The sequence below is a fragment of the Ornithodoros turicata genome, chromosome 2 (genome assembly GCF_037126465.1).
Source record: "Ornithodoros turicata isolate Travis chromosome 2, ASM3712646v1, whole genome shotgun sequence".
Classification (NCBI taxonomy): Eukaryota; Metazoa; Arthropoda; class Arachnida; order Ixodida; family Argasidae; genus Ornithodoros; species Ornithodoros turicata.
In genome coordinates this window covers 116,324,906-116,396,657 of record NC_088202.1, presented here as the reverse complement: position 1 = coordinate 116,396,657, position 71,752 = coordinate 116,324,906, and the positions used below count along the sequence as shown (strand labels likewise).

Below are 71,752 nucleotides of genomic sequence, written 5' to 3'. Positions count from 1 at the left end.
TGTAAAAGGACCCGGCCTACCGCTTCACGAGAAACTGCTGTTGAAGTCATCCTGCAGACGTTCAGGGCTTGGGCTGTCACCCCGCGAAGATGTACGTACGTCAGGGGAGTAATCGACGGTGGGAGCGATCGCACCTTCGTATCCGAGGCTTTGGCGAGCATCTTACGTTTGCCGATAGTCGATGAAATAACCCTTAGTATGACGACCTTCGGCTCTAACAAGGCTACTTCGCCTCAAAGAAGGAAGATCGCAAGTTTGAGACTTCGATCTCAGTATGACATGCAAGAGCGGGAGATCCAAGCCGTCGTCATTCCTGTGATCTGCCATGATATCCGATCGACGTCTTTTGATCTGCAGTTCGTCAACGAGCTGAAAGAACAAGGCAAGGACCTTGCGGATGAGCTTGTGATAGAAATCCACCGATTCACCACATCCGATCTGTCATGTCGTGCCAAGAAGGTGAGGTAACGGTTCAAGAAGAGGATACACCCATAACCAAAACCAAGATTAGACTTTACTCCAAAAACCCAAAGGAATCACAAAAGCACAAGCGTGCACAACGTTACAACGTTCGAAGAAGAAAATATAAATGGTCAAAATCCGGTGATGGAATCTTTCTCGTCGTCGTATCCTTTCCTTTTGTCGTCGTCGTCGTTTTTAGTGAAATTTCCGCAACATACTCCCACCCGAAAGCAGCTGCGGAGCTAGCTACTTTCCAAGACTGTTTCGAGAGGGTACAACAGTTGCACTGGTCTTCTTGTCGTCTTTCCAGTTGGGAGTAGCACAGAACATGCTCTGACGTGTCCATCTCGTCCGCGGTGGTTCTCCGTTACACGAACAGTTTTCCACATAAGTCGCGGTGTCTTTTCTTCGTGCATGAGCACAATGTCACCCTCCTTAATTTCATTGCTTCCGACTGGAGAAGCTATGTGTGCTGACCTTAGCTGCAGCAAGTAGTCGGCCCGCCACCGTTTCCAGAAGTGGTCGGCTAACAGTCAGCAGTGGATCCATCTTCTGGTAAGTGCTTCTGAAGTAGAAACTACTTTCGGGTTAGTAGGAGGCTCGGGGAAAGAAAGTAGACGTTTTCCGATGAGCAGGTGGGCTGGCGTAAGTGCCCGTGTCTCCGATGGGTTCGCTGCCAAGTAGGTAAGCGGTCGGGAGTTTATGGCTGCTTCGGCATCTTGAAGAACGGTCTGTAGCTGTTCGAAGTTGAGGCTTTGCTTGCCGAGTACCTTCCTGAGAGAGTCTTTGACACTTCGCACGAGCCTCTCCCACCAGCCCCCCCACCATGCCGCTTTCTCTGGGATGAACTTCCACCGAATCTGTCTCGAGGATAGATACCCTTGTGTTCTGTCGTGTCGCAGGACAGACCAGAGTGCTTTGAACTCATTTTCGGCGCGTTTAAACGTGAGCGCGTTATCGGAGTAAATAGTGGATGGGGTCCCGCGACGAGCGATAAAACGGCGCATAGCTAGCAGGAAGGAGTCTACGGTGAGGTCCGAGGTCCGAGTTCCAAGTGCAATGCCCTTGACGTCGCACAAGTGAATAACGCGACGTACGATTTGTCGGAGTTTTTCTTGCTCGAGACGTACAGTGGCCCGGCGAAGTCGATGCCCACTGTTTCGAAGGGGTGGCCTTGATGTACTCGGTCCGGTGGCAGCGGTGCCGTCGGAGACGTCGCTGCCTGCGCTCGAAAACGTCGACACGTACCGCACCTTGCGAGTACACTTTTCGTTAGTTGTCGAGCTTGCGTAACCCACCACCTTTCGCGAACGTCGTTCATAGTGGCCTGGACACCGCCGTGCTGGGTCCGCCGATGTGCGCTGTTAACGATCAGGTAAGACAGCCTATGACGTTTGTCTAAAATTATTGGGTGCTTTACAGTCTCTGTTTCTGGTGAAAATTCCAGGCGTCCCTTTAATCTCATGATCCCATACTTGTCCAAGTAGGGTTGCAACTTGCCAATCTTGGAAGCCTTCGGAATGGCGCAGCCACGTTTCAGTTCCTGCACCTCGTGAGGGAAGCTCTCTTGTTGAGCAACCTTTATCCAGTACTCATCGGCTGCATTGATTTCCTCGGCGGTAATCCACGGTGCGGACGATTGGGCTACCTTCTTGCATCTGTCAATAAACCGCCTAGCCCAAGCGTTAACTCGTAGTAGTTTCACGTGGCTGCTAAAGTCCTGGATATCCATTAGGGGTTCTACTTTTTCGAGAGTCACGTGCATCACCCGCGAAGAGTTACTTTAGGCTTCCATGTTCGATTCTTCCGTCCGGGACGGAGCATCAAATTTTGGCCACTGAGACTCTCCGTCCTTGAGCCAGTTGGGACCTTCCCACCAGTGCGAGCTCCTTAACAATGCGTGAATTGTCATGCCCCGCGTCAAACAGTCCGCGGGGTTTTGTTTTCCTGGGCAGTACCGCCATTGATCCGCTGTCGACGTTGCCTGAATCTCCGTTACGCGGTTGCACACAAAAACCTTCCATCTTGCAGCTCGTCCTTTTATCCAAGTGAGTGCAATGCTGGAGTCCGCCCAGAAATATGTCGGAACAGACGGCATACGTAGCGCGTATTTGACAAATTTTGCGGTTCTGGCAGCAATGAGAGCTCCCATGAGCTCCAGCCTGGGAAGCGATAATTTCTTGAGAGGGGCTAGGCGAAATCAACGTACATTGTACGTTACCGTCGTAGTCTTCACATCTGAGGTATGCACATGTCCCATACGCTCGTGGACTCGCATCGCTAAAAATATGAAGTTGTGTTGACGTAATCGTCTCTACACCTCTCTTCAGGTTCCGTGGAACAGATACATTAAGTAGATCCGCCAGTTCTGCTTTCCAGGAGTCCCAGTCACCCTTGACTCTGTCCGGTATTGGCTGGTCCCACCCCACACCTTGCTGCCAAAGTTGTTGAAATACCATTTTGGCCTTGATAGAGAACGGTGCGGCCAGTCCGAGTGGATCGAAGATCTTCGCGACTGTCTGAAGCACCGGGCGTTTGCTGTCGCCTACTTGACTGAGTGCTTCGAGGACGTTCGGTCCATTGAAATTCAGTGTATCCAGTCTGGTGTCCCAAGTTAGTCCGAGTACTCTAGCTGTCTCGTCACCTTCGGTATCTCGAATCAGTTCATGTTGAGAAACTCCCGACTTCGTGCTATCGACGTGATCTTGAATTTCACTACAGTTTGATGCCCATTTCTTTAACGGCATGCAAGCGTCACGCATTATGGCAGTTGCGGTCTTTATGATGCATTTAGCCTCTTCTGCTGTATCGGTGCCGGTGAGCAGGTCATCAACGTAGAAAGAGTCTGCCATCATTTTCGCAACTTCTTGTTCAGGCCCGGAGACATTCCTGAGGTGATGAAGCATCGTAGCTCCTAGCGGAAAGGAACTTGCCGACGTCCCAAAGGGCACCCGTGTCATCCTCCATTCGCAAATAGGAGGTAGACAATCGCTTGAGGTGGGTGGCTGCTCAAACCAAAGGAACCTTAGAGCGTCTCTGTCTTCACCTCTAACGGCGACTTGCAGAAAGGCCTTTTCAATATCGGAAACTAAGGCCACGTTGTTCAGGCGGAAGCGCAGTAGCGTCGATAGAAGGTCACAGTTTATCTTCGGTCCGGTTTCGAGACAGTCATTTAACGAACAGCACCCTGCCGCATAGGAAAACGCATCAAAAACAACTCTCACTCTTGTTGATGTTGATCCCTCCCGAACTACGGCACGGTGAGGCATGTAGTACAACCGGTCACTCGTTTTTTTCCCTCTTACTTGTTCAGCAATACCGTCGCTCATGTATTTTTGAATAGCACGGTCGTATTCTTCAAGTTTCTTCTCTTAGTGAAGTCGTTTTACTAAGCTCCTCAGTCGACGTTCAGCAATGCCACGGTTGTCAGGTAAGTCGGACGCAGACGTTTTCCATGGGAGCGCAACAGTATACCTGCTGTTTTGTTTCGATACCGTGCTGAAGAACTGTTGGAGCACTCTGTCGTCATCTTGAACGGTGGTTTCATCTTTTATGCCGACGCCGTCAAGTTGCCACATTTGGCGTAGCGATCTGGAGTTTTCGCAATCACAGGCAGCATCGGTTCTTTGCACGCAAGTCATAAGACTCGACGTAACGCAATCCACATCTTGTGAGTTTGTGGGGCCCTGAAAAGTCCACCCTAGTGTAGTCTCGATTCCCACGAAGTTCTCGTTGTTGTAGCACCACTCGATTCTGCCGGTGACGAAGTTCCATAGCTGGTCCGCACCAAGAAGTAAATTAATCCCTCTTAAATTCGTTGCGTTCTGAAACATGAGGTCGTCGGCTATGAAGCCGCCGCTTTCCTGAACTCTGGTTACCAGATGAATATTCAAAGGTGTGGCGATGATGTCCCTGCAGATAACGGGTACGATGACTGCCTTTTGCAGATACTCTGAAGGCGAGAACTGACTGCGTAGACTGAGTTCCACGACGTTACATTGTTTTCGTTCTGAACTTGCAGAAGTGTCGCCGAAAGTATTGAGCGTGAGCGTAACACCTGATCACCTTGAGTTGTAGGTGATCAGCCAATTGCTTGCTTATGAAGGTTTGTTGACTGCCTCCGTCCACGACTCCTCTAACGTAGATGCACTTTCCTCTTCCGACGGCCCAGCATCTGAAAGTCTGTAGGACTACTGTACCGTTCCTGCAAGCTCCTCCGGGTACTAGGACATTTGAGACATCCTTAGCATCAGTTATGGCCCGTTCTTTCTTATCGGGCTTCCACGAAGGATCGCACATGGATGTTACGTGACGACCGCCGCAATTCCTGCATCTCATCCTCCCTCGGCAATCTCTGGCGCTGTGGCCGTTCTTGGTACAGCGAAAACATCTTTTATCCTTAGCGAGCTTCGCCTTCTTGTCGCTCAATGGCACTGAACGAACACACTCTTCAGTACTGTGCTCAGTGTTGCTGCAGAAGAAGCAAGGTGCTGGGTTTGTAGATGCGTTGTGTAGAACTGCAGCAGATGGATTTGCTCGGCCTAGGGTAGCTGGTTTGCTGACAGGCTGAATTTGTTTCTTGAGGTTACGTTCTGCGACTTCGCTTTTCTCTCGACTCTCAACCTCCACGTGAAGGAACTTCAGCACTGCCTGTAGTTCGTCGGAAGCTGTCGTTGACGTGGACGCCGCTGCGGTGTCTCCTGCATCTGTTGGGCTTGTAGTGCTGGTGGTGGTCGGGCGATGAACCGAGCGGTAAAAGTCTATTACGATTTCCGATGGCAGGGAAGATAATAGTATTTCTCTTAGCATTGCTGCGTAAGAACTGTCTTGAACTCCGAGGGAACGCAATCCACGTATGTGACTCTGCACGTGGTCGTAGAATCGTCGCAAACCTAAGACGTCTGAGGAGGACTTGACTGCCGGGAGGCTACGAAGCTTTGCCAGTAGCTGCCTTTCTATTCTTCCTCGATCACCGAAACGCTCCTTGAGAATTTCTGTAGCATCGTCGTACGAGGCCTCTGTGATAGGAAGTCCAGCTATCGCTGTGGCAGCAGATCCAGCCAGTAGGGAACGAAGGTACTGGAACTTTTCTATCTTCACTAGGTTCTTGTTCTCATGTACGGTTGCGTTAAATTGTTCCCAGAGACTGTGCCATTCGCTTAACTTGCCGCTGAACGTTGGAAGCCTCAATTTGGGAAGTTTGATCCCAATATGACGTTGTTGCGACGACGCTTGCTGTGAACGCGGTTCGTTCGAGGCTCCCATTGACGACGCAGCCGCCGCCTGTAGCTGTGCCAGTTTCCAGTTCAAGTTGGCGACTGTTTCTGTTACTCTGTCCTCATACTCCAAAACACTGGCGCACTCACATTCGTAGTCCTCATCGGTCACAACTCACAAGCGGCTCGATGGCGGTATTCAGTACGACGAGCTCCGCATTGCTTGCAGTGAGACGTTGGAGTAATGCATTCAGCACTTCAGCTGAGCCAGTTCCATCTTTTAGGGCAGTTGAAGCTTCGTTGAGAATTCTCGTAGTTTGAGCTCGTCGAGTTCCACGCTTGGACTTGAGGCGTTCCATGGATGCGACGAATTGATGGCTTGGCTCTTCGATCTGGCCACGACAGACGCGTTCCCGGGTTTCGGCACCAAAGCGATGTGATAGAAATCCACCGATTCACCACATCTGATCTGTCATGTCGTGCCAAGAAGGTGAGGTAACGGTTCAAGAAGAGGATACACCCATAACCAAAACCAAGATTAGACTTTACTCCAAAAACCCAAAGGAATCACAAAAGCACAAGCGTGCACAACGTTACAACGTTCGAAGAACAAAATATAAATGGTCAAAATCCGGTGATGAAATCTTTCTCGTCGTCGTATCCTTTCCTTTTGTCGTCGTCGTCGTCGTTTTTAGTGAAATTTCCGCAACAGAGCTCTGCTTTCCAGGAGACATGTCGTGCGAAGGCGTTAGTATTTTGGTCGGCTCTGATCACATGTGGGCCATTCTTACCGGTGAAATCTGGAGGAAGAGTGGATCTGATCGCCTTGTGGCTTTGAACTCTATATTAGGCTGGACCATCCAAGGGCCTACGCCACTCTCCTCACCGATCGAGTTTCAAGGGCACGCCCAGAGTCACCTGTCAACAGTTGCCTGTGTTCTTCGTGCTCATTCTTCGGTGGAAGTTGTTGGCTCTACCGACGACGGCAGCACATGGGAACCAACTCTTCGTTCGTTCTGGGACATGGCAACCATGGGTCTGACGACGGGCAAGACCACTTCTTCAGATCATCCAGTGTTTGAACACTTCTCGCAAACCGTAAAAAAAGATGGACAAAGGTACGACGTAACCCTACCGTGGAAACGTGACCTGGTTGGTTTTCTTGAAGACAACTATGAAATTCCTCTGACTCGACTTAAGAAGCTTATTGCACGCTTGGAGCGGACGGAAGGATTGTTTCTTCGGTACCACAGTGTTATAAGGGAATACTTCAACCTCGGTCACGCAGAGGTCGTCGATACTGATGCAGAAATCAAGGGCCCTGTCTACTACATGCCACACTCCGCAGTCATCCGAGAAGACCGCGCTACGACAAAAGAGTCGTCTTTGATGCCTCGTCGCACGCCCCCTATTGTCAGTCACTGAATGAGTGCTTGGACAAAGGCGTGAACTTGAACCCTGATATCTTGCAGCTGTTAATCCGATTCAGGAGTTTCAAGATTGCGTTTACAACAACAACAAATAAGTTAATGATAATGAATCGGGAAATTCGCCACGTAAGGTGCGGCCCACTACCCCAAGGCACAATGGGGCAGGATGCGATGTGTCCTGATGATGAGGTGATGAACGATACTAAATAGGGATAGTCAGTGGAGTCAGTAAGACATCAGAACGGTAGGCAAAACCACAGCACACAAAAACACACACACAGCACACAGGTACGCAGGCAGATCATAGGGTAGAGAGGAGACCAGTGTCCCGGAGAAAAATCTTGAAATACTCAAGAACTTGACGATGGTCAGTCTGGTTAGACCAAGGGCGGAGAATGGTTGCCAATATGAATGGTGCGGCCGTGATCGACTGCAGGCGACACTGTAGAGCTGCTCTTTGGGAGGTGTATAGATGGCAGTCGAGGAGCACATGCTTGGTATCCGCCAAAACAGCACAGCGAGAGCAGAGCATCGAGTCAGAGCGGCCGATCAGATGCTTGAAATGGGGGGTGAATGCAACCCCAAGACGAAGCCTGTGTATCAGCGACGCAAAATGGCGAGGCACACGAGAAGGCATGGTGAAGGCAAAGTCAGGGTCCACTTCACGCATCAGAACTCTTGATGGAACGTCTCGAGACCATTGCGCATGTGCGAGAGGCCTCACCACATCATTTAGGAGGGTTCGCCTGTCGCCTTTGGGGAGGGTAATCCGCACGCTTGATCGGGAATGATACGCAGCTGCTGCAGCCTTGTCAGCCTCTTCATTGCCGCGGATGCCGCAGTGAGCAAGAACCCACTGGAAGTAGAGAGAGTGCCCGCTGATCTCAAGACGGCTTAGTTCCACCAGTGTGTCCACCACCACAGGCGTAAGTGATCCACGAATACCCATGTTCGCTATACACTGGAGAGCTGCCTTGGAGTCGCAGTATATCACCGAGCTGCTGATAGCGGCTGATGCAATGTGCTTGAGGAAGAACAAAATGGCATGCAACTCTGCAGACGTACGTGCGGTGCGAGAGACGGTATGCGTGGCACGACGACATAGTCGGGATTGTAAAGGCAGCAGTGGAGCCGTGTAAGTTGGTCGACCCATCTGTGAATACTGCAATGTGCGAAGGGTAACGGCACTGCATCATGTCTAACGCAACTTGTTTCAACACGGGTGCTGCAACGTGATCCCTCTTGCTCTTGAGCCCAGGAATGGTAGTGGAGATCGAAGGTATCGAAAAGACCCACGGAGGGGACCTGGGGACGACTGAACTTTCAACAAAAGCCGGTAGCAAGGGCTTTACAGCAGCGATGCAGTGATAAATGTTGCTCTGCCTCCGCCTTTTGAGATTCGAAACCAAGGGGTGACGACGGTGTTCCGCGACGAGGCGTAGATAATGGCGCACAGTTTCTCTGAGACGTAAGACCTCTACTGGCAGCTCGCGGGCCTCTGCCACCACCATGCGCGTTTCAGCGGCGCGGGGTACACCGAGGCAGATCCTCAAGCTTCTGGCCAACATACACCGAAGTCTCTGTTCAGATGTTCTTGAGATGCCATGTAAGCCCGGGAGGCTGTAGAGAATGGTTCCCCGAACCAATGCTCCATGAATCGATAGGAGCTCTTCCTGATCAATCCACCATGCAGCGCCAGCGAAGTTAGAAATGACATTGGTCCAGCGTTGAACTTTCGCTTCCAGGACCCTGATATTTGCGCTCCACGAGAGATTGGCATCCAAGATAACACCCAGGAATTTGTGGCGCTTCACTTGGCTGAGTGTATTATTGCCTAGCGAAAGAGGGAAGGCGCTCATGCTTTTCCGCGTGAACGGGAGCACAACTGTCTTCTCAGCCGAGATGTCCATGCCAGCCTTGGTGAAGTAATGCTGAACAGCATCCAACGAGTGTTGAAGGCGGCGTTGAATCGCTGGCCTTGATTTACCTGTGGTCCAAACGCACACATCGTCTGCGTATACAGAGAGCTGAACTTTGCAATGAACGCAACGCTTGATATCCGCCATAACCAAATTGAAGGGGATGGGGCTTAATACACTTCCTTGAGGAACGCCTTGGGTCAAAACTGTTTTTTGCGTGTCCCCATCCCGAGTGCGGACGAAAATGGTTCTGTTGGACAAGAAGTCAGCCACCCAGACAAAAAGCCTGTGAGACACTCTAGCCCGGAGGGGGTGCGCTTACGGCTGACATTGAAAAGGCCTTTCTTCAGGTTCAAGTTCGTGAAAAGGATAGGGATGTATTCCGTTACATTTGGTTTGAATAACAACCGGACTCTTGGACATACGTGGGTGACTCAGGAGGGCTTCAAACACTACGTATGACAAGAGTGCCCTTTGGAGCGACATCCAGTCCGTTCCTTCTGTCAGCAACCATTCAGCGTCATCTCGCTGAAATAGACGGGAATCTGAAGGCAACAGCCGTACAGCTGCGGAAGTCCTTTTATGTCGATGATTTGGTCACTGGAGTCGATTCGGAAGAAGGAGCGACGAAGCTGTACGAAGACGCAATACTTATAATGAAAGCCGCTGGAATGAACCTTCGTAAATGGACTAGCAACAGCGTGAACTTACAAGTCATGTTTGATGGTGGACTATCCTGTGAGGCAACATCATCTGTATCAGAGATCCTGAGTCCACAAAAGATTCTGGGAGTGTCGTGGGATAAGGCGCAGGACTTGCTGCAAGTGTCCTTGACCAAGCTCAGTTGGAATGGAAGATGTGGTGCACAGAATTGCCCACTCTGCGTCTTGTCAGCGTGTGTCGACACGTCGGGATATACTCTTCGAACGGAGCCAGACACGTGACTCTTTATGCTTTTTCAGACGCCAGCATACATGGGTACGGAGCAGTCGTGTACGCTTGCGCGCAACCTCAAGAGCCTCAGATGTTAACCTACTGGTGTCCAAGTCCAGGATTGCCTGTCTGAAAGAACTCACTCTTCCCAGGCTGGAGTTGATGGGAGCACTCGTGGCTGCAAGGCTCGTCAACTATGTTCGAACAGCTTTAGAGGACTGCGTAGTTGAATGCCATTACTGGACGGATTCGACAACTGTGCTCGCTTGGATCCGTCACCACCCGTCCCGTTGGAATCCTTTCGTAGCCCATCGAGTTTCAGAAATACGCACATTAAGCGATCCTGATATGTGGAAGCATTGTGCCGGTGAATACAATCCTGTAGCTTTGATAGCCAGAGGTATCTCGGCGCATCGTTTGGTGGAGGAGGATCTTTGGTGGCACGGGCCAAAATGGCTGAAGGATGATCCTTCTGAGTGGCCAGATGCCAATGGTTTCAACGACACTGATGTCGAGTTGCGAAAGGCTGCAGCAGGGAAACAAAACGAACTCTTTCTTCAAGTCACCTCGCAATCCGTCGAAGCTATTATAGATGTCCAGGGGTTTAGTTCGTTGGACCGGCTTTTGAGAGTGACCGCCTACGCCCTCCGTTTTACGTCAAACTGCAGGAACCCAAATCAGAAGTTAGAGGGACCTCTTTCTGCGAACGAGCTGCACCATGCGAAGCTTTATTGGATTCGCGTTGTACAGCATGAAGTCTACGACCTCAAGAAAGGGAAAAACAATTCACAATCGTTTATCTTGAAAGATCTGCCGTTTTTTGAAGACGAACTACGAGTCATTCGTTTAAAGGGACGGTTGCAACACCTTGAGAATAGCGACCAAGTGAAGTACCACATTATATTACCTGCCGAGCATCATTTCACCACCTTGCTTGTACAGTGGGCTCATGAGCGAGTGTTTCACGGAGGGGTGGAGTCTACCTTGGCGGAACTACGAGGACAGGGCACTTTGGAACACGACAACGGATCTTCAGGTGAATGACTACCTGACACATCCGAACATCACCTGGAGATACATCTTTCCCGGAGCACCCTGGTGGGGGCGCTGGTGGGAAAGACTCGTCCGGACAGTGAAGACTGCTCTTCGTAAAGTTCTGGGGAAGACATCGCTCGGCTACGAAGAACTCAGAACAGTAATGACCGAAGTTGAGGCGGTACTCAACTCCAGGCAGCTCACGTACGCTAGCAGCGGTCCGGACGACTCAAACGTACTATGTCCCTCCCACTTTCTCGTAGGCAAGAGAGTTATCGCCCTGCCGTCTCAGCCAGCAACACAGTACGACGAACAGAATCAATCAACGAAAGATCAACTGACGCGTAAAATGCTCTACAGAGAAAAGTTGATGCAGCACTTTTGGAGACGCTGGAGACGCCAATATCTCTTGCAGCTCCGGTCAGCACATCATTTTGATTTTACGTCCTCCAAGAGGCTACGACCTGGCGACGTAGTAGTGATTGAAAGCAACAGGCCGAGGAACCTATGGGACATCGGCAGAATCATGGAAACCTACGAAGGTCAGGATGGTCACGTAGGGTCGTGCCTCCTCGACAGCACCCGCACAGCATCTCTACCATGTTGAAGTGTGAACAACATATTTCGCGGCGGGAGGATGTTGAAACTCGTATGTGAAGAAAAAGAGGAGCTGGTGGCCAGCTGACCTGCATGCACTTTTCACTTCTTCTTATTTGAGTTAACCGAATTGCGTGGTCTCGCTCACTTGTTCTGATTAAAGCTATTTCGACCCGCTTTCAGTTCTTCTGTTCTTCACAGAAGCCATTGCCACAATGGACTGTGTTGTAGACATCTCTCATCAGTTGAGGAAGGGCGTGAGCAAGGAGGAATTACTGCGGCCGTCTTTCTTGATATTGTGGCAGTGACGTGATACTTTATTCGGCAGCGCTGCGGGGAAGAGTCCCGCTGCCGACAAGACAGGGTGCTCAGAATATCGGCGCGTGAGGGGCAGAGCGCACCACCGTCGTCGTCGTCACCGCTACAATGGGCCCCCTTCTCGGGAAAGCGGAAGCGCCCAGTGAACATGGCGTCCACGGGGCTGGTGCCGTCGTGGTGGTGGGGGCGGTGTGCTGAGCGACGCAGGTGCAGGAGGGGCAGGCGTTGTGTCGGACTGGAGATAAGCGGGTTTCAGGCGGGCTTTGGCGACAACTTCCTGCCGATTGGGGAGCTGCACCGTGAAGTGGCTGTTGGAGCGTGACAAAACTCTGAAGGGGCCGTCGTAGGGGGGCTGCAACGGCTTGTGCACTGCGTCGTGCCGCAGGAATAACGCAGTCGCACTCCGTCGTGCCGCAGGCACGAACGGAGACTTTGGTTCAGCAGCGCGGGTCGGAGTAGGAGAAAGACTGTTCATCAGCGTCCTGAGGCGAAGAGCGTAGGTTGTGTAATCTGGCGGAGGTCGATCAGTCGATGGAAAGAAATCGCCGGGGAGACGCAGGGTGGTGCCGTAAACCAGCTCGGAAACCGTACACGCGAGGTCCTCCTTGAGCGCCGAGCGTATTCCCAGTAGGACGAGAGGGAGCATCTCAGTCCACGGCTCACCGAATGGGTAGGCTCGGAAGGCGGCCTTGAGCTGGCGATGAAACCTCTCGACTAAACCATTGGCCATAGGGTGGTAGGCAGTCGTACGAATCCGTCTTGTGCCGAGGAGGTGAAGGAGGTTAGTGAAAAGCGCCGACTTGAACTGTCGGCCGCGATCTGTGGTTATAGTAGAGGGCACTCCAAAACGGCTGACCCAGCCGGAGACGAAAGCTTCTGCTATGGTCGCCGCTGTCATATTGGGCATGGGAATAGCTTCAGGCCAGCGCGTGAACCTGTCGACACAAGTGAGCAAGTACGAGTGGCCCTTGCTAGGAGGCAGCGGCCCGACGATATCAACATGCACGTGGCTGAAACGGGCGTCGGGTGGAAGGAAACGGCCGAGCGGGGGAATGGTATGGCGGACTACCTTGGCCCGCTGACATGGCACACAGGAACGGGTCCAGGCTCGCACGTCGGCATTCATGTGGGGCCAAAGATAACGAGAAGTGACCAGGTGTTGGGTGGCGCGGATGCTCGGGTGTGCAAGACCATGCAGGGCGGAGAAGACGGGCTTACGGAATGGTAGTGGTAGGTATGGACGTGGGGACCCGGTCGACATCTCGCAGGTGACAGATTCTTGACAGTGAAGTACAAGAACGTCCTCAAAACGGAGAGAGGAAGAGGATGAGCGCAAATCCCGCAGCTCAGAGTCTTCCGCTTGGGCGGCGGCGATGTCGACAAGCGAGGGTAAGGGCGGGCGCGGCAACGAGAGGGCGTCAATGGCAATGCGAGAAAGTGCGTCAGCTGCAGCGTTGTTCTTAGCGCTAACGTGACGGATGTCGGAAGTGAATTCTGAGATGAATGACATCTGCCGGAGTTCCCGTGGTGAATGGTTGGTGGAGGTAGAGGTGATGGCAAAGGTTAGGGCTTGGTGGTCAGTGCAGATGAAGAACTTGCGGTCCTCCAAGAAGTGTTGGAAATAACGCACGGAGCTGTAGACAGCCAAGAGCTCCCGGCCGAAGGTGCTATAACGTGCCTCGTGCGGTTTCAGCTTCCGGGAAAAGAACGAAAGGGGCTTCCAAATCCCACCGGAACGCTGCTGCAAGACGGCGCCGAGGGCCACGTTTGAGGCATCGACCATCAAGCATGTGGGAGCGTCGGGGATGGGGTGGATAAGGGGGGATGCGTTGGCTAGCGCTGTCTTGATCTCGTCGAAAGTGGCCGAAAGAGCGGGTGTCCACTCAAGGCTCGCACGAGGCGCTGCGGAAGAAAGCAAGGCTTCCAGGCTGTGGATGACAGTTGAGCAGTGGGGAATAAATCTCCGATAGAAGTTCACAAGCCCAAGGAACTCGCGCAGCTTCCGTTTCGTAGTGGGCGGAGGAAACTTGTGGATGGCTTCCACTTTGCGTGGCAGAGGCCGAATACCCTCGGAAGTGACGCGGTGGCCGAGGAAGTTAAGTTCTGAAACGCCGAACTCTCACTTGGCGGGGTTGATCACAATGCCATAGTCGTTCAAACGTTCGAAAAGCTGACGAAGATGGGTCTTGTGTATCTGCGTGTCCGCACTCGCTATGAGGAGATCGTCGAGATAGGCGAAGCAAAACGGAAGACCACGGAGCGCTTCATCTATAAACCGCTGGAAAGACTGGGCGGCATTTCGTAGCCCGAAGGGCATACGCACGTATTCAAAAAGCCCAAACGGCGTAGTAATGGCGGTCTTGGGGATGTCAGCCGGTTCAACAGGGATCTGGTGGTATGCTTTAATCAAGTCAATTTTGCTGAAGGTTTTGCAGCCATGAAGGTGGGTGGTAAAGTCCTGGATATTCGGGAGCGGGTAGCGGTCCGGAACAGTGATGTTGTTGAGTGCCCTGTAGTCACCACATGGCCGCCAATCCCCGGACTGCTTGGGCACCATGTGTAGGGCTGACGACCACGGGCTTGATGAAGGCCGGACGAAACCGAGCTGAAGCAGGTGCTCGAACTCAGCACGAGCTACCTTCAGGCGCTCGGGGGCAAGACGCCGTGGTCGACAGTGGATAGGCGGTCCTGTTGTCTGAATGAAGTGGGTAACATGGTGTTTGACCGGTTGGTCGACGTGCGGGGGTCGGATAACGTCCGGAAACTCGTGCAGAAGCTCCTCGAACACTGTTTTCGGCGGTGGAGGGGAAAAGGTGGGATGCAAAGGTGATAAAGACGATGCCACGCCGTGGACGCTAAGGAGCGTGACCGCGTCAATCAGGCGCCTCCGGCCGACGTCGACTAGTAGACCAAAGCGTTGGAGGAAATCGGCACCGATAATAGCATGTCGCACAGACGCAACCCAAAAGAGCCACTGGAAACGTCGACGAAGGCCAAAATCAAGCGTTACAGAGCGCTGGCCGTACGTTGCAATTGGGGAGGAGTTGACAGCTCTGAGGGGTGTGGACGGCTGCCGGTCTCGTTTGTCACGGAGCTTAGCCGGTAGGATGCTGACTTCCGCTCCTGTGTCAACTAAGAAGCGGGTCCCGGAAAGCTTGTCGGTGACGAAGAATAGGCGGCCGTCAGGGGAAACCGAATCACTCGCGGCCGTCAGTGATTCGTCGTTCCGTTTCCCGAGGTCCAGGTGCAAGGATGCTCACAACGACGGGCCCTGCGTCCGAACCTCTGGTGGTACCAGCAGAGACCGGGGTTCACTGGTGAAGAGTTGCGGCGAGGGGGAGATGGCGAACGCCGTGGGTGCCAGACCGAAGGACGAGGGCTTGGTGAGCGACGTGCTGGCCGGGGTTGGTCCATAAGGTGGGCAACGAGCTCCGTAAGTTTTGAAACTTCTTGGCGGAGCAAGCTAACATCCGTGGTGACCGTGTCTGCAGGGGCGGGCAAAGCTGCCACCAAGGGAGGTGCTATGTCGAGCACGCTGTCTGCTAGTTCGGCGAAATCGTTGAGGGGTAGAGAACGGGCAGCAGCAAGCGCAACGCGGACATTGCTGGGGAGACGCTGTAGAAAAATTTCTCTCAGAATTGCGGAGTCGATGGTGGCAGCCTTATCACCAAGAAGGTATTGCAGGTGGTGAAGCAGCTGCGTGGGCTTACGGTCGCCAAGGTCGTCGCAAGAAAGGAGTTGCTGAATGCGGCGCTGCTCCGACGTCATGAGCCGCGTAATGAGGGCATCCTTGAGTGCTGTATAAGCATCGCTGGGTGGAGGGGCGAGCAAGATATCGCGAACTTCGGCGGCGGCCGACGGAGGTAAGCTTTCCACTAGGTACTGATACTTGCTCGTATCCGACGTTATTCGCCGCATGGAAAAGTAGTTGTCGACCTGGACAAACCAGAGGACGGGGTCATGGGCCCAGAAAGGTGGGAGGCGAACGTGTGCCTGAGATGCCGCTGAGATAGTGGAATTGTAGGAAGTAGAGGGCTGGGGGCCGGGCGGCGGAGAAAATTGATCGCCGGCGGAAGGCTGAGAAGCACGGTTCAAGTCCGGGTCACCAGTTTGTGGCAGTGACATGATATTTTATTCGGCAGCGCTGCGGGGAAGAGTCCCGCTGCCGACAAGACAGGGTGCTCAGAATATCGGCGCGTGAGGGGCAGAGCGCACCACCGTCGTCGTCGTCACCGCTACAATATCAAGAGTGCCTATAACACTGCTAGTCACGCTCATGTCTTGCATAGGTTGTTCTCGCTGGGAATAATGGGCAGAGCGTAAAGATGGATTGCCAGTTACCTCAGTGGACGAGCGGTCTTCATCCGTATACCAGCGTAAGGGACACAAACACCGCCCACATTCGTGAGGCCAACAACGGCAAGCCGGTTTACGTCACCACCACCACCACCACCATAGGGGACACATAGAAATTCAGAATGGTTTCCGGCGATCTTGAAGGAGGTGTACTTAGCCCCACGTTTTTCAACTCCCTGTTGGCTTATCTTCCATCTCTCTTGCCGCGAGGAGTGTACATTAGCATGTATGCGGATGATATATGGTCATCCGGTAGGCCAGCGCTGTGCGCGCGTCTGCAGAATGCTCTGGACATAGTTGCTGGCTTTCTGACTCAGATGAACCTCCCCACTCTCGAAAGTCAAAAATAAAGTTGTTGTTGTTTCTGACTCAGAGGGGAATGGACATCTCGCGCGAAGAGACGGTGTGGTTACCTTTCACAAGAAAACGCCTTCGGGACTTTCACCTTCAAGTCAGCGGGCAACGCCTGCGAAGAGTCACTCATCATCGCTTTTTGGGTATCGTCATTGACAGTTCGCCGTCCTGGACTGCGGAAGATAGCACATCAAGGCGAAGGCCGACTCCACCGTTAATGTAATGCGATACGTCAGCGGTAGCCGGTTGGGGGCGTCGCCCTGATTCGCCGACTATTGGCGTATCATGTCCCGGTTTTACATGGCTACAGCTGCATGGCTACATGGCATGGCTACATGGTGTAGCACTACAGAGTCTGTCCTCGCGCGTGTGCTGGCCAAAAGCGTCGAAGTAGGCTTAGATGACCACGCATCCACATCAAACAACCTGTCGATTGCTGAGACCAGGGAACAACCGCTGGCGGTCCTTCGTGTGCAAGAGTCGCTTCGGCATTTCACCCGTTGGTCTACGCAGCATAACCGCCACTACATAGTTCAGGCCATACATCAGATGTTGTGCTCCTCTTACTCACAAGCTCTCCAACCATACTGTGGTACTATACCCTGACATAAGCGGCTCACGTCACCGCTTCCTGTCTGGAGTATGGGGATCCCGAGGGTTAGACTGACGGTTCTGAATCACTCTGCGAATAAATATATGACTATCTGTGTCCAGTGGCAGTTGACTGCCGACTTAATACATAACGTTCAAGAACGAGTGGTAGTATATGCAGATGGTTGATTGAGTGTCTTTGTCACTCATTGTTCTTGTTTTTGTTTTCTAAGTGATCTGGAGTAGCCGGCTTTCGTAATGAATCCCTGTTTTTCCATTTGTTTTATCAACTCAACTCGACTGGACTTGACTCAGAACTCCTTGCCTCATAAAGAATTGCCTCAACGTAGTAGGTGCAGGCGGCTGGAGTAACAGTTGTGACTACTGTACTCCTGTGAAAGTCAGTCGATCATCCACGTTGTTACACTGCTACTTTAGGAAATAGGAATCCATCATGTCTAAGACGAAGGTGTTACCCACAGAACCAGTAACCGCCCCTGGACAGCCGACAAGGGTCCGAGCATCCGCAGCCTATAGTGAACATCCATTGAACGTCTCCTGGACGCGTTTGTTGGGATGCTCCAATGAGTATACAGCAGCGGACGTCCCACATATACCACTCTGTGGACACCGTGCGCACCCCAATCGCACTGTGTCCACAAAGAGCCGTTTGAGCACCCCTTTTCGCTCTTCACCTCCCGCCTCGTTCTTCTCTCCCGCTCTGTCGTCTGACTGCGCCACCGCCAAAGGAGAAATCTGCGCAGAATGCTTATTTTTTCGCAACGCGCATAATAGAGAGCCATAGCCCGTTGTGCGGATGATTTCAAATGCCGCTGGAGAGGCTGGAGAAATATGGCGGCATCTGCAATGGCTTGGAGTAATACGGTAATTTTCAACGTGAACAGCACCAGTACAGCTTGAATTTTGTGAAGAGTTAGGTGCACATGCCTTGTAGGTAACGGATTCTCCATCGGGGACCACTATCTATGACCGAAATACAGGTAAACGGCCGTGGTGCCTTTGTTTGTTAGCGCTCGCGTTTTAGACTCCTTTTTTCTTCAAGTCGCTTTAGCACACTGGCTAGTGGGAAAAAAATGCAATCGATCCTAGCTGAGCTTGTAATATAGGCATATTAGCACTTGTATGCTACTTTTATTTTGTGGCCCACTCACTGTGTTCTTGATATTCTTTCAGGCATAAACGGCTATACCGCTCAGCATCGCCCATTCACTGCTGTGTGCTTCTCAGCGTCTTCCAGAGCGTGTTGGATGTTTTCTCTATGAGCAGTCTAGGAATTATTTACTGTCTTATGCATAACAGGTAAGAATGCTAGGTAAACGGGAGGTATGGCCAAACGCTGGTATGCGTATGTGCCATAGGCAGAGACCGATGATGCTTGTATTATGTCTCTCGTTTTTATCAGTATGCCTCGGCGGCAGGACTTGGCCAGTGAGTTCCAGAGGCCGGAAGACACAGAAAGGAGCAATTTAAAGAGACCGGTAGCCACTCATAAGGCGTGAAGGAGCGTGAGGATACAGTTGCGTCGATTCCATGCAAGATGCCAACTAATTATACGGCGAGTAACATGGATGTTTTTTTTTTCTTGTTTACATAACGTGGCGATATTGGGACCACGATCTGTATGAACGGGAATGATCTGGATATGACACCTTGTCACGTCCTTTCATTATTTGTACTGCTTATTGCCGGCAGGCATGTGCGAATGCACATGTAAATACTAGTCTACAATGAAATAAAGTATTTTGGGTGCACACTTGCGTCCTTGTATTCATTTCATGATTAAAATTATGACATTTTCATAGGCGCGCGATACCTATGGGACTGGGATAGAGATCCTCCACAGGCCCCTCGAAGATCCGCATCGGCGGTCCTACGACGTCCATTTCGCATAATTTTCTCTTGATTAGCACGGTAGTACGGGCGTAGTTGAAACGTAGCCGGGAGCAAATGTGTACGTTCGTGAGACGTACTCAACATCCACAACCCGGCGTTCGCTGGATGTTGATGGGCGGTTAATGGTTCTGTGGGTAACGTCTTCAACGCTTTTGCAGGTGAGTCTTGAGGATAGTTCAGGTTGCTCCTCGAGGGGTACATTATAGTGTAGTAGCCAACGGAGGTGCAGGGTTAACAAACTAAAGCATCAGTCTTTATGACTAATACATCTACAGTCCATGTGAATTAAAAGTTTTATCAATAAACACATAATTTAGAATAAGTTTCGGTTAATAATCGGTTTAATAGACAAAACTTGTCAAAGTTTGCAATGTTATGTCCGGATCCTGTGATTTCTTCCTCTTCTCCTGGACAGTATGTACGTGCCGTAAAATTATGTCCCAGCCAGTCATGTAGACACTTGATGAGACAGCCTGACCGTTCATATCAGTGATATGCACCAGTTTCTGTTACGTTACAACGACATCGGTAGCTAAGCAACAAGTGACCTAGAACGCTGACCCCAAACTTGGGAATGTCTCACGATCCCGTAGCGGGTCCCTTTGTAATGAGCCTCGACTAAAGGAACATACGCGACGGGTTGCTAAGATATCACATGTAGAATATAGAACAGAGAAGAATAGAATACGAAGAACGCGATACACAAAGACGCAAGAGCGGCGTGTAGGAATGTTTCCGCTTCCGCTCTGCAACAGCTTCCGCTCGCTGCCGACGCACAGCTGTGACTGTGAGCTCGACGACTTTCGGCAAAGCATCAGATCGGTCAAGACACTTCCTTCGTTCCCCACAAATATCGCAGACGTCGGCGAAGCCGGTCAACGTTTAATGTTTTCTGAGTCGAGCGTAAAATCATCGAGTTCTCGCCTTCTTTTCGCCATTCTAGTTAGACGACTACTTCTGAACTACTAGAACTACTTCTTGCAACATCATTATTAATGTATTTATGCTTGTGTTCCCTCCCCATAAAATCCAAGAATGTCATTTGCGCATAACAGGAATCATACAAGTTACAGCTGACAAAGACACCCGAACCTAATGGTCACTTTCTCCAAAACTGGGGAACTTACTTGACACGTCCAAAAGGTTTCCCGAGGGAAAAACAGAAAGCAAGTCGTATGCATCTAGGGCACGAAAGTCCCCATAGTGCGGACTGTCTTGGTGGCACGCACCAACACTTGGAGCTCATTTGACGACCATCGGGAGGAAAATTAATAAGCGCACGTCTTACATTTCATCGTTGCTCTTCCTCTTGGCTTCTTACATAATTTATAGCGACGCGTATATTTGTATTCCTACTTTCTTTTCCGCGCGCACATACAGAGGAAGCACTCATCATCATAAATGATGATACCCCATGGAAGAATTTATATCATTTCCGCGCTGTCTCGTATACTTTTCTTTGTGTCCCTTAACGTTCCATTTTATTTCTTCCTCTTTGGAAGACGCGTCTCTGGCAAGAACGCCTGTGCTCTGCTGTCACATTCAGGAACAAAATAGTTGCGTGTACTTTCTACTTTTCCCCGCCTTTAATACAATCGACAGCGTAAAAAAAAGATAAAACAAATAGCGTACTTCTACACAACGAAAGATCCGTCATGGTTTGTTAGCGCAGCAGATGACAATTCCAAACCATGCGCAACCAAGTGGAATTTTTTGCTTTGTGAAAGAGAGTATGTAATTTATTCTTCTCTTCGAGAGGAGTACAGCAACATTTCAACGTGTTTCTTCGCCGGTACAATTTTGATCGCACTTGACGAGGCAAGTAGGAACGTTGCGCTTTGTCTTTAGCGAATATGCAAAGCGGATGTGAATTTATAGCCCTGTCACTGCGGCAGTCTTTACTGATCATTGAACTAATGACCATTGAACATGCGCGCAGCGCCACCATGCATGTAATATGTCAGCCTGTCGGGAAACATCATATCCATGCTCTTAGAGAAGTACGTAAGGGAAAAAAATCCTTATTGGACCATCGTCAGCTGTACACTCTTAAAAATGAACTTCACCACATAGCACGCTCCTAGCCAACCACCATCTCGAATGACAACGTTCTCGCCCCTGATTTGTTGAAAACGGGAGGAGGAGCCTATTTTGTGCCATGCATAATGGACACAAAATAGGCTCCTCCTCCCGTTTTCAACAAATCTAGGGCGAGAACGTTGTCATTCGGGGTGATGGTTGGCTAGGAGCGTGCTATGTGGTGAAGTTCATTTTTAAGAGTGTAGGCAACGTAGGCTTGCAGGCAACGTTCGAGGGGTGGCGTCAGAAGGTCACGTAGCACGTGATTCCTCCCGTCAGGGTATGCGACTCACCAACAGAAAATTAGTTAGCTCCAGCACCTACATCCTTTAAGCTCACACGCGGCACGGTTGCTGGTGCTATGCGCATTGTCAGTTGTCGTTGGTTTCAATCACCGTTGAAAATTACCCGTGTAATACCCCTGTCACACGGGCATCCTTCAGTGCTCATTGAAACCAATGGGCATTGAACTTGCGCATTGGCATTGAACACAGCAACTTCCGAAATCAAAAAGCATTGCATCCAATGCTCTCTGACAGGGTGACACGTTTCACGCTTAGTGGTGCTACGCGCATTTGCGCATTTTCGATGTTCATTGTTTTCAATGATCATTGAAAATTACCCGCGATACCTCTCTCACACGGGTAGCCTTCAGTGGTCATTGAAACCAATTGCCATTGAACTTGCGCGTAGCACCTCCAAGCATGAAACGTATTAACTTCTCAAAGAGCATTCGACACAATGCTCTTTGACAGGTTGACACGTTTCATGCTGAGTGGTGTTATGCGCATTTTAAATGCTCATTCGCTTCAATGATCATTTAAAACTACCTGTGTAACCCCCTGCCACACTGCACCCTTCAGTGGTCATTGAAAGCAGTGGACATTAAAATTGCGCGTTGCACAACCCTGCGTGTAACGTAGCAACTTCACAAACCAAAGAGCATTGGATACAATGCTAATTGACAGGGTGACACGTTTCACGCTTAGTGGCGCTACACGCATTTTCAATGCTCATTGGTTTCAATGTTCACTGAAAACTACCCGTGTGATACCTCTGTCGCACGGGTGGCCTTTAGTGGTTATTCAAACCAATGGACACTGGACTTGCGCGTTGCACCACCAAGCGTGTAACGTAGCAACTTCTCAAGTCAAAGAGCATTGGATCCAATGCTCTTTGACAGGGTAACACGTTTCAACCCTCAGTGGCGCTACGCACATTTTCAATGCTCGTTGGTTTCAATGATCATGGAAAACTACCCGTGTAACACCCCTGCCCGTGTGACCGCGGTGCAACAGAGGTATTAGTGGGTGTTTTTATTCATACCACGGTGGGGCGCGTGACATTGCGCTGCCGCAGAATTTGTCACTTTATTGTTTTATTTCTCTCAGCCTTTCTCTGTGGCCGACCACATTGAGCTGATTCGATCGCAATCGTCTAATGAGACACGATTCGAAAGGTGTCCATACTGAAGAACGACGCATAATGCAGTGCTATGTTGACAGGACAGGAAAGGAACGGCGATAAGAGGAAAATACTGCATCTTCCAATACAGTCAAATGTCCTGCACCGCGGTCATGTGTCGGTAGTGACGCACTACCGAAAAAATGACTAAGTCTGTCGTTATAGGAAGTGGTGTTAAGTACACAGGGTGCCCCATTCGGCAGAATTCACGCTCTTTACATTCCGTAGCATTTATTATTATTGTTATCATTGTTAATATCATTAGGGTATTTTCAGGAACATTTGCCTAAAAAAATGTAACAAACACTGCATTCTCGATGTTCTAAGTACAGCGTTCCAGATGTAGAGCGCTCCGTGTTGAGTTTCACTTGAGTTTCGCGGGTCACTCAGCATTCCATTCCTTCATGCCTTTTGCATTCCTGAGTAGCCATTCCCATTGAAAGGTCTAACCAGGCGACAGAACGGTTTCAATCAAGCATGTTGCCGCCCGGATATATTAAGACGAGCCCGCGGTTGTTAGAAATGATAGGACGCTATGCAGTATAGGTTCGCAAAAGGTACCGTCGTGGAAACGTCCAAATGAAAGGCTTTTAGGAAAGTACGCCACGCAGGTACATTTAGTAATCGTCGATGGCTTTCTACGTAACGGCGGCCCTTAGTGTCGCGGAGTTGGCAGTGGAGAAGTTGATGTTTGGGGGGTATATGTTTATTCACACAAAAGGAGATGTGAGCCCGGCAGAAAACAGGTGATGTTTGGGCTACTCGTCGAAGTCACAGGAAGGACATAACAGTGAAGCTCAGCAACGTATGCGGTGGGGACAGAAATAAAGGGGAGTTGCCAGAAAGCGGGGGTCAGGGTATGCCGGTCCATGGACAAAGAGGCTGATGGCACCTCCAGCGGCTACTAGAGCGTTTTTACACCTGTATTAGCGATGAAAAGTTGAGGGGTGACGGGTTGTAAACTGCAAAATTTGGCAGGAAGAGTGAATCCAACAGAAGGGAAAATGGAGGGAAGGAGGACAGGCTACACGCCTTAACCCACATGCATTGAGGCAGGGTATCGCAGTTCCCGCGGTGAAACACCTCATCCCACCGTCATGCGTGTCGTTGTTGTTGTCTTTTCGTCGCGTCTCTTTCTTCTGTTGCTATTTCTCTCTCCTTCTTTCGTTCTTTCGTTTTTTTTTTCTCTTTTTATCTTTTTATAAGGATGACGATGTAACCGAAGACGTCTGCATACTGTGTGCCTTTTCTTTTTTTTTTTTTTCTTCTTTTTCTTACGATAGTTCGCGTTTTCGTTATGCGTACAACTGTCCAAGAATAACCATTCCACAAAAATACTTTTCACTTCTTTTCCTCCGCCAAATGACACTTGATTAACGCCGTCGGCTGTAGATAACCATTTGGGCCTCGACGACAGAAATTCTCAGCGGAGTGATTACGTGACGATGAGCAAGAACTGTGTAATCCCACTTGCGTTCTCAAAAGTTTGGAAACCATCCTATACATCGACACGGCGCAAAATTAATGACCATCTCGCAGAAAATGATAGCCTGCCTTCTGAATTAATTCCTTCTGTAGGATGGCGGTTTGAAGTCCATGCATGCCAATCTACTAGGCTGAATACGACGAGTACGCAGTCAATGACACATGCGCTTATCAAGCTGGAGATGTGAATCAAGTGTATTGGTCAGAAAGAACGCATCATGGTTTTACGCTGTCAGGTAGCATACTGTATCGGCAGGACTGTCTTCGGTATTCGAGAAACGGACAACAACAACAACATAGATGAATGGATGATGATGATGTGGGAAACGGAGAGCGTGCACAAAATCACTGAAACCAACGTATGTACCGCGAAAAAGTGGGGGAGATGCTTCACCTTCTTTCTTGTTCGCTTGTCGTCTGCTTCCATCTACGAGCTATTGCGATTTTGGGTGATGCATCTGGTAATCCGAGCGAGAGCGCCCAGGTTCAGTGCCGCTGTACACGGGAGTCGCTCTGGGGCAGCCATCACCCGAATTTGTCGGACGCTCTACCGCTCTTCTACGAGGGGAGCTGCGCTCGCTACTCATTGTGCGTTCGTGAACTTCCGGCAGCGTCGTTGGCGTCGTCGCGCACTTTCGCCTGTTGTAGTCCGAATCACAAGCATAGCTTGCGAGAAGCAGGTTACATCTTCCTCTTTACCATTCGCATTATCCGTGCCAACTGAACTTTCATCGCTACTACTTTCGTAAATATCCATGCCGTCAATGGTGAACGCAACAAAGAAACGGATGATAGGCACACAGCCGCAGGAGCAATACGTACAGACGACACTCGCGCACATGCACATATATGCGCATGCTCGCCGTCGAGAATGGTAGAAGAGAGTTGAGGAGAGTTGTGGCTCGGCCTCTCGCAGCAGGAACAAAAAAAAAAAAAAAAATCTGCTCTTGGGGGGGAGCGAACTGCTCCGTAGTGCATCACCCGAACACGCGGCTCTTGCTCTGTACGCACCACCCGAATTTAGCGCTCGGGTTCAGGGCAGAAAAAAGTGCCCCAAATGTATCACCCGAAATCACCATTTGAGGAAACAAGAAATTAACGGTCACGCAGACGCAAACGTTGACGCCTGTAGAGCACACGCATAATGTAAAGCATTCAACGGCCGCACATGTCCATTCGTTAGGCTGAGTCCTAAAAGAAGAATAGCAAGTAAATCAAAGTTGTTCCAACGGCTGTGAAACCCCGTGAATTCAGTGGTACACCAATTCGTTGTTATTCCCTCAAATGTTGCCCGCCTACGCGCTGCCGATGATGTCTCAATAGGGCTGAAGCAGCTGTCTAGCGCTGGTGTGAGGACATTCCAGTTGTAAACTGATACACTACGTGCATGCATAAAGCTTCAGCTCCTTTTACCCTTATACATGACCTGTTGCGTGTAACACGAGACATAATCATGCGGCGCTGGGTACAGAGTCACAGTCTCACACGTTCTTTACCCTACGATGCACCTTATTGCACCCTATTCAACATAGTTCGACGTAAGATTATGTATTTGAAAATATACCGGGTGTTTCAGTTAAATCCCCGGGCGCAATAATTCGCGAACGGGTGGACCAATAGACGAACTTGCTGTTTTTATAAGTATCTGTCCGATACTATCTACAAGCTGCGAACCGTGTGAATGAGTGGAAGGCGCTCATTATTTAAATAAAAAAAAAATAAATGAGTTTCGTAAAAAAGCATAACTTCTAAAGCAGGGCGCTGTCGGCATTAAAATGGGTACTACCCCTTCTGGGACCTTCAGTGGATACCTTTTAGAGAAAAATCTGCCACCGAAGCGGGTCATTTGTTGCAGTAATTAATTGGTTTCGGTTTACATATTTTGTCGCGGCTGGTCGCGTCGTGTAAGGACATAATTCATTGGTGGATAAGGGAGCGGAAGAGCGTCCTTTTGCGCTTCACTGCGACCAGCCGCGACAAAAATATGTAAGCCGAAACCAATTAACTACTGCAACAAATGACCCGCTTCGGTGGCAGATTTTTCTCTAAAAGGTGTCCACTCAAGGTCCCAAAAGGGGTAGTACCCATTTTAATGCCGACAGCGCCCTGCTTTAGAAGTTGTGTTTGTTACGAAACTCATTCTAATTTTTATTTAAATAATGAGCTCCTCCCAGTCATTCACACGGTGCGCAGCTTGTAGGTGGTATCGGACAGATACTTGTAAAAAAGAAAGTTCGTCGATTGGTGCACCCGTTCGCGAATTATTTAGCCCGGAGATTTAACTGAAACACGCGGTATGTATATATAAAGGTATATGTACAAAGTAGTATGTATATGTACAAAGGGAAAATAGCCAAAGCTCTGCGGGTGCACGTGGAGCACGTTTATATTTTGATCGTGTACTCCCAGCCGAGGAGGGCTGGGAGTACACGATCAAATTATAAACATGTATACAAACGGCAGCAGGCAATATCTATCTGTTTTCAGCAGAAGCAAATGATTTCGCTACTGCAAATCTGCATCTGCAAATACGAGATCTATGGAATCGCTCTATCGAATGCATGAACGTTCGAGGACATAAACCAGCTGCACCGCGCATAAAGATCATCTGAAATCATCTTCATCTTCACGAACAGAAAACTGCCGAGTGTCGTGGCGGAAAAGAGAGTCGTGTTTGATTGTACGTCGAGTCAGGACATTCCGTCCAGGGACTGCGATATCTCTTCCGAAATCAATCGGCTGTGGCCGGGAGCGGGATGCAAAGCCCAGTCTAAAATAAATCGTGTGATAGGGGAGACTGTCGTGTGCACGGAGGAAATCGAATTATTCTCCGGTGTATACGCTCTAGATGGCTACAGGTGGTCCCCTTCCCTCTCTTTTCTTTCTGTTACAATCGTTAGCGTCGTATTTACTTGATTGCACAGCAGCTCTCCTCCAGGTTTTTTTAGGGGGTTTCTGTGAGATCGTGTGTTTCATTTCCTTTTATTTGTTTATTTACTGCGTTACTTGAATGACTTCAGACTATAAAGAGAGCTAAAATACTAGCTATATCACTCCATACTGAAGAAGCCTGAGTGTAGTACTTTGTTAATAGCGCCACCACCGAGCATAGCGGATTTGAGAGTAGGAGAGTGGGAAAAAAAATGGTGGAACCATGTTGTAACGAGATGTTACATTAACGTGTTTATAAGGAAATAAAAAGTCAAAGAAAACACAACAATGGCGACGAGTATGGAGATGAACCTCTACTGGACAGAGCCACGACCCTGGGCAAGAAAATCAGAAGACGGTGAGCCTTTCGCCGCAGTTCGAAACCACGCCTAGGCAGAACAATGGACCATGGCGCAAAGTACGCCGCAGTCGCAGTTGTTGTTAAATTTGGCTCCTCCGCCACCACTGAACGTTAATGCAGAAGATTTGAACTCTGAATATACGTTCTGGATTGAGGGCTTTAAGAATTATGCCATCGCAACGGGACTTTGCAACGCCAGTGATGAAGTTAAAAAGGCGACCTTAGTGCATTGCGTTGGGCCCGAGGTACGCCGACGGCTCGCAAACATGCCAGGACAAAGAACAACCTACGACGAAACTCTCAAGGCATTGAGCGAATACTACACACCGACAAAAAATGTTGTGCTTGAACGCCACAAGTTCAGAAAGAGAAAACAGCTTTCCGAGGAAACGGGAGCAGCGTTCGTCAACTCATTACAGGAAATCGCTAGAACCTGCGAGTTTGGAGCACTCGAAGACGAAATGCTGCGTGATCAACTCGTTGAGCGGTGCAACTCTCAGTCACTCAGAGACAAACTCTTAAAAGCAGAGAATTTGTCACTAACCAACGCCTTATCCATAGCCGAGAGACATGAGCCTGCTGTTCAAAGTACGACTCTCCTGAAAGGTGAGAACGTACAGCGAGTTTACCATCTAAAATATCCCGAAGGACATAAAAATGCCCAAAACCAAGGAGCACGAAAAAAAAAAACTTCAGGAGCTCGAGACAACTACCAGACTCCTTCCCAAGACTGTACTCGATGTGGTTTGAAAGGCCACCCACAGTTTGAATGTGGGGCAAAGAAGATGACCTGCAAGAAATCTAAGAAAGTCGGGCACTTGGCTCGAATGTGCCGAACAAAATCTTCGCCACAAAAGAACAGCAGAAACAGAAAAGTAAAAGTTGTTCTACAAGTTGATGAAACTTCGGACGAAGATGTAGAAGAAACATTCTACCTGAATGGAAAGTTCACCGAAAAAGTTCGGATACAAGGAAAGTCAGTCACAGTCAGTGTCGACACGGGGTCTAGGCAAAATATCATGTCAACTGAGGTGTTGAAGCAACAGTTTGGCCAGAATCCCCCAGAGGTGTATCCAACAAAAAAGAAATTCGTTGCCTACGGACAAAAGTCTCCTCTAAACTGTGTCGGATACTTTAATGCCGAGATCACATGGAAGAAGAAAACTTGTACAGCCAGAGTGTACAGCCAGAGTGTGCGGTGTGCCGACTTTCAGCGTGGGGATTTTGACACGATGAAAGATGAAAGTCACTGAACTGGATTTTGACACCGAAGGCGCCGTAAGATCAAGTGTCAACACCTGAAATTGTTGATTGCGTTCATGAACTCATTTTTGCAGATCGGGGAATACCAACTAAAACTATTGCGGAAACCACAGGTATACCCAGAGAACACGCTGGGTTCGTAATTCATGAAAAGTTGAGTATGCGGAAGCTGTCCGCCAAGTAGGCGCCGGTGGTGGTGGTGGTGGTGGTGGTGGTTATAGGGCTTGCCGTTGTCGGCCTCACGTATGTGGGCAACGTCACGACTCACGCCCTGGGGGAATGTGCGTCCTGGGCCGACTTCTAAGGGAACTGTGCCGACATATGTCTGAAAGCGTCCGAGGAAAACCCAGTAGGCGCCGGAATGTTTGAACGCCGATTAGAAACAACGACGAATGAATGCCTCTATAAAGTCAAGTTCATTCTGCAGCATTGTGAGCGTTCTAGTGACAGTTTTATTGAGCTACCTGTGACAGTCGATGAAACTAGGTTGCTTGACTATGATCCTGGGACAAAACAACAGGTCATGGAATGGCGGCACTCGGGTTCTCCGAGGCTGAACAAATTTAGCACGTAATGAAGAGCGGGAAATGTCATGGTCACGGTTTTCTGGAACAATGAAGGTGTTTTAATGACTGACAATCTCCAGAAGAGTGGAAGAACTAATGCAGCATACTAGTGTAGCTTGCTCTGCAGGTTAACGGAAACTTTGAAAGGAAAATGGCGCGAGAAGGTACGGAAAAGCGTTCTCCTTTCGCAGGACAGTGCAAGGTTCACAAAGCAGGCAAGACAATGCAGGTCCTGAAAGACGCGATTTGAATGCATTGAACCTCCGCCGTACTCGTTGAAGCTTGCTCAATCGGTCTATTTTTTGTTTTCGAACCTGAAATAAAGTTTGAACGGAAAGAGATTCTCGGAGGACTCGGACGTGATAGGAACAGCCAAAGCATATTTCGGAAGGAAGACGTCGGATTTCTTTTTTCAAAGATTAAAGAAGCTTCAGGAATGATGTGTCAAGTGCGTTAAGTATTCAAGGTGAATATGACAAATTGTAATAAAGGTTTATAACTCCAGGCCGCGTTCTTCCATGTCGGGCCGAGAACTTTTGAGCATCCCCACGTATATTGTGACGACAACGACGACTCATGTCACGCGTCTTGTCATTCTGTCATTAAACCATTCAAGTCGTGACGCTGTGCTGCTTGTAACATTTTGGTGGAGGTGCTGGCTCGGTCACCCTTAAACCTCCGACAAGAACATCTACGGAACATAATCGGTGACTCCTTTCCTGTACTATTGCTGCGTCTCTGGCTCCAACGCTGCTGTCATGGCCATCGACGCGACGACCCGACAGGCAGGACGACGAAGGTCTTGACCAGATGATCCCTAGCTCCCTTTGATAAACGTCGCCCAGGACAGCAATGTACAGTAGCGGTCAGGCACGGCAAGCGGACCATAGGTACCGGACTACTGCGGGCGCCACAGCACCACCTCATCCTTCGTCCTCGGCCGTCCACATCGCCCACTGACCTCCACATCCACACCCATGACCTGACACCCTCGCTCATCAACCATCGTGGCCAGGAGGTCACGACTTTGGGGGCGCGTTGCTGGAAACGCCTGAAAATCGCAGCATTGTAACGCCGCTCACTGCACAAGCATAGACTGCGCTTCGATGCTGCGACCTTCAGGCGATGCCAGCGACGCGCCCTAGGGGACGGGGGAATGTGACGACAACGACAAGTCATGGTACGCGCATTCTCATTTTGTCATTAAACCATTGCCATCAAGACGCTGTTCTGCTCGTAACAATATCACGTAGTGTATGGATCATAGAAATCATTCGTCTCCTTGGGATTTCTGTGGCATGGATTGTGGAGCATTTTGCTGGATGGAGTACTTGATACTAGCTTTTAGGTTGCTATCACAGTCTTGAAGCAAATTGAAACATTATCTTACAGGATGAGCCCATGTCGTATCAATACAAATGCGAAGCATTCAGGTTAAGCATCAGTACTTTACTTGCCACAGTACTTGGACACATAACTCTGCGACGTCAAGCTGTTAACTTTCAGAACATTCTACTGGCGTACCCGATTTATTAGAAATTTGCAATGTTGCAAAAGAGAAAAACGGACACTAAAATTGAACAGAAAGAAAACAAATAAATAAAGAGAAGATAGCATGACGTTATTAAGAAGGTAAACTGAAGCGAATTGCATTTCCCGATACATGAGGAAAAACCTCGAGTCTAGGGAGACGATGAAAAACGGACGCACAGAGACGAAGTCTCTTCTTGGTCTCGTCGATTGAGACTTCGTCAGTGCGTGTGCGTTTTTCATCGTCTCCCTATACTCTTTGTTTTTCATCGTGCATTCTAGTCACCAGCTCGCTTGCTTTCTAGCCATTCTTTCAGCATTACCCAAATTCTCTCTGCCTTTCCTTTATGGGCCAAAACGTGCAGTTTCCTGCAGCATAAATATGGCCTTAGTTGTGTGTGTAAGTATGGTAGATGTATATAGCTCTGTCTTTGCAATAAGAATGCACTGCGAAAGAATTCTGAGCTCTAATCATTGCAAACCGCAGTGTACGAGCGCATTGCTCGAATGCAAGTTTGTTTGACGCCATCATCATTATCTCTGTTCTTCTCTAGTCATCATATCTTTCTTTTCTCGTCATCTCATCATCTGTTTGTGCTTTCTGTGTGTAAGCGTACTGGGGTAGCCAGTTCGACTTCGTCGAAACTCGCATCCCCATTTTTTTCTTTATCACATTACATCATGTCGTCTGCTCCTCTTTGCATTCCTCTTCAGCTTCAGCTTCAGGTCTGCCCCTTTATGCCCTCTGTTAAACTTAGCGCTCGCCTGCTATCATGATGCGTTGAATGCAAACTAGAGACACAAATGCTAGTCTCACACACACGAAAGAAGTTATTTTCCATCAGCAGCGTCTCATGGTTATGTAGAGACGTAAACATTACGTATGTACAACTTGTACCAACAAGCAAGACAAGCTTCCGTCATTTTCGTCAGACGTGGCGTTCTCACACAGACGGAAAATTGTTTATCTTCTCAAAGCAACGTATTTCCTTTTTATAGACCCGGACTGATATTCTCCACTTTGAAAACTCAACGTGCCTATCATCCGTACTAATACGCAAGAAAAATGGCTCGCCAAGCTCAATATCAGCGCATGAACATGCTGTACATACACATAAAAGCAAGAGAGAAACAGCGATATCCGCCATTGTGGAGTTTGAGCGATAATAGCTCGTTTGTCCCCAGCTTGTTTGTGCTTGTACCGAGCCCTGAGGAGCTGTTTTCCATTTACGCGGCACACGCACAAAAGCACTAGTTATCTTCTTTGAAGCGACGAACGAAGCTATCTCTCGAAGAAAAATTCGAACCCGCAATGGCGCGAAAAACTGGTGCGAACAAAAAAGAACCTCCTCTATCGCGGGGGAAGGGACGTTATTTATCTTGCCTCATCGACACGACACTGAATTCATGGCAGAGGCAGGAAATTTGCCAGGATCGGAGAGTTCTATATGCTTCCGTGCGAACGACTTAACATTGCGAGCGTTCGAATGGCGTAGAAAATACGAGGTTCTGACTCGCAATAAATCGTTTGCGCGAAACTGACCGTGAATAACGCGACTTAATGCGTTCCGGATTCGATAGTGTCGTTCCAAAACCTGAGGTGTATGTATGATGGATAGAGGAAACGCGAAGAGATGGAAGCGTGAAACTTGTTCCTGCTAAGCTCGTCTTTCCTCTTCCTCGAGTTTCAAGAGTGATGGAATACTTCCACGGAAGGCTTCCATGTTGAGAAAGAGATATTGTAGCCACGGTTATTTCGCAGGAACAAGTGCATTGCAAGCATTGATGTAGAGCTTCGACATGATGGGTTGTTTGCGTTGGGACGAGGGGGATACATTGTGGGAGCACGCTCGCTCGAGGGACAATGTGCTTTTAGGGAAAGGATGTTGAACTTGGGGAAAAGCGCAACGGAGCAAGTGACGAATAGCTTACTGAGAAAGAAAAAGAGGAGATAAAGTGGTGAGATTGTGATTGTTTCGAGGCATTGTTTCAATGTGTCACATGTACTGGGTAAGATATACGTTTTGTCTTTCATACCGAGAAGTTGAGGATGAACGTTACCTAAGAAGAAGAAGTATCAACATAGGTAACCTTTAACTAAAGCAAGTCGGTGAGATGCTACTTCGTCTTCTGCGTGAATATGCCATACAGTGAAGAATGCTGGTTTCCGGATGTTACAAGTGTTTCTTCAGTCGTAGCTACCACGGGGAACATCCCATGTCATCATCACTTCTCCATTTATTGTTGTTGTTGTTGTTGTTCAGTCGTGCAATGTGCAATCGGGTAACGAATAAATATTGAGACACATGTGAAGGGTCACGCAATATAATCAGGAGGTATTTGCTAATACTATTGGGCTGCGCGCAATGTTACATCATCGGCACTAAAAGAACGTCGTGTCTCTTCATTTTGTCACTCCGACCACTACGCCAAGTAATGCGGTGCGTATCGCGCTGAGCATCATACAATTTGCGTTGCCAAAAAGAAATCAAAGGGAGCTCTCATAATAACTCTATCGAAGGTTCGCAAGACAAATACTCCACAGTTTGGAGGACAGTGGCACTATTCGTTTCGCGTGCTTGTCGTTTCTCTGGCTATCTCTTTCCCAGACGATGTTTTTTTTCTTCTTCATGCTAATGCTTTACCTACGGAGAGAACCATCATTTCAACAAACCCATATGCACCGAAAAGAGTCGGAACGACGTAGTTACCGTAAATATGAATTCATATTCTTGCTCAATTCCTTTCGTGCATTCGTTTGCATGTAATCGTGCATTTAATCTGTGTTTACGGGGCTGAGCTTCTGACACAAGGCAGTATTAGGCATTAGGCAATCCTATTGTTAAACGATGCAGCACACTTAGATGATTCCAAAGATACTTTTTCTTTCTAATTTTTTCTTTCTTCTCTTCCCTCTCTTTTTTTTAAATGAAAATGCGTCCACCCGTTTAGGAGGAACGATGACTCAAAGGTGCGAGTTTTTTTTTTTTTTTTTGTATAAGAAGCAGCGTATATGAACATGAAAGAATTGATGTTCTGAGGCTGGAACAACATAGAAGGGACAAATACATACAAGGCCTCAATTTGCCTAAGAAATTAACGATGAAAGATGAAAGTCACTGAAAAGGTTAGCCAGCCAGAAGATCAAGGCAATCCAGAAGATGTGGGTTCGAGTCCTACAGCTGGCTAACCTTCTCAGTGACTTTCATCAAGCAGCGTATGTTCTTTTTCTTTTTTTTTTTTATCCAGCCCCCGTTTAGAGCGAGAACAATTATGCGTCTTGCTCGGATACTCCTGTAAGTGTACTGTTCGTGTCCCTAATTGAGGCTTTACGGACCAACTCCAAGCGCGCTAGCAGGCGGCTACATTGGTTGGTGAAACGAACCTGAACATGGACCAGAGCACGAGCCTCGTCGTCGAGGCTTCTCGTCTTTCTTCTTTACAATACATTTTATTCTTTTCGTTGAGATCCAAAATGGTCTATCTCCAACCTTGGTCGATTTAGAATTGAATTTTCCATTAGCCCATGCCTTGGAGGGGGGGATATATTTATTATACGAAAAGGAAAAAAAAACGGGGGAAGGTCAGCTAAACGGGATTTCGGCTTGCGATTGTGTAAATAAATAAATAAATAAAATTAAGAAATAAATAAAAAGAAAAGCAAATAATTAAATAAAGAAAGAAGGACTAAGAAATAAATAAATAAGGAAAATTAAGAAATAAGAAATAAATAAAAAGAAAAGAAAAGGAATTAGGAAATAAAGAATAAACTAACAAAAGATGAAAAGGATGAGGTAGATTAAAGACAAAGATGACAAAAAAAAGATGACTAACAAACGGTGGAAGAATGATGAGATGGATCACAGAAGATGACTTTAAAAGGAAAGCATGAGGTTAATGCGTTGAGTGTGAGAGTGGGGCACAGAAGAATGAAATTGCACGACTGAGTTCACAGGCTGTTCAGAAGACCTGAATCGCTCAAGAAAGTCAGAACTGCTTTGGTCACAGACCGCTGTGTGTGATGTCGTACTGGGCCGAGCAGAGTGGCCAGGGGAAAGCCCGTGCATCGCAGCTCGAGTAGGCGTCGTCTCAGCGTCTCGGTGGGTGTCGAATCTGTGACAGTCGAGGAGAAGGTGTGGAACATCAGCTTCAACAGCGCAAGTGGGGCATTTGGGCGACTGGAGAAGACCCATTTTACAGAGAAGTAGAGGTGTCCTGGCGGCATTGAGGCGTAGTCGGTGTAGAATGGACGCTTCTTGACGCGAGCAGTGCTGTGTGGCAACGAAATCCATCGACGGGTCGATAGACCGGAGATGGTCGTTCAGTCGGACAGCGTCCTCTTGAAACAGCCGAGTGCCGTTATGACGGAGTCGCTGTGTCTGTAACCGACACGATGAGGCTGAAAGTGGTAGGAGACAGTTATTGGAGGTGCCGTCCCCATGTGCCCGACGTGCTAAGGCGTCTGCGCGTGTGTTTCCGTGCAGGCCGGTGTGACTGGGTACCAATTGGAAACTCTGGCTATGACCAAAGGATAGAAGTCGGTTGTATATTGCGACTATCATGGTGTCTAGGCCGCCGATTGTTGTGGAACAATAATTTGCTAGAACTCAGAGGCGGAGAGTTTTCATTTTCCCGGAGGGGGCAAGGGCGCACCGCGAAGTAAGTACTCTGGCGGGGGGGGGGGGGATATGTTTATTAAGAAAAAAAGAAAGGAAAGGTAAGCCAGATGGATGTCGGCTTGTTATTCAAAAAAAAAGTGAAAGGGGGAAGTCAAAAGAGGCAAAGAAAATAAGAAAACAAAAAGAAGGAAAGTAAAGGAAAAGAAAAATGATGAACACAAAACTAAAGCTGAAGAATCACACACTCTGGCGGGATCCTATGATGTATGCATAACTGGTATAGAAATAAGAGGAAAGAAGAACAGAAAAAACAAAACAAAAGAAAAAACAGAGAGAACGTAAACAGTGAACATGTGCACAACTGAAGGCATTACGCCGTTGAAAACTGAGTGCAAAAAGAGAGAGAGAGAGAGAGAGATTATGGTTTTAATGGTACAAAGGCAACAAAGGCCATAGAGCGCCAAAACTACGGTGAGTGTGTGAGAGATGTTTATAGGAGAGATGAGAGTGGGATGTGAGAGTGTGTGGTAGTTAAAAGCTATCTACAGGTATGAGCGATGAGATGGACCAGGATAAGAAAGAGAGGAGGGTGAACAGGCTAACGTGCTTGGCGGACGATAACAAGTGAGTATCTACAAGTGTGAGCGATGAGGTGATCCAGGACGAGATGTTTACATGAGGAGTTCAGTGATATTGGATAAAAGCGGAGCAATACTTAACATCTACATATGACTATGTAATCCACACATGGTCAAAAATTGGATGACATTATCAAACGGCACAAGAGGAGTGTCACCCAGTAGAAGGGCTGGGTGGAGTGGGACATGGTATCTGTAGAATGCGGTGAAATACTGTTGGCGTTGGTGTTCGAAGTGAGGGCAGGATGCCAGTACGTGCAAGACAGTCAAGCTGTCACCGCAGTGCGCACAAGCCGGCGGATCCTGACCTCTCAGTAGGTGGTGATGCGTGAGCCATGTGTGCCCAATCCTCAATCTCGCGTAAAGAACTTCGGATGATCTGTTGATGTGTTCAGCCCGATGCGGGGGGGAAACGTGTGGCTGTGTGAGGTGTAGCTTGTTATTTTCTTCCATGTCCCACTCCTGCTGCCACTGTGTGTAGACAGCTCTCTTTAACACTGGCAGGATGTCTTGGTAGGGTAGTCCTAGAGCTGACTCCTCTTGTGCCAACGCTCGCCGAGCCTCACGGTCGGCTCGTTCATTCCCCGGGATCCCAGTGTGTCTGGGGACCCAGCAGAGACAGATTGAAAAGCTTCGGGAACAAAGTTGGGTCGCAAGCGCTCGTACTCGCTTGACGAGGTGATTCTTGCTGTCATAGCATGAAAGCAGCGCACGCACAGAGCTTAGCGAATCGGAATAAATTACTGAATTTTGAAGGTCGTTTTGTTGAATGTGCAAAAAGAACAAAATGTATTGAATCCTCGGTGTTTGACCCGAAATGCGCGCAATATAATGAATATGGTCAATGATATGGAGCAGCGGGAGTTGAACCCGTTCCCAACGGATATGCGTTCCGAAGATCCTACCGTTACACCTCACTGGCAGCTGCTGGTACCTTTTCGACTGCTTCGTTTCACGAAAATCAGGCTATGTGTTGTGTCATCCTTTGTGTTTCTTCGCCTCATTTTCTACTGTGATAATGAGTATGGTGGGCGGATACATATTTTACAAATTGCAAAATTCATTTTTGGGGTTGGTGCCGCTTCGCTCTTTTGACCCAGGCGCGCCGAGCCCCAAAGGTTGGTGTCAGTCTCTTAGCGGGACTTCCCGGGGGAGGCGGCGCCCCCCTAGTTCATGTTCCGGGGGGGGGTAGCCCCCCCCCCCCCCGTCGGCGCCTATGCTAGAACTTCTAGCGCCACCTTACTGTCCGTGAACACAAATCACGCGCAAGGGGCTGATACCGCTATGTGGTTCAACGCGGTCAGTATGGCGAAGAGCTCGGACTCGGTAGATGACGTTTCGTAGGGGAGCTTGTGCGCCACTTTAAGGTTTCCATGTGGCATATAAAAGGCTGCAGTGGATCCGCCTTGAAACACTGATCCATCAGTGTACACAGGGAGTCGCTGAGAGTACGCTGAGTTAAGGTGCTCCAGTGTAAGTTGGTGAGCAACAACGGGAGGTACAGAGTTTTTCTTCAGAAGACCAGGAATGTGGTCACATACAGGAGGCCTGCGAAGAGTCCACATTGGCGGGGCATAGGAAAGCACTGATGGGGAGGTTCACTTTCAGGTGGTCAACAGCAATACCAATGCTAAAGTCCGGACAGTCAATATCAATGAACCGAAGATGATGGTAAGGATACTGTGTGAGGTACCGCGCATATATCCAGAGTGTTTCCACGTCTCGTAGGATGCCTGCTGGTGTTTCGCGTGCCTCTGTCAGGCCAGAATAGGTCTCTGTCGTTCTAGGAACTCCCAAACAGACGCGGAGGCTTCGGGCCTGAATATTGAGAAGCTCACGCTCTCCGGATATGCTGAGGCCGTGTAGAATAGGCAGGCTGTACCGCAATGTGCCCAGAATCAACGCTGTGTGCACGTGACGGAGGTCAGCGCATGAAGGGCCCCACGACGATCCAGAAATGCAACGTAGAGCATTTACAAAACCGCTGGTTTTGGTGGCTATTGTTTTCACGTGCCGGGACCACGTCATGCCTCTGTCTAATGTCACGCCAAGGTACTTGCAATGAGGCACAAAGTCCAGCGGTGTCCCACTGACGAACAATGGATACCTTTGGAATGACCGTCGGGTGAAATCCATGGCAACGGTCTTAGCAGGAGAGACCGATAAGCCTTGGTCGGCAAGGTATTCTACAATAGAATCCAAGGCGCATTGTAACCGGCGTTGGACGGTGTCTCGACGGGTGGCAGATGTCGATGTGCAGATGTCGTCTGCGTACAAAGTGATGCGGGTACGATCACGAAGCTGGGCGGGAAGCGAAGCCATTATAACATTAAAGAGGAGAGGGCTCAATACACTTCCCTCTGGGACACCACGACGGACGGAATGGAAAGCGGTGTCACCTTCCTTTGTGCTCACGAAGATGCGTCGGTCAGATAGAAAGTCCTGGATCCATGAGACGGCGCAACCTCTTAATTCCGCCTCTTGTAGCGTCGCGACGATGGCGCTGTGCAACACGTTGTCATAAGCTTTCTCTACGTCGAGAAAAACTGCACCGGTGAGGTTGCCTTCAGCCTTTGCTTGTTGGACTTCAGCGACGAGATCGAATACGTTGTCAATTGCTGAACGTCCCTGACGAAAGCTTGCCATCACCTCAGGAAAAAACCGCGTGCTTTCCAGGTACCAGTTCAAGCAGCGGAAAACCATGCGCTCCATTGTCTTCGCAACGCAGCTAGTGAGGGCAATCGGGAGAAAGGAATCAATATTATGCGGCGATCTGCCTGGTTTCAGAAGAGGAACAACCATTGCAGTTTTCCATCCGCGTGGAACTTCACCTGTCCGCCAGGTTCTGTTAAAGAGCCTCAAGAGGAGCCGACGCCCACATAAGGGGAGATTCCGGAGGGCTTTGTACGTCACCTGGTCAGCTCCAGGCGAGGTGTGTTGGGGGGAATTCCTCAGGGCAGATTCAAGCTCAACAAGCGAGAAAGGTACGTCCAAGGCAGGGTCTGAAGAGGAATCCAGCACGATAGGGATGTCACGTGCAGAAGACAGCCCAGAGGCTGACAGCGTGGTGAGACGTGCGCAGTACTCCTCAGCGATCTGCAGAACTGAGCGCCCGGAAGCTAGTGATGGGGATAGGAATGGGTTCCGCTGAGCCATTGCAGCAGAAAGCCCCCTGAGCACGGTCCATATACGAGACATTGGTGTACGGGGTGACAAAGATGCAGCGGTCGCGCGCCAACTTACGTAGACGCCTTTGAATTGCCTTCTGGATCCGTCGAGCTTCAGCTTGGTGAGTTGGAAGTTGGGTGCGACGAGCTCTGCGCTCCGCGCGACGACGAATGGCACGGAGCCTCTCATATTCGGCATCAACCGCAGAAAAATGGACGGAGACGCGGATAACGCTTGTAGCATTTTTCGCTTCATCAGTGATTGCCCGAGAAAAGCCACTTTCACTGTCAGGCGTGTTGGCGGCGAAAGTGGATTCGAGAGCAGTCCTGTAACTCTCCCAGTTGGTCCGCTTGATGTAGTGACTAGCGTGGGGCCGGCGGGCGCCACGGATGTTAAGCAGTATGGGCAGGTGGTCACTCCCAAGCGTGTCTACGTCAATGCTCCAGGTGAAACGATGCGCTATCGATGCGGACACGGCTGTTAGATCCAAGCACGATGAAAGTAGTGCGCCTTGTATAAAAGTAGGGGAGCTTTGGAGGGTTTTGCATTCAAGTGGGCTATTTAAAATAAACGAAAGGAATGTAGGGCACAGAGCTTCACAGCTTTGATGTGGCCCTGCAGGTGCATGCATCCATTTAACGACACTGGCGGTCGTACTAGCGGGAGGCCATGCACTGTGGTACTCACCAGCAGGATCATATTGTCACGAAGCGAAGTGGGTCGACGAGTCGTCGAATAAACAGCGAACGGTTTATTAGACTATTGCTAGCAAAACACAAGAGTGATAGCTCTCTGAACACAACTGAGTCCAAAGAATGAATGCTCCAGCTTGGAGCGCACAAGCATTTAAGCGTCGCGCCGAAAAGTCTAGAAACAGCACGTGCGCTTGCCAGAGGGCAGGCGATGTGTCTGGAAGCTTCTTGCTTTTTCTTCAGCATGCGCCTGGATGAGATGTACCGTTTCGTGCCTGCCCTGGAAGTTTCTCGATGATGATTCGTGGCAATATTAAACGTACAGATACCTCGTCTCGGTGCACATGACTTTGCCGCGTTACGAACAGCTGTGCGACAGAGTAGTTCAGTTTCAATTTCAATTCAATTTGCATGTGCATTTACATTTTCTGAATAATAGGTGCCAGGCTATGTTATGAACTCTTTGCTCTCGCTATGAGATGACCCTTCGTTAACATGGTGCCATCAGCCACGCAGCATACGTGGAACCGCTAAGTGGACAGCGATCAGAAAGAGCTGCTAGCACCAATCGTCAACGGTTACAGGGGAGTAGCCAGCTGACCGAGTTTCCCGATAAATTATTCACAGATCGAGGTATAACATACAGCCGTGTCTCACATATCCATATTTTTTATATACTATCTCAATCAATCACCTATAGGCCCGGTTTCACCAACACTGGTTAACTTTGAACCAAGATCAAAAGTTGTTAAAACTTGAAGTTAACGCTCTTTTTTTTTTAAATGTTAGTTGGTGACGGGATGAATGTTTCAGTAACAATAACTCCCTTTTGTGAAGCACAGTTAAGCGTTAAATTCAAGTTAAGGGACCGTTGATCTTGGTTCAAGTGTTAATCGGCGTTGGTGAAACCATGCCATGGTCGTGCTCAACCGAAGAACGGCATCTCAGATGCTAAAGGACAACTTTATAATGTATTCTTATTACAGTTAACTTTGAAAGAAAATGTAATGAAAATAAAAATAAAAAGTACACAGTCCAGTGGTGTAATCTTGGAGTAAAAAATGAAGTTACATAGATGAAACACATAAAAAGGTTTTACTGACAAGTTTTCGCACAAGCTGCGCGAAAGCTTGTCAGTAAAACCTTTTGAGGTGTTTCATCTTCGTAACTTCATTTATTAACTACGAAAATAAGAAATGAAAGGCTGGGCACCTTGAGGATTGTGATGTGTTTATCAATTTGTGTGTTCCAACCCCTGAACAGTTACTTTCAATCCTGAACGTAATTTTTGTCAAACGCAAGTGTGACGCGAAGTAATTATATATACAACGTTTCAAACACTATGTTGTCTTCTTATGATTAAATAATGGGAGAAAAAGATACATGTATGAGCAACGCCGTTCTTGGTCTGAACATGACTATACTACACGAGAGATGGTGTTTACACACGACGCTGTGTTGTCTGTAAAGCGTGCTCTGCCACACTAGGAGAATGTGTGTGAGAAAGCTCGCTTTACAATTCTGTACGGTTCGGCTTTCAAAGTGCTGAGTTAACAAGGGAAGTCAAGTCCGAGATGAAATGTAGAACGCTAAGAAAACAGCAAACTCTGAAGCTTTCTAAGTTTAATATACACAAGCTTTCAAGTGGTGGACCACGCTCCATCAGGTATAAGAGAAGTAGTCCGATCATACAAGTATACAGTGTTCTTTTGCCTTTACATATTTGTTATTAAAAAATCTATACAAGCAGCATAGACGTCGTTTTTGCACTTGAGTTCTACGGCCTGGAGGACGTCCTCTGGGAGAAAGTGTGCAACTACAAGATGACTAATTACTTAAAATTCATTCATTAACTTTTTAATTGGGGGTTTCGGGCAAAAGCGAGATAGCAGAGTGAGAGACTGTCTTAGTTGCAAGTGATTTCGCGTTTAACAAATCCTGAAACACGCACATGCGCTAAAATATCCATCCCCAAATTTGATATGCAAATGAGCCGAAAGCGCGGCAACCGGGAATGCAGGGAGTACAGCGCTCATTTCACGTCAGAGGTCCACGTGATTTGGAGTGATGGAGATGATTGGAGTAGGTGCCGCTCAGCTGGCCAGATAAACCGCAGTCCGGCCCCGATAAGCCTCCGTCGGCGAGGGTGATGCGCTCCACAGGCGCGCTTTTTCGGTTTCGGCTCATTTGCACCCCGAAATTGAGCGATTGATTGATTTTTTTCTTGATTTTTAAAAGATAGAGTGGATTTCGACGAGGATTGTCTCCCGTTCTCTCATCTCGCTTTTGCATGAAATTCCCTAATTAAAGAGTTACTTAATGCATTTCAGGTAATTGGTCATCTTGTAGTTACATACTCTCTTCCAGAGGATAACGTCGGCACAGTTCCCTTAGAAGCCGGCCCAGGACGCACATTCTCCCAGGGCGTCAGCCGTGACGTTGCCCACCTGTGTGAGGCCGACAACGGTGATCCCGTTCACCACCACCCCCACCACCACCACCAGAGGATTACCGCCTGGCCGTAGAACTCAACTGTAAAAACGACATATATGCTGCTCTCATAGCTTTTTTATAAAAAAATTCTGTAAAGACTAAAAGCCTGGACACCTTGCATATACAAGGTGTCCAGCCTAACATGCGCCGGGGCCTAAAAGTCTTCGGAAAACCCAGGGAAACCTCAGACAGCACAGCCAGTGCTAGGATGAGGCAGACCCGTGTGCTTCAGATGACTAGAGAAGAATTGTTTGGCAACGTAGAGCTACCAATTTTCGTGAACAGAGAACACGCCACGCATACCATATACAGGGTCTCCCAGCTAAATGCGAACATATCTTTAAAAAATATATACATCACTTTTTCCAAGATGAAATCAATTGCAATATAGCATATGCTGAAGGGCACTCCTTAGGAGGGCATTCGCAAACTCCTGAGGCAATGTCTTCATTAACTTTCAATAATTAACTTTTTAATTATAAAAGCTAGGAAGCTGTCCCAATGAGAACATCTGGTCCCTTCGGTCACCCGATACCGGAGCCGTTTTCAGAACAAAAATCCATTCGATGGACCGTCCGCAAAAAATTCGTGAAGGAACACCGGTTTTTTTTTCTTTATTTTGTTCATCGCACATCTTCGGACACGCGACTTTCCTTCACCCACAATGTGAGAGGGTGAAAGAGCACACTATCGCCTCTTGCGTCCTGGAAAAAGATTAAAAGAAAACAGAAAATGCAACCCAAGATAAGGGCAGTTCCGAGAGAGTCACCCGATACATTTGTTTTTGTTCAGTAAAGTCCAAGCTCACCTTCGACGTATGAGGCGGCACTGTGCTCCTTCACCCTCTCACACTGGGGGCGAAGGAAAGACGCGTCTCCGAAGATGCGCAATGAACAAAATGAAGAAAAAAAAGGTGTTCCTTCACGAATTTTTTGCGGACGATCTATCGAACGGATTTTTGTTCTGAAAACGGCTCCGGTATCAGGGACCAGGGACAGGGACCAGGTGTTCTCATTTGGACATCTTCGTAGCTTTTATAATTAAAAAGTTAAATATTGAAAGTTAATTAACACATTGCCATAGGAGTTTGCTAATGCCCTCCTAAGGAGTGCACTTCAGGATATGCTATATTGCAATAGATTTCATCACGGAAAAAGTTATATATATATATACATATATATATATATATATATATATGTTTTTTATATGTTCGCATTTAGCTGGGACACCCTGTATACAGCCTCTCCTGTCCAATCGTCCACGTGGTAGAACGTACGCGCCCAGGGAGCCGACAAAAATAGCCCCCGTCCAAGGTCCATCCATCCCACTTCCGCGTTTCTCAGCGGTAAAAAGTTCTGTCGCGACGCAGCGTCACCTTCAACACTGGTTAAGACGCGTCCGGAAACATTCATCTAAATCGCTTAAGCCCGCACGCGAGCGGCTTGCTATAGCTCCGACTGTGCCTCCATTCCTTTGCCGTGAATTAGGCAAACAAGCTATCTTTCTGCCACGGAGGAATATGACTTCCGGGCACAGGAAGGAAGCGGTAATCTCAAATGCGCTTTCCACCGGGAAGCGCTTATGATAACAAATGGCAGCTTGGAAATTTCTTAACTTTCCCTGACCTCGCTCGCGGGGAAGCTCGAGACCATCGTTTCCGCAAACGCCTTCTATCTATCTCCCTTTAGGTCCAATTAAGGACGAATGTCTTTAACGACGCCATCTGAGCTGCAGCACGAAAAGGGAAAAGAAAGTACCCCTAATGCGCGAACTGTGGCAAGCTCATTCGCAACTGGCGTTGTACTACTTATGCTACGCGCTAAAAGAGAGTTGCTGCTTGAAAAGCGTCGGCTCATGCGCTCGCACGACGAAGGTATTGCTGGTTCGTTCGAGCATTTTATGGGGACGTCTGTATAGTGGCAAGTCAATAACTGCTATCGGAGTGATTCCAAAATATATTAGGGAAATAGTTTCGTGATCATGGCAAGAACCTGGATTGTTACTCGTGCTGTTCATTTGCGTTATTGGTATTAATGCTAATTACCTGTGTTTCAAACCTGTTCCAGTTTATTGTTTGCCGAAGAAGCACGTTTCTACTAAGGGATTTGTAGTGCTGGCGTTTACTTTACTTTTCGGCACCTTTTCTGCTTCTTTGTCTCCTCCGTCTGCCTTTATGTCGTCAATTACGGTTTCTAAGACTTGTTTGGTTTGGTTCTAAGAAAAAATAAAATGGAGATTTTGGACGACACCTGTGATTTCCTCACAAGCAGTAATTCTGTTAACAAACATACTTCAAAACTCGGTTTTCTTTCCTTCCGGTACATCACTCTAAAAGGTCAAGGAATATTGTTGGAGAGTTAGTGACAATGAACCAGTTCCGATCACAGGAGTTTCTGGCTCCATGCAATACAAGCACCGTAGAAAAATAAATGCACGTGTTACGCAAATGAACGAATGCACAAAAGCGAGTCAGCATCTTCCGAGGAGTTCTTATGTGAGTTCAATAACAACCTGGGCCAATTCACAAAAACGTGTTACATCATACATATTTTTGTGAAATTACTTTTCCTTTTTTGAACGTTGCGTCAGGTTACACGTCTTTTAGTTGCAAGTAAGCAGTTGCCCTATCTAGTCTCTTCGCCTCCGTCTAGTGTGCTGCTTTTAGATATGTTGTACCCCTATCAAGTACCCCACGTCGCAAATTTATTTCGATATGAGATTATTTTATGTGTGTGTGTGTGTGTGTGTCAGCTGCAAAGATGACACCTCGGGAATCCTTCCGGAAGCTACCATGATCAATCAGGACCCAGAGTGCATCAGCAAACCTTCTCTAGCTATCGCCCCTTCACGCTTTCACCTTATTAGTTCCCACTTGCATTTATCCCACTGTATCGTTTTTTTTTTCTTCGTCATTATTAACTTTTTTTTTCTTGAATGACCGTACAGTTATATTTACCCTAGCCATCCCGTCAGTCACCAAAGGCATTTGCTGCTGCTGAACACTGACCGCTGGCTATTCCTTTTTACTGCATTTTCTCGCTCACATGAGGTTGTTGGTGTGTGGGTAGAAAAACGTGTTAAATACGTAACTTTTCTACATCTTTGTTTATTATGCCATTTCCTTCTGTGCTGCTAGACTAACTGCCTCCCAGACGCATAACTCAAGTGTCGTGTTGCATTTCGTTTGAAGATCCTGGAGAGTGAGAGGAGATTTACAACCTCACGTTGTCTGGTTTGGCATAGAGCGGGCCTCTCTCGTTGTCCCAGATCCTGTACAGAAGCCAAGCACCGGAAACTTCGTCTATGAGCCCTTCGTCCACTACTCATGTGTCTCAAATTTCCGGATTTGCGGAGACGGGGGGGGGGGGGTGTTTGTAACACCCTCACCCTTTGTATCTAGTAAAATAAAGCGTCAGTGGTGGTTTGGCTCTTGTATTGTATTGTATGTTTCTTTGTTCGCCCACTGTATTCACTCCAAACCCAGGGATGTACCCCCTACGGCACGATTACAGCAGCCTACTTGCATACTCGTTTTATACTCAGTCTTACTGGAGTATTACACAGGAATACAAACTTACATAGCTGAAGCTCATCTCTATTCTCATAACTCTATCCACGCATGTATTGAGGATTCAGTTCACGAGTGCTCTTGCGAAGTAACAACATGGTTGTATTTTAAAATTTTTGTGCGGAAGTGCGTTTCCACGTATGCTCCCACGAGACTTAAGAAAGCTATTATCTGAAGCCTTAGAGGACTCGAAATTTACTTCAGTGCGAACGACAACCGGCGAAGGTCGTGGCTGTGTAGTGCGATACCATCAAGATATTTACCAAGTATGGTGCAGATGGGGACAGAAGTTTACGGAACACCAGGGTGTCGCATTTCTTCACTGGAGCGACACCCTAACAGCAAACTGCAGTGGGCACACATACTGAGAGATGAATAAAATAACCAATCACACGTTTCTTCCTAGACGTACGTACGCTCATCATTCATGTCAGATGCAAATGTATCCGTGGAAGAACCGTCCACATCATTCTTCCTTGTACGAGGGGTGTTCAAGTCAAACCGGGACTTTTCATTTTTCGCAAAAGTAAAGTGAACTTATAGGCGAGAAATTAGTTTTATTTTTCAACGTAATCTCCAGCTGGCACTAATGCACTTGTCCAAGCGTTTCGCGAGGGCTTGGATGCCAGCAGCGTAGAAATCCTTACCGGCGCGTAGCAGCCATGGTCGGACCGCATTCTTGACCTCGTCGTCGCAGCTGAAGTGGCGGCCTCCAAGGAACGCCTTCAGTGGCCCGAAGAGATGGAAATCGCTGGAGGCGAGGTCTGGACTGTAAGGGGGATGTGGCAGCAACTCCCAGCTAAGTTATTGTAAGGTGCGTGTCGTAGGATGCGTGGTACGCGGGCGTGCATTGTCCTGTAAGAGGAAGACTCCTTTGGTGATGAGGCCCGGCCGCTTTTGCTTCAGCGCCTTATGCACATCCCTGACAATCTTGCAGTAATATGCACTGTTGACGGTGGTACCACTGGGCAGAAAATCAACATGAACAACGCCAGCCTTGTCCCAGAAAACCGTGGAAAAACGTTGGATGTTCTCAGGAACTCTGACACTGAGCTCTGAGCCGCCCCGGCCGGGATCGTCCTGCACTGATGTACGGCCGCCTCGGAACCGTTTTCACAACTCAAGCGCTTTGCTGCGGCTAAGTGTATCGTGGCCATACTGAGCCTGAAGTCTTCTGTGAATATCAGATGACTTTGCGTCTTCATTCACGAGAAACTTCATGACAATTCGCTGTTCGATGTGCGCGCTCACCTCGTTGTCGGCCATCTTGTCCAGCACGTGTCTTCTGTTTTGCACAAACTTTGGACCACCACGTGGTGAACGCGGAGGCCTGTCGCATGTGAAAATGACGAAAAAGAAGTAGCGCGAGCCATTTGTACACTCAGGAGACAGAAAGTTCCGGTTTGACTTGAACGCCCCTCGTAGTAATGGTTGAAAACCACTCGTTGGCGACTGCGCAGGTCTTATTTCAACAAGTAACCGACGAAAAGACCGACAGCATGACCTCGGCTCCGTGTCCTGGGCCGTCGACAAGGACGGTTCCGCTGAGTGGAGGTTTGACATGAGTTTGAGGGCGGCGCTAGTGTGGAGCCCGTTCGGTGCAAAGCTCGGAAATTGGAACCGAGCTCAACTAGCTCTGCGAACTCGATTCTTCGTTGAGCGTCGTTGGTGCAACCGGGGCATAGGCGCCGACTGCGGGGGGGCTTGGGGGCCTGAGCCCTCCCGGAGCTTTCCCAGACGGGCCAGGCCCCCTCCGGGAAGTCGACCGCGGAAGGTTTCGAAGGATATCCTAAAAACCGCGTGTTTCATGCGAGTGATCATGAGAATCCGGTAAAAATTTGGCTCACAACGTCGCAACACGGAATTCCAGACACCATGCCCGATCTCTGTACATGAAAGGGGAGGGGACGTTTTGTCCCGGCCCCCTCCGGCAGATTGAAAACTCCCCGCCTATTAACCGGGGGGGGGGGGGGGGGGGGCTCATGACCATCTTTTGCATGGACAAAGAAGAAGGAGGAAGTTGGAAGAAGAAGGTTTTGCTGTATCCTGCCCTATGTTGTGTCATTCGAATTTGGTCTTCGACTTCGTACCTCACCCTTCATTCAGTGATCTTGGGCCCGTTGCCTTTGGCTGTGTGCCACACCGACAAGACCAGTGTAAACATGGAGGTCGTTGACTTCTCGGACGGCAGCCATACGCAATACCAAGAGCAATGGCCCGGAGAACAAAGAACGGGCGAAGGAAAGCCAACATTGGTGAGTTTCGGTACTGATTCTACCGAGGCATTAATCTACAGGTACAAGATATCCCTGACCTAAACGGCACTTTCATTGAGGACTACATTCAAGTTCAGAAGTTTTGGACAAAACGCAAGTGGAATGAAATACTGAGCGGCTCCCCACCCATCGAACTACGACACATATTTCCTACGTACCTCGCCAATGGTGTCTACGTGCCGCCGCTAAATCGCATAATGCTATCAGCCGCTATTATGCTCACGCCAACCTTTGCATATGGTGCTCCTCCAGAAGTGAACTATGGAGCCCTAGGGCGTTTCGTGACACATGAACTAATGCACGGCTACGATACATTGGGCAGGAATTATGACGGTGCAGGGAAGTTGAAACCGTGGTTTACCAACGAAAGTATTGCGGAATACGACAAGATCGTCCGTTGCCACAACGAGACCATTGAGAAAGCTCCGAAAGCTAGAGCTTACGCAGATTATCCCCAAGAGTATCTAGCGGACACGATGGGTACTACGTCCCTGTTGAGGGCATACCAGAAGGCTTCGGAAAAGTCTCATGTCACTCTGACCAACGTGAAGGGTTTGACGAAGGACAAGACCTTCTACATTTCCTGGTGCCTACTGTGGTGTGGAAAGGAATTCCCGGACCCGACGCCTCGAACTCATCCGCCTTCGGATGAAAGATGTAACGTACCTCTTATGAACTCTCAACACTTCAGCGAAACCTTTTCTTGCCCGAAGGACTCGCCAATGAATCCCTCACACAAATGTGTCTTCTGGTAATAGCTTACTTCGTTGCAAAGGAACTCTGTGCCCATGATACAATATGATGCTATATACAATATCCTGCTTCTGAGTAAATTCCCTACAGCTCACCTCAGCCACAACAAGCGATGAAACGAAGGGGGGGGGGGGGTCTGTGTCTGTCCATTTCATCGAACGCCGTTTCGTCGACGCCTGGCCAAGGTCAGGTCAGGAGAGCCTTTTACGTATTTCACACGTTGGGGAGACTGACCAAGGTTAGGTTAGGAGAGCCTTTGACGTATTTCACACGTTGCCGCAAGAAAAGGCCGTGGCCACCGATTCGATGGAACGGCGTTCGATGAAACGTCCATTTTTCGACGAAATGGCTTCCGATCAAATGTCACGGCAGTTTCTTGCATTCGCACAAACACTCACACGACAAACGACTAACTCTCACGACGAATTCTCACAGTTCACGTCGGCCGATGTGATGCTTTCGATATTGGCAGTTGCGCGAAGTAGAGGGTTACAGGGGGTTGCGTTGTCATTGGATTACGAAGTACACGTGGCAGCGCAGCTGATTGGAAAGGTGTCCGCCATTTCATCGAACGCCGTTTGGTCGACGCCGTTTTATCGAACGCGATTTCATCGAACGCCGTTTCGTCAACGCTTGAGCAAGGTCAGGTCAGGAGAGCCTTTTACGTATTTCACACGTTGCCGCAAGAAAATGCGGCGGCCACCGATTCGATGAAACGGCGTTCGGTGAATCGGCGTTCGATGAAATGTCACGGAACCAAAGTTCAGGGACGTAGGGCTCTCGAAAGGTTAAGTACAAACGAATATTTCCTTCCTGCACCGTAAATAACGCTCCGCACCAATATGGCGACGACGATCGGTTGACGATGGAAGGAACGCGGCATGACTCGCTTCAAGACGGGCACAAAGATAATTTAAGTTAAATTACCGCGTGCGGGACAAATAAGTAACCGAGTAAAGAACTAACTACCCAATCTTGAAAAGTATTTAAGATACGCGAAAGCGAAAAGCGAAGCGTGAAGCATATACCGTGAAGCTGAAAATGGCATTACCGAAAGGCTCTATATGCTAGGGGGAAGAACCTGGTGGCGATGATGAAGGGGGCTCGCCGTTGTCTGCCTCAGAGTTGAGCAATGTCACGACTGGGGAATGTGCGTCCTGGGCCGACTTCTAAGGGAACTGTGTTTGAAGGCATCTGAGGAAAACCCAGGAAAAACACCAGACAGCACAGTCGGCACCGGGATTCGAACCCGAGTACCTACCAGTCTCGACCTGTCATGGATAGAACCTCTTTTCAAAACCGCAATCCGATAACAGACAACCGATGGACGAATACAATGCTACTATTTTTCTCCTTGTCATTGCTTTAACCTCGTGAAGGGTTTATGTATGTCACGTGCCCTTTCTCGCTAGGGCTTTCGGCATGAAAGGGCCTCGCTATTTTTACATTTTCAGCTATTTATTCCGATACGATAGCTCCTCAGTATTCCTATCAATTATCATTAATTTGAGTAAATTCGGCACGTTCTTCACATTGGTGGGGTAAAAAAGTTAACTTTACTTGGCAAGTTTCTGAGTTCAGTTCGCACAAATTTACATAATTAAACTTACGTTACATGACATGCACTTCAGGAGGTGGCGAAAACCTAGTAAGAACAAATGCCGTTGACCGCATGATTCTATGTGGCGTAGTTTTTTTATAAAAAATTCACTGACACGTTTTCTGGGACACCCTGTCTGTCTGTCTGTATGTATGATGTATGTATGAGATGGCGAAGCATCCCCGAGAAAGAGGTTTGTTTGTTAGGATTGATTTAATAACGTGCCTGCCAACAGCTGGGTAACTGGGTAACAGCCTACATAGATGATGTGTAGGCTGTAGGCTCTCGTCCTGAGGCAATTCCCTTCCTACATAGATGATATGTAGGTATAAGTGACATGTACACACGTATAAGTGGACCTGTAAAAGGGATATCAAGATAACTTAAATGGAGTAAATGATTTGAAATTCAAGTAGTCTAAGTTAATTAAGAGTAAGAGGTAAGAGTAATTGAAGGTAATTCGAGGTAATTATAGCAAGAAAGTTGAGTTTAGAGGGATTGAGTGTAAGACATATGTAACAGAGAAAGATTAGAGAGAGAATGAAATTAAAGATTACTGAAGGTAACCGCAGGTTGCCGGGGTTAATGAAATGTAATTAACGCAAATTAAAGAAAATTGAGAGTAATTAAAGCAAATAAACGTAATCAAAGGGAATTAAAAGAAATTCAAGATTAAAGGGTAATTCTAGGGTAATTTAAAGTAATTGAAGCTAATTAAAGGTTAATTAAATGGACTTACACATCGTAATTGAAAGTCGAACAGGATGTCAAGTATAGACCGGAGGTGGATAACCGGAAGTGAGGTTAGACCGGAAGTCAGGGTTACTATGCGGTGAAGTTCATTTGTAAGAGTGCATGCCATTTTGGCGTGGCAGTGACGTAGGAGATAAGGTCTTGCGCCGAGAAGTAATTCAGCGAAGGAGGGTCGACTATTTTCAACGGTGACAGCGGCACACACGCCTCGGTTCCTGACGCCGTTTCTAGCTTCCATTTTCTTCTGGAGACGAGGAAAATTGCACACACTGTTACTTCTTCGCATTTCGTGAGAATAAGATTGTCTGATGCCCATTGGAGTGGGTCGTACTTGACCGCATAACTAGAGGTGTGCGCGGGTGCGGGTATACCCGCGGGTACCCGCGCATACCCGCACGTTTTTGCGATTTGCGGGTGGAAAATTGACCTTGCTGCGGGTCGCGGGTAAAATGCGGGTGCGCCCGCAAGCGACTGCGGGTTTTGCGGGTGTACCCGCGCTACCCGCACTCCTCAATTTGATTGCTTTGCCCTGCGTTACCGAAGAGAAGTGAACGAATTTTAACTCCCCCTTATTGGCGCATGTTCTAATCCTGCCCTGCGTTTTCAGCTAAGTTTTAATTCACAAATGCGTGCGCGCTTCTGCGAACGGGATACGGTGTAGTGATGAGGGTTTGAACTTCTGTGCTCACAGATATTTTGTCATTTGGACGCGTATGATTTACACATCACAAGCAGTCCCGTTTACTGCAGAGATTCAAAAGGGACATTTACGCACAAGTAATTCCATGCGAATGAATGTCATGTTCATGATCCCGTGGACGCGGGTAATTGCGGGTATACCCGCACGGCGTCTGCGGGTTGCGCGGGCGTACTCGCACAACTCAGCGCGGGTGCGGACGCAGGTGCCACACCTGCGGGTGCGGGGCGGGTGCGGGTGAGGATTTGGTTACCCGCGCACACCTCTACGCATAACGTCTCTCTCCGCAGGAGCATAACGGCGTCTCCTTCGTGTGCTCCTTGATGATGTGCAGTACCAGTGCCACCAATGTTCCTCGCAATATATGGCGTCGACTACTATTCATGCACTTCACAGGCACAGGAAAAAAATCAAAATTACATAATTAACCATGTGAAGTCAGCGGCGAGGGTGATCACACCGATTATTACCAATGACGCCGACCCTGAAGTCGTTCCCTAAACACACAGGATTAGAACATTCACCCTACGTAGTCTAAGCGTCCTAGACCGCTGCCCATCCTTGCGATGGATGTTTCACGTTTAGTACGCGTGTGTTACGTTGCCGGCGGCCTTGAGGATAAAGAACGCCACGGCCAAAATCGTCATAGAGTCTCACCTTCGCTGTCAACTCGAAGACTTCTCAAAAACTAAACTAATAATGTATGTCTTGTATTAAGCCAATACTAAAATAAATATATTACTAAACTGTCGGTCACCACCCGGGGGTTGTCGAAGGTTCTAGTAACCCCTCGGCCAAGGCAGTTTGGTCTATAGTGATGGCCAAGTCTAGTCAAGGTGGTCTAGTTTCATGGCCAAGCGGCCCTGTTTTAAATTGGATCCTGCAGGGAATTTTAGCAAGCCGCTTGTGTCCGAATCAAGCGACCGATTCTGCCGAACTACAGCGAACTACAGACTTTTAGCACATCGGAGAATCGTTCATCCCCAAATGTATTCCAGATGGACTTGAGTAGCAACTGGATCGTGGTGGATCATTCGCATGTTTTCTTGTAGTATATATGACGTACAGCATTGTACTTCCAGACTCCCCCCCCCCCCTTTGCAGAAGGCTGTAGTTGAGGCGAACTACGTGGGTCACCGTGTTGTCAATGTTGGGAGAGCCGGCACAGTTGGGAGAACAAGGCCCGAATCATGGCCGAATTTTGAAATGCTACTTTCCTTCCCGATCCCTCTTTCGCTCCGAAAGAGAACCTCCCGGCCAGTTTGAAACAATCCTTCCCTTTCGGTCTTCCTTTCGCAGACACGAAAGGGTGACTTTGGAAAGGTTGCTGGTGGGCTACCTTTCGTTGCAACTGTCGCCTTCCGTCGACACGCAATCGGTTTTCTTGTTTTCTAGCAAGGCCGCTGTCTTACCTGCCGTGACATATGCTGTTCATGTTGCCGTATTTGGCAGCATACACCACGTGGGTATCGTTACTGCGTCAACGTTAACACGTGCCAAGGTAATCGGGAACATAATCGGGAATTCCCTCTTTCCCATGTCAATAAGCGCGCATGGTGCAATCCGTGCCTCATGCAGCACTGGGATTTCTTGAAATCGTCCGTTCTGAAACCCATGTAGTACAACTTAAAAACGTTTTTTGGTTCGAATTACAGGACGATAGCTTGTCTTTAGGACGGGGTTAGTAAAGTTATGCTCTGTACTCTCGATATCCCACGCGCTGCTGGAAGCACTCAGGATTCCTCTCGTTAGGAAAGCATAAGCGTGTGAAAACTATCAGGTAAAGAAGTCGACCTTCTGACGAAAGTAGATTTGTGGGTTCCGAAGGAAAGGAACGAAAGCAGCGGAAGGAAAGTCTCATACAAAAATTTGGGCTCGTGTTGATGAATCATGATGATGTAAGACGCAGTTTTGCTTTCAGTAGGGTTAATCACCCGTGTGCGGGCCTCTCCCGAGAGTCAACCAAACAGAGAACGACACAGAGATGAACACTTTGCATAGCTTTAATGCGCCTTGCATATACACACATCTTTCTCACACGGACTACATGTTCTGGCGCCACAACTTGTCGCTGACGCGTGTGAAATGCTCTAATGAATACGTCGTTACATCTGACAACTTACCGCAGAGGATATACATGGTCCGCACCAGTAAACATCTCGCAGTCCTACTTAGAGGTGTGCGCCCTGGGCACTTTTTCCGGCGGCGGCGTAGAGCACGTTGAAGGACCGGCGGCGTCGGCGGCATCACGCTGTCTTATCGGCGTGGGCCCGTGGGCTGTTCTCTTCTCGGACGGGGACGCACGGTCGCCTCAGAGCGGGGGCATTTTCTCCGACACAGACACCGAGACGGTGGCAGTATTTACTGTACCTTGCGCCAAACAAGTATTCATCATCACTGGATAGGTGTGTCTTATGACAGATAACCAGAACACACAAAGGTTTGTTAGGAGACACAAAGCACTTCACGAAGGTCGTCGTCCAAGCGAGAAGGAGAAGACAACATAGCTAGACAATCAGAACAATGAGTCATCCCTTTAATAGTAATCGCACATAACAGTTCCTTTTTCTTTCTTTTTGTTTACCCACAAACGCGTTTTGGAGTAGCCAGTTCTGACTGGGTCGGGACTAACCTCTCCATATTTTTCTTTCTTTTCCAATCCAATCCAATCCAATCGCACATAACAGTTATAGCGAGTGCCGAACGTTCACAGAACGACGACGCGTCAAAGCTCTGCCCACTGATCCAGTGGGTGGCTCTTTTCTAGAAACAATAGTAGATATCTGTAAATATGCAAACCTAAGAAAACGATATGACATAAGGCGAGACGTCATTGGATGGCATTTTTGCAGAGGCTGTAGTTATCATGAATAAATATAAGCTTGTCCAGAGCGAGTTGGTTGAGGCTTGTACGCTTCGCGCGCATTATCGCACTAAGCCCAGCGATCCCGCGATTGAAAACTCTGACGGGGTGCTTGTGGCCGACACACACAAAACGCACTATTTGCTACGCGCTTTTCGAGCGCCGAGAGAGCGACAGGCAATCCACGTGAGAGGACCGCGTGCTTTGGAGCAATCGAGCTGATTGGTGCAGGCGCTAATCTGTTGGCCAGATAGATCGCTTTCCAACCCAGATAAGGCGAAGGTCGCGTCATTTCTGCGCTCGGTAATTGCGTACTTCTTGTTTAGGCTCAATTGCATAGCGACATTCAGCGACGGATATTTCAGCGCACGTGCGCGTTTAAGGATTTCTTAAGCAAGATATGGCTTTCAACGAGGAATATCTTCCGTTCTGCTATCTCGCTTTTGCGCGAAATCCCCTAATTAAAGAATTAATAAACTTTCGGTAATTGATTATCTTGTAGTTACATATACGTTCTTCGAGATAATGTTCGCCTGGCCATTTGACTGTTTCCAAACAGCGGGTGGTCTATTGACGACGTGCCAGGTCCGTTCTCTAGAGTCCTCCTAAATTAACTCTATGGCAAATACACCGCTCGCGCGTTCCGTGAACTTTTGTCCCAAGCTGTATATGATGAAAAGCAATAGTCTAAGGATGCTCCCTTGCGGCACGCAATTTACGATACAGAATGTGTCGGAATAATGACCATGAATAGCAACAAATTGCTTTTGATGTTAAAGATGCGCATTAATTTCAGTGGGATGCCTCTTATTCCGCAATGTTCAAGCTTTCGAATGAAAACATCGTGATTTAGCACATGGATGCCTTCGTATAGTCTATGAAAATTCCTAAGGTAACGAGCTTTGATTCGAATCCAGAGATGATATACTCCTTCTGGGTTGGAAGAGCTAGTCTCGTAAGAAAGAAGCTTTGGACGGTGTATTGCCTCAACCATGAAACAGTGATTGTGAAGCGTTACTAGCCGGATGGTCCAGTTAGGCGTGGTGTTGGTCAAAGTAAGTAAGTTGGTCAAACCAGCGGTTTGTTCCGCTGCCTTTTTGACGATTAGCGCCACATCACGGGCTTGGTAACTGCGGACGGCGCTTGGCCACCGACTAAAAGCAACTGTCGTTGGTAAGTTTGTCTCGGAAAGTGCTGCCGAGTGGGGTACGAAACCTTTCCTCGCGGATACTCTTTTTGGTTGCGGCAAAGTCTAAGCGCTATTCAGCATCACATGTAGCGGTAGATAAAACCATTGTTTTTGTGATTTGTCAGCTATTTACCTCTATACGTCCAGAAGTATTAAGTACAAACCCAGTCTCAATCGACATTTTCAAACAGTGTTGATAAGAACCATATAGATGCATAGATGCAACCACCCGCTCTCCGCATACTGTAGAAGTGTTCTTTTTTTTTTTTTTTTTTTCGCGCGGAATTATTTTTCGCGTTTTTCACGCACACCTCCAAAATCGCGAATTTAAGTTCCCGCGAATAACTCTGGCCATATGAGGGCGAAACTCGTTCGGCGTTCGACGCTATAACGCGACTACCTGACCCTTTCTACTCCATGCAGCATAAGATTGTTTTATCCCATCAGGCAAGATGAAAAGAAATGAAAATTCATCATGCTTTTGTTACTCCTATAAACGCTTTGTATTTCCTTTCGATATCCTGTGGCGCCGCGTGGTGAGGATTCAGGTGCCGCGTCGTCTTTGATCCAGTAGACTTCGCTTGGGCGCTACGTGAGCCTGGTAGAGGTTGCGTTGCTTCGGCTCCTCTCATGCTAAGCTGGGGGAACGATTCAGTTGCATGCTTCCCGACTGGCGAAACCTGTTCACAAGGAGGGTGTTACCCACAAATCCGCGGTTTCCGAAAGAATTAAATTGCGATCTACTGCGAGCTGGGCGAAGCGATCGGCTTTGTTCTTTTCCTTACCTCCTCCCGCCGCACACCATCAAGGAAATTGCTTTCGGATGGTAAATACAACCTGCAGAGTATCGCACATGGAAGCTAGGGCACATCTGCATGATTTGGAGAAGGAAAAAAAACGGTTTTCGCTCCAGAGGAACGCTCAAAATAACGAGATCAGCGTGGGTAGAGGAGGAAACAAAATAAATAAATTGTAAGCGTGACTAACATCCGAAAAGCGACTACAGCGAATGGGACTCCGTTTCAATACCGTTTCACTGTGCTTTGTGAAGGAAAGTGAAAGCTGCATCATAGTGGGGTTTCTCTTGTGTATAGGTATATAGGTGCTGGGAGAAAATATATTTACATCGACTGCCGCGAGCGTATGGGCTGCTTCGCCACGTTGCCGCAAGCACAAGCTTTCCTCGAACCAGAGCGGAATTGTGCGCGGCTCCGACGAACCACGCAAGCAAAGGAAGTGAACTTCACTTCTTTGCGTCTATTGGAAAGGCTCACAAATTTTAAAGGCGCTAAGACTAAAGTTGACCAAGCGGAAATCACACACATGACTTGTACGCTGACTAATCGCGTTTTACCGCTTTTAGATTCTGGGAGATTCTGGGAACGAACAGTAAAGAACACCTGAAGAACAATTCCTTTTGGGCCGCCGCGTATTGTGCAAAGAAATAGCATGTGCTCTTGCGCAAGAAGAGCTGACCTGTAGCGCCCGCGAGCACGTGGTTTTTGGTGTGCACACACCACTGAACTCCCGCAGGGAATCCGTGCGATGCTGACGTCACTCTGTGACGGAGACAGTCCCCAGCTAGTAGCGCGCGTGTCTGTAGCAGACGAATTTTCAGTGAAAAATGAGACCTCGCGGCTGCTCCCCAGGCTGGTGTCACGTCACAAAGACCTAATTACGTCACGCCAGGAGATCGGGTCAGGCCTTCAAGGTCGCGTTGCACTGCTCATGGTTGCTTTTACAGCGCGTTTATGTAAATTTAATTACGTAGTGATAAGGCACTGTACAGCGAAAATATTCTGCATTGAGGCTCCTGAAGGAAGCAGGATCACGAGCAATGCTAAATGTAACTTTCTTGCTCCTTTAACTATTAGAACCTAACTGCTGTTCGTGTACTCGAATGTCGTGTCCGATTAGGAATATGAGCCATGTCGTTTACTTCAATTGGGACACATTTCCGAATATGCCTGTCGGTTATGTACAACGATATTTCCGGATCCCAGTGTCCAAGAGCGGACATTATGTGGACTCTGAACAAGGCCGAGCCACAAAGGCTGTTGTGCCATTGTGTCACAACATTTGAGGACACCAGAAAACATTTGCGTAACAAAATTTGTAACAGAACAACGACTTCTACAAACGCGCCTTTCTACCTTCGTGTTCACCACGAAAAACATGTTATCAAAGATAATGAAACGCGTTACCTCTCTTTGAGAAAATTTCCCTTTCTGAAATGAATTCTCCGAGACATAGCAGATTGTTGGTATAGCTGCCTTACCTGTGCAGGGCTTCAACGCGGAACCGTTTGCGGACTAAAAATGCAACACCAGGCTACCTCTCAACCCCGCAGACTTGTGCTTTCAGCACAGTGTGAGCCTCGTACCTGTGGAAATGAAATTTCGTAGTGAATATCTATTCTCACATCTCACTAGGTGCTGCCGTACTGCGTTCCGTTGAATGCACAAGTCGATGCTCCTCCGTGTACTTTGAACGGAACACTTTGAACGGACATTTCGACCGAGAATAGGAGCTTTCTTACGACTAACATGGAGAACGCAACTCTGATGTCCTTTTCATTTTCACACAATCTTTCACAAACAACGAAGCTCTAGCAGTGACATCGCTGCAGTGAATTTTCCAAATGTTCCTCCAACACAATCTAAACGCTCGGGGAGGTCTTTTCCGGAGGACATCGAAAAATCACTCTCCACAGTCTCCTCCCAATCTAGCCGTCTGTATCTGTCAATTCGAAACGTCAGTGAGCTACAACACTGTGCAAATAATGGGATGAAAAATGTATAAAACAACGCATAAAATACGAGCAGCAGACATCTGCTCAGACTCAACGATGACAGCTGCTACCGTAGCCACGGTTCCTGTTGCGTCTTCTCTACAGTTCTTGCGCCTTTTTTCTTGCTCCACCGTGACCATCAAAGAGCTTCCGCCTAATGCTTGCGAGGCATTAGGCCTCCAATTCATTAAGCCACCGAGAATTGGGTAGAACTTGGCCCAAATCAGAAGTGCGCTTTAATCCAGCCTTTCTGACAATGCTTCCGCTGAACCATAATTAGTTCTCGAGAGACGACCGCGGCGAGCACACGAGCTAAGGCGCTGTCCCTCCCATTTACGTTCCACTTGTTCCTTATTGGCGACGAAAATAAAAGCACCCGAAGTCCCAAGCAATAGTCCCGAAACGGAGATGACGAGTATATTGGCAAATAAACGGGAATGCTAAGAGGAGCTCCAGTTCTGGTTATTCATTAGGCAGCAGCATTGTTACTCACGTACGCTCATTCTTGCGACCAAGAAGCTGCGTTTTGGTATTATTCTTAGCGAGTTACGTGTGAATGCGTGAATTAAAGTGAATGCGTGAAATATGACACATGTCCAGATGTTTCCTTTCTCCCTCCCCACCCCCCTCTCTCTCTCTCTCTCTCTCTCTATTTCCCTTCTAATATCCATAACGACAACTTTATCATCTTTTTGGTAGTGTAGACGGGATAATTTTTGGACACACGCGCCTTGACGCTCTCTTTCACATCTCGCTCTTTCTCTTTACAATGCATGTCTTTTAATTATAGTGTTAACCACCGTGTATGTCCGTCCGTGTCTTTAAAGGGCCACGTGACACTGCCACCACTCCGTGATCGCCAGGGTTTAGTTTCGAAAGAAATGGAGATGTTAGTCCTGACGGAGCCGTGTCTGGCTACTTCAACACTTGTGAAGTGACAAAAAAAAATACACTGACTACAAAAGCATAGAGTAAGACACCATGTATAACAAACCCTGTCAATGACCCTAGACAAAGAAATGCCATCGTAGTCGCTAGGCTCTGCTTGCGGTACAATGAAACTGTGCAAGCACCACAGTAACAATGCAATAGGTATTTACTGATTTCACAAAACGTTAAATATAAAATAAAGGTAATAGCTTTCAAAAGGGTTCACAAAAGAATTACCGCCAGCTATACCAGTACAAACCTACAGCGTTTAAATGCGTCAGGCTCATCGCCCATGGATGCAGGCTTTTTAATTTTTCTTTCTTTCCTGTTTCTCCCGCTATTTGATCGAACTCTGCTACTCCTCTATGGCTTTGTCTATAGAGGAGAGAAAGATATTGTCTTTCATTGTGTCAGAAATCGGAGGACGCGGTCATGGCGACAACGTTGACAAAAGGTTTAAATATGCTACGGCCGAGGTTATTCTTCCAGTCTCAGCGATGTAATTTTGTATGCTTAATTTACTGTGTTATTAGAACGCCGCATTATTAAAACGTGAACAAATATGGGATGCTAATCCTTACATATTGAAATCACAAGGATTACTCGTACTTTGGTGCAGATCAATAAATAATAAATGCAGCGCGTGTCCGGACGAAGTAAAATGCATACGAAATACACGGTTGATGTTAATTCGTTATTATTTTTTACGATGTTAAATAAGACCACAATAAGACCAACGTAGCGTGAAAGTGACATTTACAGGCGAAGTTAGAAATACTATATTACTCGAAACCGCGTTTTCTTTCATTCTCATTTTTTTAATTATTTCTGAACCATTTTGCACGAATACATCAAGCGCAAGATCACGCACAACGAGCACAAATGTGAAGAGTTGAAGTAATAAAATTACCTGTTATGTAATCATTTGTATTATGCACTTTTCAGCAGTGTTGAGGGTAACCCGTTACTGTAACTAACTTTGTTTTTGTTTTATTTTAATTTTAACTCGACTCGTTACTTATGACTTCCAGTAACTGTTTTATGGAACTCTGTCAATTTTCATTTCATTCATTTTGTTCATTTTGTTCAATTCTGCTGCACAAATAAGGCGATCTGCGTCATTTCTCTGAAATGAGACGACAGCCATGTACGTTCCGGTTGAACGTGCACATTATGTTTTGGCCGTGTATTCAGGGACTCGGGTGGGAGTCAGGGAGTGCATCATAGCACTGTGTAGCTAGATTAAATGCTACACTTGGTGCGGCTCTACGATTTTGATGTACCAAAAATATTCACATGTCTTGTTCCACCCATTGAGACATCAAGACCTGAATCAATTATATACACAAGTCAAGCAATAAAAAGTGCATATTACGTGACGAGTAACTTGAAAGTAGTAACTGGTTACATTTCTAACGTATCACTTGGGAACTTCAAGTTCATTTTTATAACCAGTAACTTCGACAGTAACTTAGTTAGGTTTTTACCCATTAACTTACTTGTAACGAGTTCGTTTTGTCGAGTAACTTCCCCATCTCTGCTTTTCAGGACACAGGAAAAAAAAATATATATTTTTAAATAAGAACGTAATGAGCACTGCTGCCCCAGCGTAAGTTACGACGTTACTGGTTTGAAATAAATCTTACGGAATATAGGTAACCTACCTCTCGGGCACTCCACACGGTAGCTGATCATAAATAAAAGATAATTATACTGTTGTTATATCACCCTGGCACTACACAATGTGTCGCGCAAGTTTAATTCCAAAGTTGACTGCATAGTGTCACTCGTCGATCGTCTCCGGGTGACGCACCATCTGTGTGTACTCTGCACAAACGACTCTATACTGCATGTGTACACTCGTTCGATCATCCACTCAAATGTTTGTTTGCAGTGTCATTGTTCGTTTCGGTGTCGTTAATGCATCGTTACAGAACGAACCTCATTACCGTCGTGCTGCGCAGCAGTATTGATCTCTCTTCTTACTACGCTGGCCATATCAGATTATTTTCAGCCACGCTTTTTATACCGTGTCAGAGGTATAAGTGCTAAAAGAGCACGTAACACGTGTAAGAAACTCTAAAACAAGTAGTCGATACTACAGAAGGAGGAAAACAAGAAAAGCGTTTAGCGTGTACTCTAACCAGGGTTGTTTTGACTTAATCTACATGGATTTTATCCAGTGGATTTTTCAAATTTTATCCACACAATTTTATCCGGATTTTTTAGAGATTTTCTCCAGATGTGATGTGAAAGACAATCTGAATTCAACGTCGCACGGAAAACTCCCGGTTCATTTTATTGTGGTGTTGGCTGTTTGCAAAAGCCCAGGTACGCGCAACATTAGCTTTTAACATTTTTAACTTTGTAACTTTTAACTTAACTTTTTAACTTACAACTTTTCAGATTTAACTTTTTCCCGCTTTCTTCTACTCCATTCAGGGACAGACTTTCTTCCAGTTCCTGGTAGCACTGTAGCTGAAGTGCGCCGAAACATGACTGCTAATCCAGGCGTGTAGGATCCACATCATTCAACCACGCGTGCATGGAACTCCACTTTTCGGAAAGCAATACAAACTGATACAATGTTGCTGGGACAGGCAGTTCCGTAAACAGAAACTATGAGAGGTCACCCGCAATCAAGAACAGCAAAGCACATTTGTTTTTACTCTGTGTCACATTTCTAGCCTTGTATATATTCTCAAAAAATATCCAAAAATATCCGGGTTTTATCCAAAAAAGCCCACTGGAATGGGACCTTTTTAAAAATATCCGGATTTTTTCCAACCCTGACTCTAACTGTATCGCTTGTCGTACATGTATGTGAGACCAGGGATTAGTTTCTTGCAGGATATTGATGCGCAAAAGCAACAACAAGTATATGATGATGACGATGACGTGGGGTCTTTCACAGCTGGAGTGTGGTATTCTAGAATGAGCACATTTCATCTTGCTCGTTATAATTTACCACCATCACCTTCACCTTCGCGCGACGTTAGCCATAATCGTGAAGCGAACTTCGGCTAGCGAGTAGTTGTCGTTCGCGATCATAGTTAGAGGTCTGCGCTGTTGCGTGTATACCCGCACTATTCTCTGATTTGCGGGTAGAAAATGTGACTTGGTGCGGGTCGCGGGTAAAGTGTTTGTGTACCCGCGTTGCCGGAGTGGGAGGGTCGTGCGAGTGCACGCGCTTTGCCCGCGTTCATGCTCTTTTCGCGAAATAAACGCGCAAAGGGCCGCCGTTCCAGTGTGTTCTATGACGATTTGACGGCCGTTCTTTCAAGAATTATGTATTATGGATTTGATGTACAAATTCTGAAGTGGGATTAAACGTCCACAAACGATTTCGATTTCGTTCTTTTTTGCGCCACAGGTATCTAACTTGTGCAGCTCGGCTGTGTTGAGGTTTTATGCTGTGGACAATCTGTGCGTGTGGCTTCAACACTACCGAGAGAGCATCAGTCAGACATCCAGTTCGGTCCAGTCAGCGAGGGAATGTGGTACACCACTTTGTCATCACACACCTCGCGCTGCTCGGACCTTTTATTATTAAAAGATAACTAATCCGAAACTAAAGGATTTGCGCTAGACGCAAAAGATACAGCCCAACAGGCTGCACGTCCCTGTAGTGCGGGCCTACCCGTACGACCCGCGGGAGCAGGTGCGGGTAGCTCCACCAAAGCTCGTGCGGGTGCGGATTGGAAGACCGTTCTGCGGGTGCGGTGCGGGTGCGGGTCGTGAGCCACATACCCACGCAGACCTCTGATCATAGTTGTCCCCCTCATTAAGTAAAGTAATCAATTATCATCAGGTGTAGCAGTTGGAGGGGGTGGCTATACCTGATGATCCCTCCCTTTCACCCCCTTTCACTCTCCCTCTCACACCACCCTCTTTCAGTATTCTCTGTCTCCTTCCTTTCTTTTTCCTTCCACCAACGACACGTTACTCAGTAAGTGTTTAGACTACACTGGTGACAACTTAACTATGATTGTAACTACTTTTTCAAACCGCATAACATTATTTGCGATAAAGTAGTACCGTATACATCCGAGTCGACAAATGTGAACAGGTTGAAATGCAATTTCACATCTACAACCTGCAGAGAATCCGAGGTCCAGCACTCTGCAGCTGTTCCTACGAAACATTCATTGCGTGTCGCGGCATTCCCGCGTTTGCGCCGTGCAAGACGTGTTCGTACTTACTAAGCGGAACTCTTATACTCTTAGAAGAAAAAAAAAAACAACCTGCGGTTCCCGACACTTTCAACCCAGCCACCCGTCTCCCGATGCGACCCATCACAGACAAGACAACTGCGTAATAGGCACGCCCCCCGAACATGACGTTAATCTTGGAACGCACTTGACTACAACCACAAGCCACACAACTTTAGCTCCGTTCCTTGTGGACAACCAAGAAGAGGTACGGAAGAGGGTAGAGCGTGCATTACAACATGTTGCGTCATCTACGTATAAGGCTGGATGGCGGATGGGAGAGAAATCGATGGAGAGAGAGAGACTGTCACAGGCCGCCATGTTGGTGGGCCCTAAAGCGCTGTGTGTTCCCATAGAGAACAATGGGAAGCAATCGAGAGTGTGAGTATTTATTGCCCTCCAAGCGCTCATTGTTGTTTGGCACCATACATCTTTCTAAGGAGCCAGTGGTCTAATTAGGACTTAATACTGAACTTGTGCGCGAAGCTGATTCAAAGAGAAGACTGCGCTATCATAATTGCGCACTTCTCTGAGTAGAGAATACCGTGTACCGGGCTGGCAATGCATGCAGTTCACCGCTCGGGTGCGCACATACCCCGATGACAACACTTCCGGTGTAGTGTAGCATGCTTTCTCTAGCGTATTATGCACTCAAACAATATTTCCCGCAGGGTAAAACACGGGTGTTCTTGAGCCTCAGAAGAGCCATCAAACAACTTGCAAAAGTGCTGGTTTCGTGCAAGGAAATCAGGGATGGGCATTATTTAAATACATTGTAATTGAAATTGTATTTAAAATATAAATACATGTGTTTATATTTTGTATATAAATACAGACTTGAAAATGTATTTATAATTATATTTATATACCAATTTTTGAGTATTTATTATTGTAAATACTTTATAAATACTCATAAATACGCAAGATAGTCATAAGTTACCCTGCATTTGACCTTTCGGTAAGATGGACAAAGCAGGGTTTGGAGAGCCGCGCAGTTATGCAGTGTTTTCGCAAGCACGCACATGCCACAAACCATTTTAGATGACCAGTTTTTCAGTTGCGGATAACGGTCGGGACAACCCGACTACCTTGTAGTACGAAGCATCTTCGTCAAATTTCATACAAGCCTTTCTTCATCGGCTCCTGCGGAGGTATGTTCTCCTTTGCGAATCCGATTCTGTGTGCCGAACACAAGATACCTAGAAGATGCAGTCTTCGAGAAGCTTCTAATATTAAAATCGCCATGATAATCTAACAAATAAATGATATTGTTCCTTGCTGATTTGTTGTTATGATCATTATTTCTCTAGTTCCAGATGGCATATTCCTCACAGTATTTATTGTAGTCGTTATGGTATGTAAATACTGTATTTATATTTTGTATTTAAATACTCATATTGAAAGGTATTTATGCCGAGTATTTACATACCTCTTTCAGCAGAGTATTTTGTATTTATATTTACATACTCAAAAAATGTATTTATGCCCCCCTGAAGGAAATACTTCTGAATGGTGAAATGAATGTACAGAGTTAGCGAATGAGCTTGATAACGAATGACGCACCTGTGGAAAGTTAGGCCCTGCCTTTTTTTCCCGTACGGTTGCTGCAGCCGTAATTGCAACAAGCTGGCATGATATCATGCCGCTTAAGTTTTGGGTACAGCAAGACGGCGGCCGGTGGCCGTGCTCTCGCGCTCCCTATCCGCGATCCAGCCTTCTAGAATAGAGATCAGTGTGCGTAGCAGGTAGCAGACGAACGACGGTGAAAATGATGATAATAATGTACACGTCATTTCCCCTCCCGCTAAGTGGCGCTTCTGGCAGCCACTAGCGTAACTAGCCCCCCGGCTCTCCCCTAGGCCATTGCCGTATGCGCAGATCTCTAGTATAGTAGGCGGTCGTGGTCACATGCTTTCCTATGATGCTCGGAGTCACCGTGCAAAATATTTCAACTAAATTCGTAGCGGGTGGTTTATAACGGAATCTTATAGGTGGCGTTTTCGCGTGCCGTGACGTCACCGTCAATGACTTCCGGTTTCTGTTCTGCAAGGCAATCAAGCCACCAGCGCTAGATCAACTTTGCTGGTTACGTTTTGCTGTTATATATCAGAAAACAGTGCTCAATCATTTTTATCTTGCTCGCGCACCGTTGTCGTGTCCTCGCCAAGGTGTGGTATTTCACGCTTCCGCGAAACCGCAACCGGACATGAACATGCCGTTCGTTTTCCTCGTTTTCCTTGTGGCATCTTCGACAGGCGGCCACCAATCGCTCTAGAGCGCTCTATCTTCGACTGGTCCAAACGGAACGCTCTGACAATAGCTTGGGCAGTTGTTTCTTTCTTCCATTTTCTTTCTTCCTCCAGGTCGGAGCGTTCTTGCTTAGAGCATTGGTACCGCCAGTCGAAGATACCATTAAAAACTATGGCGCTTTGCAGTTGCGCATGCGCTGTATGCAGTTTTGTATTTGGCATCTACACGTGACTTGCAGTCGAATATCGCTTACCAGCTCTAGTTTCTCCCTCTAATCGTATCTTTTCTCTTTATTTATTTAGTTATATTTTCTTTTTACTTTTTCTGACGCTCGACTTATTGCACGTCGCCCTAGGTAGTACACATGCACGTATTCGTACTCCGGCTGGCTGGACGAGGTGTAGGACTTTTCGAACCATAGTAGATCTCTTCCCCCTTGTCACCATGTCACCTTACGCCATGTCACGTCGAGACTGGGAGGCACCCGGGTTCGAATCCCGGTGCCGACTGAGCTGTGTGGGGTTTTTCCTAGGTTTTCCTCAGACGCTTTCAGACATATGTCGGCACAGTTCTCTTAGAAGTTGGCCCAGGACGCACATTCCCCCAAGGCGTCAGTCGTGATGTTGCCCATCTCTGTGAGGCCGACAACGGCGAGCCCTTTCACCAGCACCACCACCATCTTCCTCCTTTCCCTTCCCACCACCTTCCCCCCCCCCCCCCCCGTTCCACTCCGGTCTCCTTTGTGCGGGCCCTTGGTCCTTGTATTTTCATACTGTTCACTACTGCTTTAACTAACGCGATAAAAAAAAAAGAATACGCACTGACTTAATACCTTAACGTGTACCCATTACCAGTCGCCTCCTTTTCACTTCTCCGTGCTTCCTCCAACAACCAAATCTAGCTACTCAATGCTACCGGGAGTCTTTTCAGTGGTGCACCAATTCGCGGAGCAAAAGTCGTAAATAGGTGGACCATATTAGGGCCCCTAACGCGAATGTCGCGAGCAAAACACGGCTCTGGTTGCAAATACCCAGGAAAAAGACCTGCACGAACAAAGCAGCGTGAACAGCCAAATCGCAGCAAAATGAAGTGCGGGAAATAGCGAATGGTTGTCGCCAAATGAGAGATTCCAGAGAGAGGGCCCCCAAAGTCTCCCTCGGGGTGAATTTTAAAGTCGCACTCTCCAGATTTGTGCAGCGAGGCCAACATACTACGCTACGTGTAGCAGGAACGCTCACAGAGTCGTTTGCGACGTTGCCGAACAACCAGCCGAAAGAGTAAAGAAAGCTAAAATGACTGCCGTGTGCCTTTACAAAAGCGTTCGAGAGAGAGAGAGAGAGAAAAAAAAGGAGAATCTTCGCCGTTCTGTCGGAGTCCTCTGCCTTCTTTCTTTCGCATTCACAAAAGCCTCGTTCGGGGCGGAAAATTGTCTGCGAGGTGTGGAAATTACGACTGGATTGCGTTCCTTCTCGCCCTCTTGCCCGCGGGAAAGGACGAACGCATAACTGCGTTATGCATTCGTCACGGTGGTGACACAGGTGCGTACTAAATTTCAATGTACCCGGCGCAGGCGCTTCCTGTATTTGAATATTGTGTTTCTTTTTTCTTTCTTTTTTTTTTTTTTAACCGAATGTGAGCGTTTCTGTGTTAGCGAACGCGCGCGCGGGAGAGAGAGAGGCAGGGGGGCGATGACCAGGAAGATTTGTCTTGTGTCTCGTAACGATGGTCATGAGCACGGTGGCGAGTCCAATTAGCGTAGTCGGCCTGAAAGTGAGGGGGGCCAATTGGCGCCTCTTGTGATGCAAAGGATCTATAGTGAGGGCTGATACATGCACGCTCGCTGGTAGGGTGAGGGTGAATGTGCAGTGGCAAGGTGGAAAGGAAAGTTTCGTGTGACGGGGGAATGAAAAGAAGTTGCATCATGTGGAAAGTAATTGTGGCCCATTGCGCTGAAGTGGAGGAATGTGTAATGAGCACGTAGAATCACAGGAAGGAAAGGAAAAAAAAAAGAAGTCCATCATACCTGAAGCCTGAGTGTGGACAAGACAAACAGCAACACACACACGAGACTAAGGTTGTTTGTCTTGCTCAGACAACGGATTCAAGTATGGTGGAGTTCGTCCACCTGTCAGCTTGCGTATATGCCATCCTACATGAAAGAGAGAGAGAGAAGCAAATATCAAAGAGCAGCACGAAGCAGAGCTGGAAACCATGACGTGTGGAAATTTTGTGGGAATGCTACTTCCACTAAGTGGAAGTAGCATTCAATGTGAAGCATTAAGTAGAGGAAAAGCATCGGATCAGCAGCAGGAAAACGGTCATATAATAAGGGAAGACTCGCGAAAAGGCTGACATTGGTCAGCTGATATTGACTGTCGCGTATACTTCCGTAGCGTGCGAAATCAATACTATTGATATCGGATAGGTGGACCGCATGATGACTGAAACAAGACGAAGGGGGAGAAGATGATAATGACTGTATTGATTTTCTTTATTTACCATTTCCGGTCTCACCATCACTCCTCGCGGAATTCGTGTTGCTGTGGCGTCTTCACGCCTGTTGTCACTATGTTATCACGAAAAAGTATTTAGTATACCGATCAGGGATTTTCGCAGCATCCCCCCCACCCCCGCGACCCCTAAAACCGCGCAAAAAAAAAAAATTCCGGGCAGAAAACGCCACAAAAGCAGCAGATATGGGCATCACCCACCCCCACCCCCCTACAAGACACCTCCCCCTCCCCTAGTTGAAAAACTTTGGAATATCCCTGTACCGGTCGCCTAGAACATCTTGACATCTTCTTATCGTGAAGGTAACTGAAAGCAGGGTAGAAAGTGAGTGAGGACGATGATGAACCAGCGAAAAGGTGGAGTCGAATGATTCAGTGAAGACTTTACAATCTTTCTTGTTATCTGGTGCTGCTGTTGACCACACTACTTTACTACTGCCCTACACCTCTATCACAGTCGTCTTTGCTGATGGCCTAGGACAGCCGATGGAGGTAAGGCTCCGCAATCGTCAGAACAACAAGGACAGCGGGTAAGAAAGCGGCCACTCATGGCGGGAACGTGCAGCACTCTTAGAAAAGAAGTAAAGTCCCAGATACACTCTAAACCCGGTGGCGGAAAAATCGGCGCTATTTTTTTGCAAATTTATAGCGGTTACTCTGAGGCCGGATATATCCGCCACAGGGGTTAACCGCCACGGCTTCTATGAGCCTCCACGTTACACGCCGCGTGCCCTATGCGTCGCGGCTACTATACGCCCCCACTGTTATGCGTTGCGCGCTTTGTTAGCTTCAACCGGTATGCACTACTTCAACTATATGCTATGTTTCCAATCACCACACTTCACACACCTGTGTGGAAAGCAAATTCAGTATATTTTTATTGGCACATAACTTGTCTTGTACTGCACCAATACTTCTGGTATCTACCAGGCCTGTCGGTGTGTTTCTGACAAGACAGTTGTTTTCTTAAGCTACTGGATTTTCACAACAGAGCAACGCGAATGTGGTTCTTGCAGGTGATCTTGTTGAAACCATGTGCAATGCAGAACAACATTATTCTTTTTTATATGCTTCAATCAAAATGCATTGCCCAGATGGCAAATTAGATACAACAGCAACACAGATTAAGCTGAACAATTTCATACCTCAACATGCTGTTCCCTTGCTAATACAACAAATGATAATACAAAAAAAAAAAAAAATCAGGTAACAGTACTGTACCAGGAGCACCAATGTCTGATGAACTTGAAGGTCACTGTAGTGGGTGAGGTATTACTACACATAAGGACTTCTTCATTTGAGTTTGAGGGACCAGGGTCACTATGATAAAAGTAATCTGAATATGATGTCGGTCCATTCTCACTTTGGTAGGATGCAGTGAATATGATACCTCCCAGTATATTATAATCAAGAGAACTAAAATAAGAGTGCAGTTATGAACGCTGCTACACACTTAGGATGGCAAGGGATTAACTAGGCGCCCGTGAAGTCGCCAAAATATGAAGGCAAGACAAAACTGTTTGTCCTGCATTACAGTGCAAGTTCGCAAGTGAATCCACATTAATCGCGATCCCAATAAGACGCATGTATGTTCTGCATAGGAGTCTCTCTGCACCCAGGTTTGTGAAAAAAATCATTGCAGACATTTAAGCATTTCTACCAATTAACCGAACAATTTGTGACACACATTCACATGCTCACACACTTCTACATTCAAGTGTCGTGCTTTTATCGTGTTCATGTGCCTCTATTTCCAATTTATTATTGAGAATTAAATAGTGTGGCATATACACGAGTTGATAATGTCTTACCTATAAGCGATCTCAGTAAACGAACACCAGCTAGCTGCTACGAATAATTCGAAATGTCCTTACCCGAAATATTCAGATCACAGTGTTCCCCCAGTGTAGTTGGAGGACGGAGTGTCACCAGTTAAGTCTGAAAGAAAGAAGAGTTTCACATGGAGGAAAATTAAGCGCAAGTGCAACATGACGTAGAAACGCAGTCACGGAAAGGTGAATTACCGGTATAGACGCGCAGAACATCATTTTCTTCTTCTGAGACAACTACGAGAGGTGGCTGTGCTGCAAGTATGGTCAATATTTCGTAACGTGTTCGAAAAGGTATACAATGCGCAGCCTGTTGCTTACCGGCATTTTAATGACTGATCGGCGGATGCCCCGACTGACAAGTTTTGCGAGGGTTGTACGATGTCAACGCGTGCGTTCATACTGCCCATCTGTCTAGACACCGGTCTTCTACAACCTCAGCGATGTCACAATGTGTCACGGCCAAGGAGACAAACCGACAAACTGCTTCGAAAATAAGCGGCGTCCGCCTAACCAACCACCACCAAGACGCCGACCGTTGCACGGCGTGATGCAACCTGCAGCAATGACACAGCAGCGAACTTGTGAGCATTGGTAACCGCCACGGTTCTATCGGCCACACTGTTCGCGAGGCACTCAACAAACAAAACAAAGAAATACGTCCACTTTTTTCAGTGAACACGTGCGGGAAGCTTGTTTTCTTTGTCTTGTTATTCCGTTCTTTTTGTTGTTGTTAACGTTTCGGTGGATAAGGCTAGCAGACAATAAACAACAGCAGCAAAATATGCGCCTCTTATCCGTGCTTTATCCGCCACCGGACTTAGAGTGTAGATTGCAATAACCGTTTTAGTCCTCTGACCTGAAATTTACTATCCTGCAGTGCAAATATACCCCCTTAACATAGAGAAATGTGTTAAAATGACTAATGACCGATTTTTTCTTAGAGCGAGTGCTTGGTAGCTTTCCAGATTTGTGGCGCTATGTTAATATGTACACGTAAGCCTCACTGTAGACGGATCACATAGCTCGACGTGACACGCCAAATTTCATTGAAAATATTAGTCTGTGTGCGGTGTGTCTGCAGTTCCTAGGTCTAACATTGGTCAGCACATTGGTCA

General features: G+C 47.7%; 3 protein-coding genes and 1 long non-coding RNA gene across 4 annotated transcripts; 1 reads left to right on the top strand and 3 right to left on the bottom strand.

Moving 5' to 3' along the window:
• Nucleotides 1–1,486: 1,486 nt before the first annotated feature.
• On the bottom strand, nucleotides 1,487–2,194 carry LOC135384974 (uncharacterized). The gene has a single exon (XM_064614154.1). It carries the CDS (start codon nucleotides 2,192–2,194, stop codon nucleotides 1,487–1,489), a length of 708 nt encoding a protein of 235 aa, XP_064470224.1.
• Nucleotides 2,195–2,245: 51 nt separating this feature from the next.
• On the bottom strand, nucleotides 2,246–3,368 carry LOC135384973 (uncharacterized). The gene is made up of 2 exons (XM_064614153.1): nucleotides 2,783–3,368; nucleotides 2,246–2,652 (listed from the first exon to the last, which is right to left on the bottom strand). Exons 1-2 carry the CDS (start codon nucleotides 3,366–3,368, stop codon nucleotides 2,246–2,248), a joined length of 993 nt encoding a protein of 330 aa, XP_064470223.1.
• Nucleotides 3,369–48,144: 44,776 nt separating this feature from the next.
• LOC135384972 (endothelin-converting enzyme 1-like) lies at nucleotides 48,145–49,013 on the top strand. Its single transcript, XM_064614152.1, has 2 exons — nucleotides 48,145–48,237; nucleotides 48,279–49,013. The coding sequence occupies exons 1-2, from the start codon at nucleotides 48,145–48,147 to the stop codon at nucleotides 49,011–49,013; spliced, it is 828 nt and encodes a 275-aa protein (XP_064470222.1).
• A 21,665-nt stretch (nucleotides 49,014–70,678) lies between these two features.
• LOC135383970 (uncharacterized) lies at nucleotides 70,679–71,041 on the bottom strand. The gene is made up of 3 exons (XR_010420186.1): nucleotides 70,956–71,041; nucleotides 70,830–70,889; nucleotides 70,679–70,743 (listed from the first exon to the last, which is right to left on the bottom strand). It is a non-coding gene; the product is annotated as an uncharacterized LOC135383970 (long non-coding RNA).
• Between the last annotated feature and the right edge of the window lie 711 nt (nucleotides 71,042–71,752).

Bases quoted from the DNA above. Each gene is read 5' to 3' on its own strand.
- LOC135384972 (XM_064614152.1), top strand. From the start codon at position 48,145: ATGGAGGTCGTTGACTTCTCGGACGGCAGCCATACGCAATACCAAGAG. The intron at 48,238-48,278 runs GTGAGTTTCGGT...ATTAATCTACAG, and splicing joins GCGAAGGAAAGCCAACATTG to GTACAAGATATCCCTGACCT.
- LOC135384973 (XM_064614153.1), bottom strand. From the start codon at position 3,368: ATGCTTCATCACCTCAGGAATGTCTCCGGGCCTGAACAAGAAGTTGCG. The intron at 2,653-2,782 runs GTGTAGAGACGA...GATTTCGCCTAG, and splicing joins TCCACGGAACCTGAAGAGAG to CCCCTCTCAAGAAATTATCG.
- LOC135384974 (XM_064614154.1), bottom strand. From the start codon at position 2,194: ATGGATATCCAGGACTTTAGCAGCCACGTGAAACTACTACGAGTTAAC.